We start from the raw sequence: 72,089 nt of genomic DNA on the forward strand, positions 1-72,089 counted from the left end.
CCTCAATACATAAGACAAATGCTAACAGCCACAAAAGGGGAAATTGACAGTAACACAATAATAGTAGGGGACTTTAAAACCCCACTTTCACCAATAGACAGATCATGCAAAATGAAAATAAATATGGAAACACAAGCTTTAAATGATACATTTTAAAAAATGGACTTAATTGATATTTATAGTACATTCCATCGAAAAACAACAGAATACACTTTCTTCTCAAGTGCTCATGGAACATTCTCCAGGATAGATCATATCTTGGTCACAAATCAAGCCTTGGTAAATTTAAGAAAATTGAAATCATATTAAATATCTTTTCTGACCACAATGCTATAAGACTAGATATCAATTACAGGAAATAAACTGTAAAAAACACAAGCACATGGAGGCTAAACAATATGCTACTAAATAACCAAGAGACTACTGAAGAAATCAAAGAGGAAATCAAAAAACAGAATCCAAGAGCACATTAAAAGGATCATACACCATGATCAAGTGGGGTTTATCCCAGGAATGCAAGGAGTCTTCAATATACACAAATCAATCAATGTGATACATCATATTAACAAACTGAAGTATAAAAACCATATGATCCTTTCAATAGATGGAGCAAAAGCTTTCAACAAAATTCAACACCCATTTATGATAAAATCCCTTCAGAAAGTAGGCATAGAGGGAAGCTACTTCAACATAATAAAGGCCAGAGTCATGGGAGAGAAGATGGCGGAAGAGGAAGACGCAGAGATCACCTTCCTTCCCACAGATACGGTAGAAATACATCTACACGTGGAACTGCTACAGAACACCCACTGAGCGCTGACAGAAAACGTCCGACCACCAAAAAGGCAAGAAACTCCCCACATACCTGGGTAGGGCAAAAGAAAAAAGAAATAACAGAGACAAAAGAATAGGGACGGCACCTGCACCAGTGGGAGGGAGCTGTGAAGGAGGAAAGATTTCCACGCACTAGGAAGCCCCTTCGCGGGCAGAGACTGCGGGTGGCAGAGGGGGGAAGCTTCGGAGCCACGGAAGAGAGCGCAGCCACAGGGGTGCGGAGGGCAAAGCGGAGAGATTCCTGCACAGAGGCTTGGCGCCGAGCAGCGCTCACCAGCCCGAGAGGCTTCTCTGCTCACCCGCCGGGGCGGGCGGGGCTGGGAGCTGAGGCTCAGCTTCCGTCGGATCGCAGGGAGAGGACTGGGGCTGGCAGCGTGAACACAGCCTGAAGGGGTTAGCGCACCACAGCTGGCTGGGAGGGAGTCCGGGAAAAAGTCTGCAGCTGCCGAAGAGGCAAGAGACTTTTTCTTGCCTCTTTGTTTCACAGCGCGCAGGGAGAGGGGATTCAGAGCGCCGCCTAAACAAGCTCCACAGACGGGCGCGAGCTGCAGCGATCAGCGCGGGCCCCAGAGACGGGCGTGAGACGCTGGGGCTGCTGCTGCCGCCTCCAAAAAGCCTGTGTGTGAGCACAGGTCACTCTCCACACCGCCCCTCCCGGGAGCCTGTGCAGCCCGCCACCGCCAGGCTCCCGTGATCCGGGGACAAGTTCCCCGGGAGAACACACGGCGCACCTCAGGCTGCTGCAACGTCACGCCGGCCTCTGACGCCGCAGGCTCGCCCCGCCTCCTCTGTACCCCTCCCTCCCCGCGGCCTGGGTGAGCCAGAGCCCCCGAAGCAGCTGCTCCTTTAACCCCGTCCTGTCTGGGCGGGGAACAGACGCCCTCAGGTGACCTACACGCAGAGGCGGGTCCAAATCCAAAGCTGATCCCCAGGAGCTGTGCAAACAGAGAAGAGAAGGGGAAATCTCTCCCAGCAGCCTCAGAAGCAGCGGATTAAAACTCCACAAACAACTTGATGTGCCTGCATCTGTTGAATACCTGAATAGACAACGAATCATCCCAAATTCAGGAGGTGGACTTTCGGAGCAGGATATATTAATTTTTCCCCTTTTCCTTTTTTTTGTGAGTGTATATGTATATGCTTCTGGGTGAGATTTTGTCTGTATAGCTCTGCTTTATAATAGCTTTATTTTACTTCAGTATATTATAGCCTCTTTCTTTCTTTCTTTCTATTTTTTCTCCCTTTTACTCTGAGCCGTGTGGACGAAAGGCTCTTGGTGCTCCAGCCAGGCATCAGGGCCGTGCCTCTGAGGTGGGAGAGCCAACTTCAGGACACTGGTCCACAAGAGACCTCCCAGCTCCACGTAATACCAAACGGCGAAAATCTCTCCGAGATCTCCATCTCAACATCAAGACCCAGCTTCACTCAACGACCAGCAAGCTACAGTGCTGGACACCCTATGCCAAACAACTAGCAAGACAGGAACACAGCCCCATCCATTAGCAGAGAGGCTGCCTAAAATCATAATAAGGCCACAGACACCCCAAAATACACCACCAGACATGGACGTGCCCACCAGAAAGACAAGATCCAGACTCATCCACCAGAACTCAGGCACTAGTTCCCTCCACCAGGAAGCCTACACAACCCACTGAACCAACCTTAGCCACTGGGACAGATACCAAAAACAACGGGAACTACGAACCTGCAGCCTGTGAAAAGGAGACCCCAAACACAGTAAGATGAGCAAAATGAGACGACAGAAAAACACACAGCAGATGAAGGAGCAGGGTCAAAACACGCCAGATTTAACAAATGAAGAGGAAATAGGTAGTCTACCTGAAAAAGAATTCAGAATAATGATAGTAAGGATGATCCAAAATCTTGGAAATAGAATAGACAAAATGCAAGAAACATTTAACAAGGACGTAGAAGAACTAAAGAGGAACCAAGCAACGATGAAAAACACAATAAATGAAATTAAAAATACTCTAGATGGGATCAATAGCAGAATAACTGAGGCAGAAGAAAGGATAAGTGACCTGGAAGATAAAATGGTGGAAATAACTACTGCAGAGCAGGATAAAGAAAAAAGAATGAAAAGAACTGAGGACAGTCTCAGAGACCTCTGGGACAACATTAAACGCACCAACATTCGAATTATAGGGGTCCCAGAAGAAGAAGAGAAAAAGAAAGGGACTGAGAAAAGATTTGAAGAGATTATAGTTGAAAACTTCCCTAATATGGGAAAGGAAATAGTTAATCAAGTCCTGGAAGCACAGAGAGTCCCATACAGGATAAACCCAAGGAGAAACACGCCAAGACACATATTAATCAAACTGTCAAAAATTAAATATAAGGAAAACATATTAAAGGCAGCAAGGGAAAAACAGCAAATAACACACAAGGGAATCCCCATAAGGTTAACATCTGATCTTTCAGCAGAAACTCTGCAAGACAGAAGGGAGTGGCAGGATATACTTAAAGTGATGAAGGAGAAAAACCTACAACCAAGATTACTCTACCCAGCAAGGATCTCATTCAGATGTGATGGAGAAATTAAAACCTTTACAGACAAGCAAAAGCTGAGAGAGTTCAGCACCACCAAACCAGCTTTACAACAAATGCTAAGGGAACTTCTCTAGGCAAGAAACACAAGAGAAGGAAAACACCTACAATAACAAACCCAAAACATTTAAGAAAATGGGAATAGCAACATACATATCGATAATTACCTTGAATGTAAATGGATTAAATGCTCCCACCAAAAGACACAGGCTGGCTGAATGGATACAAAAACAAGACCCATATATATGCTGTCTACAAGAGACCCACTTCAGACCTAGAGACACATATAGACTGAAAGTGAGGGGATGGAAAAAGATATTCCATGCAAATGGAAATCAAAAGAAAGCTGGAGTAGCAATTCTCATATCAGACAAAATAGACTTTAAAATAAAGACTATTACAAGAGACAAAGAAGGACACTATATAATGATCAAGGGATCGATCCAAGAGGAAGGTATAACAATTGTAAATATTTATGCACCCAACATAGGAGCACCTCAATACATAAGGCAAATACTAACAGCCATAAAAGGGGAAATCGACAGCAACACAATCATAGTAGGGGACTTTAACACCCCACTTTCACCAATGGACAGATCATCCAAAATGAAAATAAATAAGGAAACACAAGCTTTAAATGATACATTAAACAAGATGGACTTAATTGATATTTATAGGACATTCCACCCAAAAACAACAGAATACACATTTTTCTCAAGTGCTCATGGAACATTCTCCAGGATAGATCATATCTTGGGTCACAAATCAAGCCTTGGTAAATTTAAGAAAATTGAAATCGTATCAAGTATCTTTTCCGACCACAACGCTATGAGACTAGATATCAATTACAGGAAAAGATCTGTAAAAAATACAAACACATGGAGGCTACACAATACACTGCTTAATAACGAAGTGATCACTGAAGAAATCAAAGGGGAAATCAAAAAATACCTAGAAACAAATGACAATGGAGATACGACGACCCAAAACCTATGGGACGCAGCAAAAGCAGTGCTAAGAGGGAAGTTTATAGCAATACAAGCCTACCTCAAGAAACAGGAAACATCTCAAATAAACAACCTAACCTTGCACCTAAAGCAATTAGAGAAAGAAGAACAAAAAAACCCCAAAGCCAGCAGAAGGAAAGAAATTATAAAGATCAGGTCAGAAATAAATGAAAAAGAAATGAAGGAAACAATAGCAAAAATCAATGAAACTAAAAGCTGGTTCTTTGAGAAGATAAACAAAATTAATAAACCATTAGCCAGACTCATCAAGAGAAAAAGGGAGAAGACTCAAATCAATAGAATTAGAAATGAAAAAGTAGAAGTAACCACTGACACTGCAGAAATACAAAAGATCATGAGAGATTACTACAAGCAACTCTATGCCAATAAAATGGACAACCTGGAAGAAATGGACAGATTCTTAGAAATGCACAAACTGCCAAGACTGAACCAGGAAGAAATAGAAAATATGAACAGACCAATCACAAGCACTGAAATTGAAACTGTGATTAAAAACCTTCCAACAAACAAAAGCCCAGGACCAGATGGCTTCACAGGTGAATTCTATCAAACATTTAGAGAAGAGCTAACACCTATCCTTCTCAAACTCTTCCAAAATATTGCAGAGGGAGGAACACTCCCCAACTCATTCTACGAGGCCACCATCACCCTGATACCAAAACCAGACAAAGATGTCACAAAGAAAGAAAACTACAGGCCAATATCACTGATGAACATAGATGCAAAAATCCTCAACAAAATACTAGCAAACAGAATCCAACAGCACATTAAAAGGATCACACACCATGATCAAGTGGGGTTTATCCCAGGAATGCAAGGATTCTTCAATATACACAAATCAATCAATGTGATACACCATATTAACAAATTGAAGGAGAAAAACCATATGATCATCTCAATAGATGCAGAGAAAGCTTTCGACAAAATTCAACACCCATTTATGATAAAAGCCCTGCAGAAAGTAGGCATAGAGGGAACTTTCCTCAACATAATAAAGGCCATATATGACAAACCCACAGCCAACATTGTCCTCAATGGTGAAAAACTGAAACCATTTCCACTAAGATCAGGAACAAGACAAGGTTGCCCACTCTCACCACTATTATTCAACATAGTTTTGGAAGTGTTAGCCACAGCAATCAGAGAAGACAAAGAAATAAAAGGAATCCAAATCGGAAAAGAAGAAGTAAAGCTGTCACTATTTGCAGATGACATGATACTATACATAGAGAATCCTAAAGATGCTACCAGAAAACTCCTAGAGCTAATCAATGAATTTGGTAAAGTAGCAGGATACAAAATTAATGCACAGAAATCTCTTGCATTTCTATACACTAATGACGAAAAATCTGAAAGTGAAATTAAGAAAACACTCCCGTTTACCACTGCAACAAAAAGAATAAAATATCTAGGAATAAACCTAGCTAAGGAGACAAAAGACCTGTATGCAGAAAATTATAAGACACTGATGAAAGAAATTAAAGATGATACAAATAGATGGAGAGATATACCATGTTCCTGGATTGGAAGAATCAACATTGTGAAAATGACTCTACTACCCAAAGCAATCTAGAGATTCAATGCAATCCCTATCAAACTACCACTGGCATTTTTCACAGAACTAGAACAAAAAATTTCACAATTTGTATGGAAACACAAAAGACCCCGAATAGCCAAAGCAATCTTGAGAACGAAAAATGGAGCTGGGGTAATCAGGCTCCCTGACTTCAGACTATATTACAAAGCTACAGTAATCAAGACAGTTTGGTACTGGCACAAAAACAGAAATATAGATCAATGGAACAGGATAGAAAGCCCAGAGATAAACCCACACACATATGGTCACCTTATCTTTGATAAAGGAGGCAAGAATATACAGTGGAGAAAAGACAGCCTCTTCAATAAGTGGTGCTGGGAAAATTGGACAGATACATGTAAAAGTATGAAATTAGAACACTCCCTGACACCATGCACAAAAATAAAGTCAAAATGGATTAAAGACCTAAGTGTAAGGCCAGACACTATCAAACTCTTAGAGGAAAACATAGGCAGAACACTCTATGACATACATCACAGCAAGATTCTTTTTGACCCAGCTCCCAGAGAAATGGAAATAAGAACACAAATAAACAAATGGGACCTAATGAAACTTAAAAGCTTTTGCACAGCAAAGGAAACCATAAACAAGACCAAAAGACAACCCTCAGAATGGGAGAAAATATTTGCAAATGAAGCAACTGACAAAGGATTAATCTCCAAGATTTACAAGCAGCTCATGCAGCTCAATAACAAAAAAACGAACAACCCAATCCAAAAATGGGCAGAAGACCTAAATAGACATTTCTCCAAAGAAGATATACAGATTGCCAACAGACACATGAAAGAATGCTCAACATCATTAATCATTAGAGAAATGCAAATCAAAACTACAATGAGATATCATCTCACACCGATCACAATGGCCATTATCAAAAAATCTAGAAACAATAAATGCTGGAGAGGGTGTGGAGGAAAGGGAACACTCTTGCACTGTTGGTGGGAATGTAAATTGATACAGCCACTATGGAGAACAGTATGGAGGTTCCTTAAAAAACTACAAATAGAACTACCATACGACCCAGCAATCCCACTACTGGGCATATACCCTGAGAAAACCATAGTTCAAAAAGAGTCATGTACCAAAATGTTCATTGCAGCTCTATTTACAATAGCCAGGACATGGAAGCAACCTAAATGTCCATTGACAGATGAATGGATAAAGAAGATGTGGCACATATATACAATGGAATATTACTCAGCCATAAAAAGAAATGAAATGGAGGTATTTGTAATGAGGTGGATGGAGTTAGAGTCTGTCATACAGAGTGAAGTAAGTCAGAAAGAGAAAAACAAATACAGTATGCTAACACATATATACGGAATCTAAGGAAAAAAAAAAAAAGCCATGAAGAACCTAGTGGCAAGACGGGAATAAAGACACAGACCTACTAGAGAATGGACTTGAGGATATGGGGAGGGGGTGGGGTGAGATGTGACAGGGTAAGAGAGTGTCATGGACATAGATACACTACCAAATGTAAAATAGATAGCTAGTGGGAAGCAGCCACATAGCACAGGGAGATCAGCTCGGTGCTTTGTGACCACCTAGAGGGGTGGGATGGGGAGGGTGGGAGGGAGGGAGATGCAAGAGGGAAGAGATATGGGAACATATTGTATGTGTATAACTGATTCACTTTGTTATAAAGCAGAAGCTAACACACCATTGTAAGGCAATTATACTTCAATAAAGATGTTTAAAAAAATAAAAAAATAAAGGCCATATAAGACAAACCCACAGCCAACTTATTTCTCAATGGTGAAAAACTGAAACCATTTCCACTAAGATCAGGAACAAGACAAGGTTGCCCACTCTCATCAGTATTATTCAATATAGTTTTGGAAGTTTTAGCCAGAGCAATCTGAGAAGAAAAAGAAATAAAAGGAATCCAAATCAGAAAAGAAGAAGTAGAACTGTCACTTTTTGCAAATGACATGATACTATACATAGAAAATCTTAAAGATGCTACCAGAAAACTACTAGAGCTAATCAATGAATTTGGCAAAGTAGCAGGATACAAAATTAATGTACAGAAATCTCTTGCATTCCTATACACTAATGATGAAAAGTCTGAAAGAGAAATTAAGGAAACACTCCCATTTACCATTGCAACAAAAAGAATAAAATACCTAGGAATAAACCTACCTGAGGAGCCAAAAGACCTGTATGCAGAAAACTATAAGACACTGAAGAAATAAATTAAAGATGATACAGATGGAGAGATGTACCATGTTCTTGGATTGGAAGAATCAACATTGTGAAAATGACTATACTACCCAAAGCAATCTACAGATTCAATGCAATCCCAATCAAACAACCAATGGCATTTTTCACAGAATGAGAGCAAAGAATTTCACAATTTGTATGGAAACACAAAAGATCCTGAATAGCCAAAGCAATCTTGAGAAAGAAAAACGGAACTGAAGGAATCAGGCTCCCTGGCTTCAGACTATACTACAAACCTACAGTAATCAAGACAGTATGGTACTGGCACAAAAACAGAAATATAGTTCAAGGGAACAGGATAGAAAGCCCAGAGATAAACCCACGCACATATGGTCACCTTATCTTTGATAAAGGAGGCAAAAATGTACAATGGAAGAAAGACAGCCTCTCAGTAAGTGGTGCTGTGAAAACTGGACAGGTACATGTAAAAGAATGAAATTAGAACACTTCCTAACATCATACACAAAAATAAACTCAAAATGGATTAAAGACCTAAATATAAGGCCAGACACTACAAAACTCTTAGAGGAAAACACAGGCAGAACACTCTATGACATAAATCACAGCAAGATCCTTTTTGACCCACCTCCTAGAGAAATGGAAATAAAAACAAAAATAAACAAATAGGACCTAATGAAACTTAAAAGCTTTTGCACAGCAAAGGAAACCATAAATGAGATGAAAAGACAACCCTCAGAATGGGAGAAAATATTTGCCAACAAAGCAAGTGACAAAGGATTAATCTCCAAAATATACAAGCATTTCATGCAACTCAATATCAAAAAAACAAAAAACCCAATCCAAAAATGGGCAGAAGACCTAAACAGACATTCCTCCAAAGAAGGTATACTGGTTGCCAACAAACATATGCAAGGATGCTCAACATCACTAATCATTAGAGAAATGCAAATCAAAACTACAATGATATATCCCCTCATACCAGTCAGAATGGCCATCATCAAAAAATCTACGAACAACAAATGCTGGAGAGGGTGTGGAGCAAAGGGAACCCTCTTGCCCTGTTGGTGGGAATGTAAATTGATACAGCCACTATGGAGAACAGTATGGAGGTTCCTTAAAAAACTAAAAATAGAACTACCATATGACCCAGCAATCCCACTACTGGGCATATACCCTGAGAAAACCATAACTCAAAAACAGTCATGTACCACAATGTTCATTGCAGCTTTATTTACAATAGCCAGGACATGGAAGCAACCTAAGTGTCCATCGACATATAAATAGATAAAGAAGATGTGGCACATATATACAATGGAATGTTACTTGGCCATATAAAGAAATGAAATTGAATTTTTATAGTGAGGTGGATGGACCTAACGTCTGTCATACAGACTGAAGTAAGTCAGAAAGAGAAATACAAATACCGTATGCTAACACATATATATGGAATCTAAAAACAACAATAACAACAAAAAATACATGGTTCTGAAGAACTTAGGGGCAGGACAGGAATAAAGACACAGATGTAGAGAATGGACTTGAGGACACGGGGAAGGGGAAGCTGCAACGAAGTGAGACAGTAGCATTGACATATATACACTACCAAATGCAAAATAGATAGCTAGTGGGAAGCAGTCGCATAGCACAGGGAGATCAGCTCGGTGCTTTGCGACCACCTAGAGGAGTGGGATAGGGACGGTGTGAGGGATCCGCGAGAGGGAGGAGATATGGGGATATATGTATACATGTAGCTGATTCACTTTGTTATACAGCAGAAACTAACACAACATTGTAAAGCAATTATACTCCAATTAAGATATTAAATAAAAATAAATAAATAAATAAAATGGATAACCAACAAGGACCTACTGTATAGCACAGGGAATTCTGCTCAATGTTATGTGGCAACCTGGATGGGAGGGAAGTTTGGGAGAGAATGGATACATGTATATGAAAGCCAATTTTTTGAACTGAATTTTCCTAGGGCACAGTAAAATATTTCAAAATCACATAATAACCTTAAGTAGTCCAAGCAGTTGCTGTCCAGTGAGTAACTGTTGTTGTCAATGGCGTGATGGTGTGGGCATTTATCTCACTGGAAAGCATTTTTCAAAATAAGGGCTGAGCCCACGTTTCCTCTCTCTATGGAAATTCCTATCTCTTGAATTTCTTTAAAGCTTGAAAAACAGCTCATCTACATTATCAAGAATGTTACTTGGACGTAGAGATTGTCATACTGAGTGAAGTAAGTCAGACAGAGAAAGACAAATATCATATGATATCTCTTATATGTGGAATCTAAAAAACATGGTACAAATGAACTTATTTAGAAAACAAAAATAGAGTCACAGATGTAGAAAACAAACTTATGGTTACCAGGGGGAAAGGGAGGGAGGGATAAACTGGGAGATTGGGATTGACATATACACACCACTATATAGAAAATAGATAACTAATAAGGACCTACTGTATAGCACAGGGAACTCGATACTCTGTAATGATCTATATGGCAAAAGAATCTAAAAAAGAGTGGATTGTATATGTACAACTGATTCACTTTGCTGTACAGCAGAAACTAACACATTATAAATCAACTATACTCCAATTAAAAAAAATTTTTTTAATAAACTAAAAAAAAAAAAAAAGAATGTTACTAAAATAAGACCTCCTTTAATTCTCTCATCTATCACTATCAAAGTGATTGTCTCATCTTGGCCACCCTGACAAAAGAAATTTAGCAGATTACTTCACATTTTCTGCAAAAAAATGCTCTACCTCATGACCCGCTTCAAATTAGTTCTCCCAGTTAGTCTACTGGCCATATACTCTTCTCTATAATACAAAACTAACAGGACAGACTTTGAGACAGAAAAAGAAAATATTTTTACATTAACTGTTGTCCATGACATATACCACAAATGTGGCAAAGAGATGAAAATGATGTTTCTCAGTATCTCTCACAGTTCTTAATATTTTGTTGAAATGCGGTATTGGACAGGGCCTTGAACTGAGGTTCTGTGACTTAGGTTAAATATCTAAACCTTGCTGAGTCTTGGTTTCCACGCATAGATGGTGATAGGTAATAACAGAATGTGAAAAATAATCCGTGATTATTTAGGGGAGCAAATATATGTGTAAAAATTTTAGTAAAAATTAAAGAGTATTCAAGTTATAATGAAATCTATTATTGCAGTTGATGACTAGGTAACTAACTCTGCACTGCAGCAAAACCAGACATGTGTCTAATCCTGTTTGTGGACTGTTAAGGGGCTATTGCATAAAATTTGAAGAGGAAAATCATCCCTCAGTACTTAGAGAAAGACACTTGTGTAGTTTTATCCTCCTATGGTATATAGACACCCTACTGACTTTAAAGTCAATAAAAAAAAAAAAAAATTGTTTTTTTTTTTTTTTACCACCCTGCATGTGAAAGGCACTGTGAGAAATGCTGAGGGCACCCACATAAATCAGACACTTAGGTCAATTTCCGCCACTGCCCACATTCTGTCCAAAGAGCTCACAATTTTCTACTTTTTCCTTTAGATTCAGGGTCAGCAAAGTTATGAAAGCCAAGAGGACATGAAAAGAAAAAAAAAAAAAAAAAAAAAAAAACTAAACCAAAATAAGCATTAATCTGGCAGAAATTTGGGGTGTAAAGAGATCTAATGCAAACCAAAGCATGTATTTTGATCAGGTTTAAGCAGGTAATGAAGTTCCTCTCCATAGAGAAATGAACAAACTCTGAAGGAGTATTGTTATCTGCAAAGTTGTTCTGGAGGCTAGAAATCAAATCAAGATATTGGCAGGATCACGTTCCCACTGAAGGCTTTAGGACAGAATTCTTCCTTGCCTCTTCCTAGTTTCTGGTGGCTCCTGGGAATCCTTGGCATTCTTTGGCTTGTGGACACATCACTGAAATCTCTGCCTTCATCTTCACACAGGCTTCTCCCCTGTGTCTTCTCTGTATCTCTGTATCCAAGACTCCCTCTCCTTTCTCTTATAAAAATGCCAGTCATTGGTTTTAGGTCCCACTGTAATCCAGTATGACTTTATCTTGATCACATCTGCAAAGACCCTATTTCCAAATAAGGCCACATTTACAGGTACTGGGAACTAAGACTTAAACGTATCTTTTAGGGGGACATAATTCAACCCACAGCACATGGTAAAAGAAGGATTGTACTCAAGCATCAAATATGGGGGAAATAGTGGATAAAACAATGTGAATTAAGAATTGGTGATTAGGGCTTCCCTGGTGGCGCAGTGGTTGGGAATCCGCCTGCCAATGCAGGGGACACGGGTTCGAGCCCTGGTCCCGGAAGATCCCACATGCCACGGAGCAGCTGGGCCCGTGAGCCACAATTACTGAGCCTGTGCGTCTGGAGCCTGTGCTCCGCAACAAGAGAGGCCACGATAGTGAGAGGCCTGCGCACTGCGATGAAGAGTGGCCCCCACGTGCCACAACTGGAGAAAGCCCTCGCACAGAAACGAAGACCCAACACAGCCATAAATAAATAAATAAAGAAATTTTAAAAGAAATAAGCAAAACATTCTCTCTATAAATTTGATCTTTAAAAAAAAAAAAAAAGAATTGGTGATTAAAGATTAGACCTATGTGTGTTCCTTGAAACCTGTTTTATTCTAAGTGTGTAATCTTTTAGAAAAGCACTATATATTATTTACATTTATATCCACAGAAAATATTAAAAAGTTGAGAGAAAACATTAAATATGAACAAAATAATAGTTGAAATAAAGAACACAATAAATAAGTAGTCAGATATATTCCATGAAAAAGGAATTTATGAATCAGAAAGATCATACCATCCCAGAAATCACCAGGAAATGATAAACAGATAAAATACAAAAGAAAAACTGGGAGATATAGAAGATTGAAATAGAGTGTCAACATCCAGAAGACAGAAGGCCTCAAAGGAAAGAAAAATATTTGTAAATTTTGTCAACTCTTGATTTCTACTTCAAGTGGTAGAGTATTAAAGATTGTTTGGACTGACACCTATTAGTTACGTGTGCCTTACAACCAATTCCAAATATGATTCAGCTTGATCAATCTCTTACTATAATCAGAGGTAGTTTTTTGTTTTGTTTTGTTTTGTTTTTTTACCATGAGACTGCACTACACCAATTTATATTCAAATAATTTTATCTTCAATACTGAAATGTTTAACTAAATTTACAATAAAATTTACAGTAACTGCAGGTATTTTATCTTCTCTTTAATGAGCGTTCAAAGCTTTATGTTGATTGCATAAATTGGTTGAAAATATTGAGCTATGATTGGAATTAATTTGACTGATTCTTCTATTTGAATCATTTGATGGCACTGATATAAAACTCACATTCCTCTATTGTTTGCCAAGTTCTTCTTCCAAAAATATGGCCAATTTACTAAGAGCTATCTTTTACTTTTCATGTATACAAAGGAAACCAAAGAATCTAAAACGGGTAAAAATAAATTTAGAGGAACAATCATTTGATATAAATGAAAATTCATGTAATAAATATTAAACACACTTCCTGCCACCGTTCATGTTAAATTACCATCCTTGGACATTTTTTAATAACTACCAATTTTTGAAGTATATATTGTTGCTTCTTTAGAAAATTTTTATCTTCCAGTTTTCTTAGAGTTAGTGATATCACTATGACACCCATAATGGATGGTAAATGTTCATAAATACTTTGTGCAAGTCACACAGTTATTATCACTTCCTTGGGAAATAGAAAATCAGAACTTCATTTTAACTAAACACGCACTTTCATTTTTCTTTTAGCACTTGGCGGTCAAAAAGGTTTACTGGGGGAAAAAGTATTATCAAATAATGAGAAGCAGTTATAGAATTATACCTTAAAATTACTGACAAAACCACTGAAGCAAGGGTGTTCAGATTGTTTTTGATATACTCTACTGCTGAACTTCTCAGCCTCTATTTCCCAGACACATTTCATCTACACCTAAATCATAACTTCCCATGTTTTTAACTGACTCCAACTGTCTCTACCAACTGGCAGCCTGGTATCTTCATGCATCGCACAGGGCATTGCACAGGCCACAGCACAGCTTGCTTCCCCCCCACCACCCAAGTATTTACCAATGTCCAAGTACACTTCCTTTTATCAGTAAGTGCCCTGTTTGCTGTCTGTAAAATGGAGAAGTTAACTGAGTGCATCTGGAAAGAGCTGGAAAAGAACATGGATCTTATTCCGAATTCAGCCATGTGTTATGTTAAACTGAGAATTCTGTTTACTGTATATACCTCTCACACATTAGAAGATAACACCAGCTGGAAAGACAAAGTGAAGGTCTATCAAGCCCAGCCAGCTTTATTCTAATAAAACTATAAATAAGAATACTATATTTAAAAATAATTAATCCATAATGAATGTGAGACAGGATAATGCAGAGCAGTAGATTTAAACCTGTGATCATAGGCTGTCTGGCTACTCCATGTTTAAGGTTCATGTAATAATTTAGTACTAAAGATACCAAAGAGGCTTAAATTATAACTGAACAAGAAAGCTGCGAATATCACCAACTCTTGGAAGATGAGATGAGTCCCAGCTGCCCTCTTGTTACATTTTATTTTATCACAGGAAAAGTTTCTAAAAAGAAATAAGCAGTCATTTAAAAACTACAAACTCAAAAATGGCAAATCTCACAGTACTAATTTTAAAATAAGCTTTTGCAATAAAAGAAATCTTATTTTAGGATAGCAGGTTAATAACAGAAGTATTAACCATCTAGTAATTTTAAGCCATCCAAAATTAAACACGTTTCAGATTGGCTATCAGTTTTGTTAAAACCGAGGCTAGAGATTTTCTCTATATCTTGGAGTTTATACAGGAAAATCTGCAGTACAAAGATCCCTTTTGTCAATTCCTCTCAAAGGTATTAGAATCGTGGTTACCTGGCAGCTTTTATGATCCAAAACATCATAATTCTGCACTTCAAATTTCTAATTCAATAGAGTAGACATGCAGGATGAAACATAAGCCATTATTACAACGATAAAATCTGTTTACTAACTAAATGTAAAAGAAAACAAAAGTGAGTTTACTGAGATTAATAGTTAACCAGTTTTTAAACTCGGGCCATTTTGAGGTCATCAAGTTTGTTCCCATATGTCTCTTGTGACATGGGCTTCAGAGGACAGTGCATACCCATAAGTCCCTGAAGCATTTTAAGACTAAAAGATGGTCTTTTGCTGGGACAAGTCTTGACAGAGACAATTAGGCCATGTAAGGCTGAGACTTTTACAGATCCCTAAAATTTTAATTTCTTTTTGGGGAATTTTTGATTTCTTGCTTAGTTTCATCATTAAGAAGTTTCTCTTTAAGTTAAGGTGATGTAGCTTCCAAAAGCTATGCAGTATCAACAACAACAACAAAATAGGTAAACTTGGGCCCAGAAATAATGGGTTTCTCCCACTGAAGTTAAGGATTACTCAGAAGATTCTGTTTTCTTACTCAGAAGCCACAGTCCTCATAAAAGCATTAGGTGTTTTCCCTGTATGTTTTAAATAAATTTTGTGAAGTGGTTATGTGCCCACTAGGGATCCCATCCTGTGAACCACAAGTTCACCTTGTGAGCTCATAGTCACAGCTGAGGAGAGAAGCAGTGCGGTTAAATGCACGACCTCATCCTTCCAGGTTCCACCTTACCCCCAGCCAGATACATGCAAAATGATGTAAGAAATGAAATTTGCAATCGGGGCCTAGAGGACCTATTTCCTTTTCTCTTCTTTTCTTTTCCCACTATGCCATCTTAATGGTTTTTTCCAGAGAAGTCTGTGAAGTCTCCTGCAGTGAGGGCTTGCTTTTGCCCAAAGTAGAGACATAGCAAACCCTGCTGACAGCTATGGATGCAACATATTTGTAAGAAACTCCTACTATACTCTCTATTCATGCCGAATCACATCTCAAGAGACTATGAGGGGAAGAGTCTCTTTCCCACTCAAGAGACGATGGGAACCGCCTCTGAGCTTGCTACTAATCCCCTTTAATGGATTAGAAGAGGGAAAACAGGCGCTGGGTGCTCCTTTCCTACGTGTAATGAATCTCTCGATGGCTGTGGTGGACCATTGGAAGAGCCTCACAGAGTTTTAGTTCTTTTACAGAGTAGCCAGATGTCTTGCACAAAGAACCAGAGAAATGACAGCCCTCAAAGCTTGGCCATGGAATGATGCTGCCACAAAGAGGCAGTTTTCTGACTTAGTTCTGCCAAGCACTCCAATTCAATTCACTCGGCTGGCGGAACAAAACTTTACCCTTTCTTTAAGCACCCAGGTAAGGGGTGAGCAGCTCTATGGGGCTTTTAATATTCGTTCCTTCTGTCCAGTTATAAATGTATCCGAGGAGGCTCCCTGGAAGAATGGAAGGGGCATTCGGGAGTGTGTGCAGCCCAGATCCTGCTGAGCCAGGAAAAGGAAAATCAGACTCATCAGAAATAGAAAGCACATTCGCCTACCTCACGTTTGCTTCCTTTTGTTGTACCAATATGGAAAGTGCCTTGTAAAGCAAAATACTTTACAAATGAAGAGCACGACTTCTCCCCAGTGTGATCTTTGCACACCCAACTCATGGGTGGACACTTTATGCTATTTGACTTTTTGAAAACTCTACTGTCAGACGTCACAGAACATCGAAAGCAGCTATACATACCCCATAGGCCTGGAACAAAATCACATGGAACTCCAGATCCATTAGCCTTTAAAGGGCAGCCTCCCCAACAATTTGCTCTGGAAGCCTGACATTAGCGTCCCAGCAGTTTAGCCTGAACAGTAAGTTGTGCATTTCCAAAGTCATGGAAATCAAACTTCAACAGGATAGCCCTACAGCATGGAGAGGAAAGACTGTCCAGGATTGTGAGACAGATTGATGTGCTTAAAGCAGTGGCATAGGAGGCATAAAGGAATTGAAATTTCAAATCCCAGCCTTGAATACATAATTAACAAGCCGACTTCCTTGTAATAGGAATCACCATTCTGCAAGACATTGTGCTAGAAAGGCTTCTAAAGGAAAGGAAGGGGACCAACTTCTACTGAGCATGAGCCATTTGGCAAGACTTCAACATGAACTTCTCCTTTAATCCCCATGATAGTGTTAGGAGGTTCATTGGAAGTACTCCTAACACATCTTCACTTAACAGAGTTACTGAAATGACTGGTGTTCTTTGTTCTCTCCATATGCCAGCAGATGTCTGCAGCCAGTGGGAGGCCGTTCTTCTGTATGTTCACTGGCTTCTGCTCTCACCACTTGAGTTGCTTGCCTGCCAAACACCAGTTGCATTTGCTCACAAACCAGCTGCAATTATAATCAGGTAATCTAGTGAAATAGTAATACATAATGAAATAGAGTGAAAAAGAAAGAAAGCTGTTGTTTCTATGAAAACTAAGTTGCATAATCTGAAAGGATTCATTTTAAAGTCAAGTCAACAAAAAAAAATTTTTTTAAAGAATTTAATCAAGTTTGTCACAGGCCAGACAAATGAAAAAAGAAAAAAAAAGGGGGGGTGGTGGAAATAATGAGAGTGAGAAGAAAGATCTAGAATGATTGTGTCTAAACTGAAGTCTGAGATTTCACTCCATTTAAAAACAAAACCAAAAAAATGAGATCACTGACAATTCATCACGGGTGCTGCTTTTGCAGGATAAAGGAAGGACTCCAACCTTACTCCAAAAAATGTATTAACCCTGCACCAAAATACTGGGTAACAAACATACTTCTCTACATTTAAAAATATCTCAGGTATAATGCATATAACTGCTTAAGGCTGCCCACATGAACTGATTTTTTTTTACCAATCAAATTACTGATTGTGTCAGACATGAGGACTTGCACTGAATTCTGAGCCCCACTTTACAGAGGGGGAAACTAAGGATCCAAAAGAATACTTTGATTTCTCAATAAGCCACAGCTAGTTCACAGCAGAGGTTAAGACTTGACTTTTTGCTGTTTCTACAATGGAGTTATAATTCTGCGGTTATGCTTTCTAAATCCCTTTTATTCTTTCCTTGTCATCTCATCCTGTGTTTCAGTCCTTCTCTGAACCAGCTCAGAGCCTGGCAGGTTTCTTCCAGCCTGTGGGAGGAGGTCAGATGGAACCCAACCAAGTGCCTGAGGACACATCAGCACACAGGGCCTCATCTAAGGCTCCTCCCCTGGGTTCTGTCTGAGCCCTTGGTCCTGGAGTTATCCCTTCTGCCGACCCTATTCAGGCTGACCTCTTTGGACAGGTTTACTTAGCTCTTATTGGACCTCCCCTGCCTCACACTTTGTAACTGGTAGACTAATCCTGCCTCCCCTTCAAATCTGACCTGGCATTCTGAAAACTCTGCCTGGATCCGGTGCCTCAAACCCCAGCTTGTCTTGGAGGGGAGTTTAGGCTCCCATTGTTTTATCTCATCCAGGAGGTTCCTCGTGATCACTTTCTTTTATTTCATGGAGGTCATGTTTTCCTATACCTTGATGAGAACCAAAGTAGAAATTTTCTGATTTTCTTTTAATTTCAAAGCTATGCTTGTATTCTGAGTCTTTAGGATATTGGTCCCATCTCCAAATACTTTCATAGCCTCCATGTTAATTTTGTGTTATTGCACCCTCGGGAGAGCTTTTCATACCCCATGAATAGGCAAAGGGATCAGCCACCAACACCTTTCTTCACTCTCTTCTTGACTCCCTGTTCTCACTGCCCCTGGAATCAGGGCAATGTCAGTCAGAACCTAAAAGAAGCCTTAGGGATACTGCTGAGTGACCTCTATTTTGGGCTCTTTGATTAATCTGAATTCACAGCAGAGATGATTGTTCTCTAGGACTCTACATCTACCACACTGAACTCTATTCCACCAATTCATCACTCTGAGGGGGAAAAATAATAATGACTGTGCAAAACGGAGCAAACTTTTTAGTTTCTCTAAAGAATAATGCTGAGTATGACAAGAAACCATGGGATGTCAGGGGCTCATTCATGCACTGGGCAGGGGGAGGGCATCAACAAGCAGCTAAAACAGGAATGGATAATGGACGGCCCAGCCTAACCCTAATATTCACCGGCCCCATACTGTCGTGATGCAGCTGTGCATCACAGCGTGAAATCATCAGAAATAATGACTTGTCTGTGGAAATGTTACAGGCTGAAATCCTAATGAGCTATTTAGGCAGAAAAACTTAAGTATTTCCATTCTTTTAGTGGGAGCTTATAAAAATGAATTTATGGATATAAAACTATAATTTAAAAAAAATAGAAATGGTAACAGGAATATTAAGTGAATCCTCCTCTTCCATGCATAGCCCTGACTTGAGTTATCATAACTAGGCCCAAACCCTTGCCCCGTATCCCATGAAAAAGAAATGACTTCAGCCCTTTGCCAAGAGCATTTGCTTTTACTGATTTCACGTCAACACTAAGTGATTTCTAGGTTCTCATGAAAATATTCTGGAAGACAGGACATGTTTTCATTTGGGATGAATCTGAGCTTGTCAGAGGGGGTAAGAAGACTTCTCACGTTGAGCTATTATACCTTGAGTCTATGTGTAAGCAGTTTAGCCTACCCTACATAACAGCTATGATTAGAGTGTGGTTTGGGATGGGAGGGGCATGGCATGGCGAGCTGAGTGAGTTGTAACAGCCTAGGCAGCCCTTCCACCACTGGGTACTGTCACCTACCATGACACCGCTCCTCTACAAAATTTCATACTTTGCTCCTTCCCAGCCCAGCCAAGCTCAGGGAATCCACTTGAAGAGGCCAAAGAAGCCACAAGTTACTCCATCCCTGAGTGAACTGCTAGAAGGCTAGAATCCTAGCCATAAAATGGTAAATTTTATCCTATATATGTATACACCATAATTTTAACAATGAAAAACAAATTAAAAAAGGATAATGGCACATACTATGAATTCTTTAAAAAGTACTTTAGCCTTAGTTACGTATATACTTTAGGATTAAGGGCTTCAAACATCTGAATTATTCAGAAAATCTGCCTGCACAGAACCAATCTTTTGGGGAGGTGAATTATCTGCTTGGAAATTTTATTCCCATTAATAAAGAAAGACTGAGTAAATTTGTTGCGGTCACATTTTGGAGTGTTTTATTCAGGTTGGTACTCTTTAACTGCCTTCTTCATCCGGGATGGTTCCCTTTGTCTCGCCTGACTACTGTGCCCACCTGGCACACCGTCTACACCATGAGTCTTCACTCCCTCTACAGCTCATTGGGAAAATAGGCACAGGATCCAAGCTGGGTCAAAAAGAAACCTTTGCTAACGACTTTGGAATTGGGAGAAAGGCAAAGACAGGATGTGATAAGCAGTCTCTAAAAGGCTCCGAGTGATCTCTATATACTGGAATTCCTGCCGTCTTCCCCTTGAGTGTGCATTGAACCTAGTGTCTCACTTCTCACAAGTAGAATAGGCAAAAGTCATGGTATGTCACTTCTGAGATTAGGTTACAAAAAGACAGCAACTTCTTACTCTCCCTCTCTTGCGACTTTCTTTGGATGGAAACCAGGTGCAATATTGTGAGCTGCCCTATGGAGAGGCCATGTTGCAAGGAATTGTGGGAAGTCCATAGCTGGTGTGCCCAACAACCTGCAAGGGACTGAATCTTACCAGCAGCCATGTGCGTGAATTGAGGAGCAAATCCTTTCTCAGAAGAATCTTTCGATAAGACTGCAGATCTAGTTAACACCTTGACTGCAGCCTTGTGTGAGATCTTGAGGAAGAGGCACCCAGCTAAGCCACACCTGGATTCCTGCTCCCACAAAAACAGTAAGATTGTATATGTTTGTTGCTTTAAGTTGCTAAGTATTGGGCTTATTTTTTATACAGCAATAAACTAATACAGAGGAACAGAAGTGTTGAACTTTTGGGGGGCACAAATTAAAACATATAAACACGGCAGTTGAGGATGGCCGCATTATGCCATGTAAATGAAGAAGCAGGGCAACGGTTCTTAAGAGAAAGAAAACAATTAAGGATGGGCATGGAGAGAAGCAGGGACCAGAATCTGAGTGAGCATGTGTCTAGGTTCCCAGTGTTGTGCCAGTTCCCCATTCGTTCCTGAGGCTTGGCTGCATTCCTGTCTTTATGTTCTATGAGGTCCCTGTACTGTATAATAAATGACCTTTATTTACTTTATCTCAGTTGATTTTTATAACTTGCAATCAGAAACCTAAAATCCTAGGATGCATCAAGTTGTATAGCTGTGATGTTTGAAAGCAGTCAGATACTTGACAATGAGTTTGGCAGTTTAAAGAGGCTCTTGACCTGAGAAGCATCCATATGTTCTGAGCCACTTGACTTTGGGTCATAAGAAACTGAGCTTCAAGAGCACGTAGCTCTCAACCTACTGCTTTAATCAATGATCAACCATGGCAACATCTATTCTGTATGAGGTAGTTTGGTTAATATTTGTACAGAACTTAGAGATCCCAGCTGAAAGCTGTTTTGAAATACACAATATTGCTGTTGATACAGAGCAAATTGTTACCCTTTCTTCAAAGAACACAGTGATATTTCTGGAGCTCTCTTATTATGTTGCATGATGGAAACACATATCCAGAGGAGGCATATTTTAATTGTTAGAAACAGCCTATCTACATAAAATGTACTAATCTTCTCTCTTAATCCAGTTAAATCTCTTGGCTGTTTTCTGTTTTAAAGTCGTGTCATTGCCTGATCACTCACTATCTTAACGAAATTCAAAGCAGTTTACGCATTACAAGCTTGGCCATAAAACAGAGACTTAAAAGCAATAAACATCGTTGAAACAATTCATCAAGCCCTAAAAAGGTGCCAGAATGAGTTTTGGAATAGTAAGTTTGAATTTAAAAGTCAAAATTTTCTCTCAGGCTGAAACTTAAAATTCACAAATACATTTTTATAGCCAATTTATAAACCTTGAAAAATAGCCTAGACCTCCAAGCAAACAAACACAGATGCACTGCAGTGGTTCCTCAATGGTCAGGATACCCATTTTGGTTCTATCCAGGTGTGTATCCCCATGTGTGTGCATTATCTGGATTTTTGCCTTATTACTTCTTTCCACATATTTAACATTCATTCCAATGTTGAGAGATGCAGTTTTCACATGATGCAGAAGTGCCTGTTTATTAATGCTTCCTCAGTTCCACTCGTCCCCAGGGTCCTCAACCATAGCGAGTGTCCCATCCACTCTTCACCTTCCTGAGGACCACGTCTCACAAACTTCCAAGTCCCAGGTGATAGAAATGACTGAAGCATGTGTCAGGGCCAGAAGATACATTAAGAGAGGCTGAGTAAGCTTGTTGTAGTCACATTTTGGAGTGTATTACTCAGGTCCACATGCGACTCTTTAACTGCCTTCGTCACCCATGATGGTGCCTTTTGTCTTGCTTACTATTGCTTCCACCGTGCTGGTATACCATAAATTCACAGCCCACTACAGCTGGCTGCAGTAACACACACATGACCCAAAGGCACGCTAACTCAAAAAATTTTTTTAAACATTCAACAGTTTATAAGTGTTAACTATCCTTAGGCCAAACAAAACATCCTCAAAACAAGTCCTCAGGCCTATAGCTATCAACCACGGGTGGGACTTTTCTTCTCTCCCAACTCAACCTTAAACCATACTTGACTGGTGTCCTGTCCCTCTGGGACCCATCTGGCAGCTACACTTTGCTGTGTGTCACAACCGTCCAAGGGCAAGTCCTTCCTACCTGCCCAGATGATTTTTGCATAGTTACTATTACTGGGTCATAGAAACCAGGATCTTGACTGCAATTGCCAGTGGGTTCTACCATTTTCAGATATCTCTTTTGGATAATAACATAAAGAGTTTCTTCTGTTCAGACATTTACGATGACAGTAAAATTGAGAATATCTGGATGACAATATTAAATATACACAGTTTACTTTTTTTTTTTCACTTTGGAAAAATACGTGCTTGTGCATATACTCATCACATGAATGTACATCCCCTCAACAATATCTACTGGCCCTTCCCCAGGCTTTGCCTTCTCTGTTCTCTGCTGGGATCACTCTTCTTCCCGACACTCAGCTCATTCCTTCCTCTTCTTTTGGTCTCTGCTCGGATGTTGCCTTATCACAGAGGCTTTCTTTGACTGTTCTATAGCAATAGCAACTCCTGCCTCTCCACCACACACACTGTCTCTCTTGTCCTGCTTTATTTCTCTTCACGACACTCACCACCTTCTGACATGCTACTGTCTGTCTTCCTGCACTGGAATCTAGGTGCCAAGAGGGCAGAAACTGCTGAGTGGGCAAAGCCTAGAATAGAACCCAGCCTCCAGTAGGCTCTCAATAAATATCTGTTGCATGAGTAAATACATACATTATATATAGATACTAAAAATCCATATGACATTTCAGTAACTTGTGGTTCTAAGGCCTGATGAAGCTTAACTGGCACTAGAACCATCTTTTCTTGCTCTTTGGGATCGTTCTCTGAATCAATGACTCATCTTGTTTCCTGCATTCTTGTCCCTGTCACACTCATCTATATCAAGTTGCTCCCTTGTATAATATCTGAAATATTGCTTTACAGAAAGATCTTACTCTCTCTGTCACAACTACTCAAACTGGTCATTATAGGTCAAGTTGTGATCAACTCCATACCTCTAATTATCTCCATTACTGTCAGCTGCTACACAGCTCTGCAGTGTGAGAACCACAAATGTCCTCCCTTCTCAGAAGTGCACTCAGCAAAAGTGGCAGCAGAAATGATCTAAGGTGGCTTCCTCGATGCTGTGTTTTATAGTGTATGGTTTACGCATCACCCTAGACCCACACAAATGCCTTGGTGTTGCTTACAGTCACGGGGCCTGCTTGCTGCTGCTACATATTCTACAGACCCAGGGCCCTGGGCTGCATGTCTTTGGTTGTGTGGGTGCCTCACCTTACACCCAAGCCCAAGTACCCTGGCACTTCCCTGTGGCTGCTCAGTGTGTACAGATGTGTGACTGAGGAAGGAAGTGTGTGAATCTACTACAGAGGCAAGTTTCACCCAATAGGAGATGGAAGTCAGTAAAATAATTCTTCTCCTATTCTCCCTCCAGAGACACTCTTGAGAGAGGCAGTAGCAGCATGCATCCTCCAAAGCTTTCTGGGGCACCAAGCACTCAGTTCATCATGAAGTGCAGGCATCTCAAGAACATCCTCCCTTCTATTTGCTCACTCTCCTTCCCCACCTCACCCCACTTCTTTCTCACTCCTACATTCCTAGGATTCAGTCTTTAATAAAGTGTTGGCACATAATCTTTATTTTAGGCTCTGTTTTCTAGCAAATTGTATATATATATACACACACATACATATAAACATACCTTTTAGGGGACAGAAAATAACTTCAGGCTGAGAGCTACAAAAAAAAGAAAATAAAGCAAAACAAAATAAAAGACAAAACAGAATAAAACAAAACAATAACAAAACTCATTCTATTGCCTGGAAGTTATTATCACTGTTATTTCTCATGTCATACTATAAGAAATACCCCCTATGTAAGGTGGCTGGATTTTGCTGTTTAATTATTTGCTCCCTACAGATATGTGAGCTTTAAAAATACTTTATAACATACAACATGTGCTCATATACATCATCTCATTTCATCCTAAGTTAGTAGGACAGGCACTGCTGGCCACGTTATACTAAAGAGTAAACTCAGTTTTTCCTCCAGTACCATATAACAATCCTTCGGCAGTAAAGCACCCAAACCTGAGAATGAAATAATGATGATGTAATTTCCACAGTGTGCTTCGAGAAGGTAGGAGAGACCTGGTCCACTGAAGTTTTGTGGGCTCCTCAAATCAGACCACACTGACAATATTTTAGCTTAAGTGTATTTCTAGCTCTAATGAAAAGTTAATCCGTTCTTTGGTTCTCTATAACCATATTATCTATAACCATATTATCTCTATACTAGGTTATTCAGTTGTTGTTTTTTTTTAATATAGATACTTTATGATTTTGGTAAAACATAGAGCTTTTCTTAAAAGTCAACTTAGAAATGTCAGTATATACAGTGTATTCAGAGCTTGGCACCAAGAAATCAGAAAGAGTGAAAAATTTATTTAATGAAGTCAAGAGTCTAGAATGATCAAAATCACAAACTCTCACAATTGGAAAGCTTAATATTTAGTTACAAGTTCCTTTAAAAGTGAATGTAGGAGTAAGCAACCTGCTACTTTTAAAAGTGGCCTCTTTAAGTCAGTCATTTGGAAGTTGGAATTTATTTCCCATGAGAACAAAATCCCACATGGTGATCAAGCCCCAGACCAATTTTACAATGCCTATTTAACCCATAATGTAGTTGAATCCTATTTCTGGGGGTTATTTGGGTGAAAGGAAGAAAAACAAAAAGAGAAAATCAACTTCCTCTGGTTTTCCTGGCTCAGAGCCATCTCCCAACAACTTTTGAAACAGGACAAATTTGGCTTTAGCCTCATTTAGCTTGCCTTTCTTCAGCCCTTTCCTACCTCTCCGTGTTCCTCCTAAAAGACCTCATCAGCAGGGTGCCCACATATCACTCCACTCAGGACCTGCTCTCCCCCCAGACCTCTCTGGGATCCACAGGATCTGTCCCTGCTCAGAGCTGCTCTTCTCAGATGCTTGGGTTGAACATGATCTGCCCAAATAATCCACGTAAATGTGGGACTGCCCAATCACACACCATCACCCTCCCATAAGTGTAGACCTGCTGAAAATAGTCTAAAAAGACTAATAGAATTGAGAGGAAAGCAAAAAGATTGCCCACATACCCCCTGCTCCCACATATGCATAGCTTCCCCCATTATCAACATCAGTCACTGTATTTGTACATTTTTTACCAAGGATGAACCTACATTGACACATCATAATCACTCAAAGTCCACAGTTTACATTAGAGTTCGCTCTTGGTGTTGTACGTTCTATGGGTTTGGGCAAATGTATAATCACATATATTCATCATTAAAACATGATACAGAGTATTTTCACTGCCTTAAAATCTTCTGTGTTCTGTCTATTCCTCTTTCTTCTTCCCCACCCATGGCAACCACTCATCTTTTTAATGTCTCCATAATTTTGCCTTTTCCAGAATGTCATATAATTGGAAGCATACAGTATGTAGCCTTTTCAGATTGGCTTCTTTCAGTTAGTAATATGCACTTAAGATTCCTCATCACTTGATAGATCATTTCTTTTCATCACTGAATAATGTTCCATTACCTGGATGTACCACAGTTTATCCATTCACCTACTTAAAGGCGTTTTGGTTGCTTCCAAGTTTTGTCGATTATGAATAAAGCTTCTATAAACATCCATGTGCAGGCTTTTGTGTGGACATACGTTTTCAACTCCTTTGGGTAAATACCAAGGAGCGCAATTTCTGGATTGAATGGTAAGAGTATGTTTAGTTTTATGAGAAACTGTCAAACGTCTGCCAAAGTGGCCAGAACGATTTTGCATTCCCATCAGCAGTGAATGAGAGTTCCCGTTGCTCCACATCCTCACCGCCATTTGGTGCTGTCAGTGTTCTGATTTTCATCATTCTAACAGGTATGTAGTGATAGCTCATTGTCGTTTTAATTTGCAATTCCTTGATGGCATATGATGTAGGGCATCTTTTCATATTTTATTTGCCATGTATGGCTTCTTTATTTCTGAAATTACAGGTGTCTTAAAAAAAGAAAAGTATGGATGTGCTTTCTCTGGCTCCCATAGTAATGCCAGGGGCTCTGATGGAAGGAAGAGTAGGCCTGGATGACGAATGTCATCTGGACGCACAGGTGATTGGTAAATTGGGATTGATTATTCAGGACACATACAAATCTGTACATCTGAGCATGACTTCCGTTTAGACAAATATATAAGCTTCTTTATTTATGAAAATATTTAACTCATTAAAAATGTCTGACCTTTCTGCATTAAATTAAAGGATTAATATTCAGTCCTTCTCTAAGCCAGTATGGTGAGCTCAGGAACCAGTGAGGATAGGAATTCCCCAATCCCTGGGGCGCCCACCCCTGCTTCCCCACATCCACGGCCTAGAGTACCACTTTGAGGATAAAAGATGTTTAATAAGTGAGTCTTATTAAAATTAAATTTGCTAAAACTCCTACTTATTCCTCTAAAAGCCACTGAAGAAATCCAAGGGTGGGAAGAAGCAGATGCAGATACCCATTGGCAAAGCCTTTTTTCCTCCTACCTGGCAATGGAAAGGGAAAGAAACAGAACCAAGCATCATGCCTCCAACTCCTCAGGTGTCCAACCTGACAGTCCTTGGACCAAAAACGACTGTGAGTTGAAACCCAGCTAGTTTCTAACTCCCACCACAGGATGAGGTAGAGAACATCAGCTGGGAGCAGGGGTGGGACGGACGAAGCCTTTCCCGGGAGCCTGGTTAGAATGCTGCAATTCAGCACCTTAGGAGGCTGCAGGGCCCTGGAGAAAGATGAGGAACAAAATAAGATACAAGGGGCCAGATAGAGCCAGGAGCTCGCACGCAGGTCAGCAGGTGGATGAGAGAGCATCCTGGCTGCCTGAGGAGCAGGCCTGGCAGTCAGGGAGGGCCCGGAAAAAAGGGCTAAGCTTCGAGGCACAATTCCATCCCAGGAGATAGCAGGCAAGGCCCTGAAGAGGAAGTCATCATGTACCAGGAGCCCCTGGTTTTGAATCAGCAACTAGGTTTTCTTAGAATCCTCCAGGAACTGCCTTCTCTCTAGGATGGGTTGTACCTCCCGCCCACATCCATGCTCTCCCCAAACCTCCAGCCTCTCATTCTTATTCTGTGGGTGATCTATTTAGTATAAAATAAAAGCACCCTTGTTAACCATGTCCTGAGCACACGTGTCTTTTGTTTCTTCATTGTCCTCTTTTCAGTATTTGATTAAAGCCTAGAGGAAAGTTCTAACCACCTTACTCAGAGAAGAACTGTGAGGTAAGAGCTGGGGTACCTCATAGAGAGCCTGGCCAGCAACAGCCGGAGCAGCAGCGAGATGCTCAAGAGGAAAAGTGAACTCAGGGCTGCGGCCTGGGTCAGCAGCACCACCCCACCTGCCACCTGCAGGTTCTCCTACCAGCCCCAGCCTTGGGGCCCCTGGGAGGCTTCCAACTGTGCAGTACCCTGCCTGGCTTATTGGTCAACTTTTTGCTTTCTTGTGTCTTTGATACATGATCAAAAGATTGGGAGGAGCAGTGTTTATATATATTTTTTTATTGATGAGGAAACTCATGCAGAATGAAAATAAACCTTATAAAATCAAGCCAGAATAAGCACTCAATTTGGCATTTGCTTTTAAAAATGGCTTAATGAAGGAACTTTAAGTGAAACGTAGCTTCATTTAAGAAATCATCTTCTCCAAAGAATATCTGTTGGAGAGACTAGGTATTACTCATCCCAAGAATTCAACACAATGAAGCAACAGAACATCACTGCTACACACGGGAGCCCAGTGAGCAAAACCAGACCCAGCCTTGCCTCCTGCTTCTAAGGATGAGCCTCCTAATTGTCAGGAACTTGGAGAGAATTGCATTTCTCTCAGGCCCTGAAAGGAGGTATTATATTCCTAAGACAAGAATTTGTCTTCCCTTTGAGATATAGCATGACTTGCTCAGGAGAGAAGCTCTTTTGCACTAGAAGGGACATTGTGGGTCCCCAGCAAGCTTGGGGTGACCGTGAAATGAATAATTGCCAGTTGACCTGTGAACAGATCAGTTCTTATCAAAAACTCACCAAGCAAATTCTAGAGCTAAACGACATCTGTCCCTCAATCCTGCCCCCGCAGCATCTCCATTCAGCGTGTTGTTATGTCAAAATGCTGCTATGCTGCTTACACTCCATTTCTTCTTCCGGAGGTTTCACTGCAGGCACATGAAACCAAGGCCCTTCCTGAAGAAACAAGGGCAGCTGCCCATCTGAGCTAGTCACACCGATGGCCTGGCTGAGCAGTGCAGATTGATGTGGGCAAAGCTGTCGGGACCAACTGTGAAGACTAGCCCTTCTGTTGCCTGGCTTATTCACTCACTCCGTCTAGACTCCAAATTCTGTAGCCTTTAGTGACTCATTTTTCAGCAAAATGCAAGTACTTTCACTTTACTTTGCCTTAAGCTCTATATAACCTAATACAGAATGTGCGCTGAGTAATACTATGAGTAGCTGTCAAAAAGCTGTTTGCAGATATCCTAGAATATCATGGCACTTTGACTTTGATCATAATTAAATACTAACCCTCTTATTGAAAAGTTGGTGGAAACGTGCATCCTCGAACCCTATTCAAAGCTCAGTGTTGACCTGAATACCTTCAACAATGTTTTTACATCTCATATTTGGTTTGCAATAGCTTAAAATGCCATAACTTCTCCTTAGGTTGGTTTGGAGTTGTTTAACTCCTGCCCATTCCTCTAAAACCTTAACACACTGTCTTAAGAGACTAGAACAGTCAAATCATAAAGATGATTGTTCAGGGCACCTTAAGTGGTCAGACTACAGAGCCAGCAGCAAAACCTTGGGGATTTTTCCAAAAGCAGCCAACTCTAACTGTACAAACAATCATCATGAGACTTAACTACGTCATGATTTCAAACAAGCATATGTAGGCATAGGGCTGAAAACTTTAAGATTCTACTTCTCTGGGGCTCTAGGGAGAAGAGTCTACCGTTTTTTTGCCTATAGGTTGTCAGAGAACCGGAGTCAGAAACAGAAAGCAATCTGGTGCAGTCATGTTGTCTAGCCCAGGGCAGTGTTGCTTTGTTATATATCCCAACAACTTTAACTGTTCTCTCATGAGAATGGCTCCTTACCTTCACTGTGGAACATCACTCAATAGACTAATAAAGTTAATACTGAAACCATTTCCTGAGAATATACAGAAATTTTACTTTCCTTCAAGACCCTTATTTCTGCTAATTCTGTAAGGTCATTTGAAACGTCTGTCTGCCCTGCCCTGGGGTTTACCTTTTCACATACATGTTTCCTATCACCTAACCAGAATTCTCTTAAATTTCTCATAAACCAATTTCTTTGATACACTGTTTTCTGTCAAGTTTCTCATTTCTATTCATTTATTATTGTCTTTTTAAAAATTAATTAATTAATTTATTTATTTATTTTTGGCTGTGTTGGGTCTTCATTGCTGTGCACAGGCTTTCTCTAGTTGCAGCGAGCAGGGGCTACTCTTCGTTGAGGTGCACGGGCTTCTCATTGCAGTGGTTTCTCTTGTTGCAGAGCACAGGCTCTAGGCACGGGGGCTTCAGTAGTTGTGGCACGTGGGCTCAGTAGTTGTGGCTTGTGGGCTCTAGAGCACAGGTTCAGTACTTGTGGCGCATGGACTTTGTTGCTCCGCAGCATGTGGGATCTTCCCGGACCAGGGCTCAAACCCGTGTCCCCTGCACTGGCAGGCGGATTTCTAACCACTGCGCCACTAGGGAAACCCTATTGTCTTTTTTATTTATTATTTCAATAACTGTTTGTTGTGGGTCCATTATAAGCCAGAAACCATTCTTGGACCAAAGATATTTCAGTGAGTAAGTCAGACAAGATCTGGGTTCTCATGGAGTTTATAAACTAGGGGATGATGATACAAGTATCAAGGGCTAAACACTTTACACCCAGTACCCCCTTTAATTCTCAGATCAGTCCAAGGCAGACATTCTTATCCTTATTTTACAGGTGAGAAGAGTGAAGCTCTGAACAGCATGCCTAGGGCCTCCAAGCAGTAAGGACTGAATCCTGGACAGGTTCCACATCCAGCCCTTGCTGCCCGTTGTCAACATCCTTACGGGAACCCTGTGCTACCTTTCCTCTGCTACTCCAAATTCCTGCACACAAGTGGGCCTTTTCCTCTCTCCTTTGACATTGCAATCACATGCCTCCAGTGCTTTTCTTTGCTGTCTCTGAGTCTCCTCAGGAGTTCCTATTTATTCTGAACAACTACAATATTTCTATTCATGATTGCCTTCACCACATGATTATCAAATGGGAAAACATCTGTAACATTACAGGTTTCCTTCCCCTCTTAATTATGGGCTTAGCAATCAGAGGAACTTTAATATTTAATATCGAAGCAAAACGCTTAATGATTACAAAGTGATGTTCCATTTTTGATGTAAAACCAGAGTTAAAGTGAACTCTAAGCAAACCAACTCTGCTTGCCTGACATACGGAAGAAAGAATGCATTTAAACTCATTACAGATGATCTGCAGAACCATTTTGGGCCACAGCTCTGATCCCCACTTTGCTTTTTTTTTTTTAAGATTTTTTTTGATGTGGACCATTTTTAGTCTTTATATTTGTTACAATATTGCTTCTGGAGGGACCTTCAAGATGGTGGAGGAGTAAGACCTGGAGATGACCTTCCTCCCCACAAATACATCAAAAATACATCTACATGTGGAACAACTCCTACAAAACACCTACTGAACGCTGGCAGAAGACCTCAGACCTCCCCAAAGGCAAGAAACTCCCCACATACCTGGGTAGGGCAAACAAAAAAAAGGAAAAACAGAGACAAAAGAATAGGGACGGGACCTGCACCAGTGGGAGGGAGCTGTGAAGGAGGAAAAGTGTCCACACACTAGGAAGCCCCTTCACTGGTGGAGACAGGGGCTGGACGGGGTGGGGGGAGTGGGAGGGAAGCTTCAGAGCCACGGAGGAGAGCGCAGCAACAGGGATGCAGAGAGCAAAGCGGAGAGATTCCGGCACAGAGGATCGGTGCTGACCAGCACTCACCAGCCCGAGAGGCTTGTCTTCTCACCCGCGGGGGTGGGTGGGGGCTGGGAGCTGAGGCTCGGGCTTCAGAGGTCAGATCCCAGGGAGAGGACTGGGGTTGGCTGCGTAGACACAGCCTGAAGGGGGCTAGTGTGCCGCAGCTAGCCGGGAGGGAGTCCAGGAAAAAGTCTGGACCTGCCTAAGAGGCAGGGGTTTTCGGGGTGCACAAGGAGAGGGGATTCAGAGCACCACCTAAACGAGCTCCAGAGACTGGCGCGAGCCGCGGCTATCAGCTCGGACAACAGAGGCGGGCATGAGACGCTAAGGCTGCTCCTGCAGCCACCAAGAATCCTGTGTGCAAGCACAGGTCACTATCCACACCTCCCCTCCCGGGAGCCTGTGCAGCCCGCCACTGCCAGGGTCCCGTGATCCGGGGACAACTTCCCTGGGAGAGCACACGGCGTGCCTCAGGCTGGTGCAATGTCACGCCGGCCTCTGCCACCGCAGGCTCGCCCCGCATTCCGTACCCTTCCCTCCCCTTGGCCTGAGTGAGCCAGAGCCCCCAAATCAGCTGCTCCTTTAACCCTGTCCTGTCTGAGCAAAGAACAGACGCCCTCAGGCGACCTACACGCAGAGGCGGGGCCAAATCCAAAGCTGAACCCCGGGAGCTGTGCGAACAAAGAAGAGAAAGGGAAATCTCTCCCAGCAGCCTCAGGAGCAGCGGATTAAATCTCCACAGTCAACTTGATGTACCCTGCAACTGTGGAATACCTGAATAGACAACGAATCATTCAAAACTTGAGGCAGTGGACCTTGGGAACAACTGTAGACTTGGGGTTTGCTTTCTGCATCTGATTTGTTTCTGGTTTTACATTTATTTTAGTTTAGTATTTACATAAATATATATATATATATATCTTTCTTTTTCTCTTTTTGTGTGTATGTGTATGCTTCTTTGTGTGATTTTGTCTGTATAGCTTTGTTATACCATTTCTCCTAGGGTTCAGTCTGTCCATTTATTTATTTATTTTTTCTATATAGTTTTTAGTGCTTGTTATCATTGGATTTGTTTTTTGGTTTGGTTGCTCTCTTCTTTCTTTCTTTTTTTTGTTATTACTTTTTAATATTTTTACTTTTAATATTTTTTTATTTTTTATTTTAATAACTTTATATTATTATATTTTTTTCTTTCTTTTTTTTTTGTATCCCTTTTCTTCTCAGCTGAGTGGCTGACAGGGTCTTGGTGCTCCGGCCAGGTGTCAGGCCTGAGCTGTTGAGGTGGGAGAGCCGAGTTCAGGACATTGGTCCACCAAAGAACTCCCGGCCCCACATATATCAAATGGCAAAAGATCTCCCAGAGATCTCCATCTCACTGCTGAGATCCAGTTATCAAGACAGTATGGTATTGGCACAAAAACAGAAATATAGATCAGTGGAACAGGATAGAGGCCCAGAGATAAACCCACACACATATAGTCTTTAATCCATTTTGAGTTTATTTTTGTGTATGGTGTTAGGGAGTGTTCTAATTTCATTCTTTTACATGCAGCTGTCCAGTTTTCCCAGCACCACTTATTGAAGAGGCTGTCTTTTCTCCATTGTAAATTCTTGCCTCCTTTATCAAAGACAAGTTAACCATATGTGTCTTGATAACTGTAGCTCTGTAATTTAGTCTGAAGTCAGGGAGCCTGATTCCTCCAGCTCTGTTTTTCTTTCTCAAAATTGCTTTGGCTATTTGGGGTCTTTTGTGTTTCCATACAAATTGTGAAATTTTTTGTTCTAGTTCTGTGAAAAATGCCTTTGGTAGTTTGATAGGGATTGCATTGAATCTGTAGAGAGCTTTGGGTAGCATTAATTTTGTATCCTGCTACTTCACCAAGTTCATTCATTAGCTCTAGTAGTTTTCTGGTAGCACCTTTAGGATTCTCTATGTATAGTATCATGTCATCCGCAAAAAGTGACAGTTTTTACTTCTTCTTTTCCGATTTGGGTTCCTTTTATTTCTTTTTCTTCTCTGATTGCTGTGGCTAAAACTTCCAAAGCTATGTTGAATAACAGTGGTGAGAGTGGGCAACCTTGTCTTGTTCCTGATCTTAGTGGAAATGGTTTCATTTTTTCACCATTGAGAATGATGTTGGCTGTGGGTTTGTCATATATGACCTTTATTATGTTGAGGTAAGTTCCCTCTATGCCTGCTTTCTGGAGGGTTTTTATCATAAATGGGTGTTGAATTTTTTCAAAATCTTTTTCTGCATCTATTGAGATGATCATATGTTTTTTATCCTTCAGTCTGTTAGTATGGTGTATCACATTGATTGATTTGTGTATATTGAAGAATTCTTGCATTCCTAGGATAAACTCCACTTGATCATGGTGTATGATCCTTTTAATGTGCTGTTGGATTCTGTTGGCTAGTATTTTGTTGAGGATTTTTGCATCTATGTTCATCAGTGACATTGGCCTGTAGTTTTCTTTTTTTGTGACATCTTTGTCTGGTTTTGGTGTCAGCGTGATGGTTGCCTCGTAGAATGAGTTTGGGAGTGTTCCTCCCTCTGCTATATTTTGGAAGAGTTTGAGAAGGACACATGTTAGCTCTTCTCTAAATGTTTGATAGAATTTGCCTGTGAAGCCACCTGGTCCTGGGTTTTTGTTTGCTGGAAGATTTTTAATCAAGTTTCAATTTCTGTGCTTGTGATTGGTCTGTGTATATTTTCTGTTTCTTCCTGGTTCAGTCTCAGAAGGTTGTGCTTTTCTAAGTGTGTGTCCATTTCTACCAGGTTTTCCATTTTATTGGCATATAGTTGCTTGTAGTAATCTCTCATAATCCTTTGTATTTCTGCAGTGTCAGTTGTTACTTCTCCTTTTTCATTTCTAATTCTATTGATTGAGTCTTCTCCCTTTATTTCTTGATGAGTCTGGCTAATGGTTTATCAATTTAGTTTATCTTCTCAAAGAACCAGCTTTTAGTTTTATTTATCTTTGCTATTGTTTCCTTCATTTCTTTTTCATTTATTTCTGATCTGATCTTTATGATTTCTTTCCTTCCGCTAACTTTGGGGTTTTTTTGTTCTTCTTTCTCTAATTGCTTTAGGTGTAAAGTTCAGTTGTTTATTTGAGATGTTTCTTGTTTCTTGAGGTAGGATTGTATTGCTATAAACTTCCCTCTTAGAACTGCTTTTGCTGCATCCCACAGTGTTTGGGTTGTCGTGTTTTCATTGTCTTTTGTTTCTAGGTATTTTTTGACTTGCTGTTTGATTTCTTCAGTGATCTCTTGGTTACTTAGTAGTGTATTGTTTAGCCTCCATGTGTTTGTATTTTTTACAGATTTTTTCCTGTAATTGATATCTTGTCTCATAGCATTTGGGTCAGAAAAGATACTTGATACAATTTCAATTTTCTTACATTTACCAAGGCTTGATTTGTGACCCAACATATGATCTATCCTGGAAAACGTTCCATGAGCACTTGAGAAGAAAGTTTATTCTGTTGTTTTTGGATGGAATGTCCTATAAATATCAATTAAGTCCATTTTGTTTAATGTATCATTTAAAGCTTGTGTTTCCTTATTTATTTTTATTTTGGATGATCTGTCCATTGGTGAAAGTGGTGAATGTTTAACTCCCCTACTATTATGGTGTTACTGTCGATTTCCCCTTTTATGGCTTTTAGCATTTGCCCTATGTATTGAGGTGCTCCTATATTGGGTACATAAATATTTACAATTGTTATATCTTCTTCTTGGATTGATCCCTTGATCATTATGTAGTGTTCTTCTTTGTCTCTTGAAGTAGTCTTCATTTTAAAGTCTATTTTACCTGATATGAGAATTGGTACTCCAGCTTTCTTTTGATTTTCATTTGCATGGAATATCTTTTTCCATCCCCTCACTTTCAGTCTGTATGTGTCCCTAGGTCTGAAGTGGGTCTCTTGTACACAGCATATATACTGGTCTTGTTTTTGTATCCATTCAGCTGGTCTACATCTTTTGGTTGGAGCATTTAATCCATTTTCATTTAAGGTAATTATCGATATGTATGTTCCTATTACCATTCCCTTAATAGTTTGGGTTTGTTATTGTAAAGTAACAATTGTAAGTTTGTTATTGTAAGTCCTTTCCTTCTCTTGTTTTTCCTGCCTAGAGAAGTTACTTTAGAATTTGTTGTAAAGCTGGTTTGGTGGTGCTGAATTCTCTTAGCTTTTGCTTGTCTGTAAAGGTTTTAATTTCTCTGTCGAATCTGAATAAGATCCTTGTGGGGTAGAGTAATCTTGGTTGTAGGTTTTTCCCTTTCATCACTTTATATATGTCCTGCCACACCCTTCTGGCTTGCAGAGTTTCTGCTGAAAGATCAGCTGTTAACCTTATGGGGATTCCCTTGTATGTTATTTGTTGCTTTTCCCTTGCTGCTTTTAATATTTTTTCTTTTTATTTAATTTTTGCTAGTTTGATTAATATGTGTCTTGGCGTGTTTCTCCTTGGATTTATCCTGTATGGGACTCTCTGTGCTTCCTGGTCTTGACTGACTACTTCTTTTCCCATATTAGGGAAGTTCTCAACTATAATCTCTTCAAATATTTTCTCAGACCCTTTCTTTTTCTATTCTTCTTCTGGGACCCCTATAATTTGAATGTTGGTGCATTTAGTGTTGTCCCAGAGGTCTCTGAGACTGTCCTCAATTCTTTTCATTCTTTTTTCTTTATTCTGCTCTATTTTGTCTTCCAGGTCACTTATCTGTTCTTCTGCTTCAGTTATTCTGCTGTTGCTTCCTTCTGGAGAATTTTTAAATTCATTTATTGTGTTGTTCATCATTGTTTGTTTGCTCTGCAGTTCTTCTAGTTCCTTGTTAAATGTTTCTTTTATTTTCTCCATTCTATTTCCAAGATTTTGGATCATCTTTACTATCGTTACTCTGAATTCTTTTTCAGGTAGACTGCCTATTTCCTCTTCGTTTGGTCTGGTGGGTTTTTACTTTTCTCCTTCATCTGCTGTGTATTTCTCTGTCTTCTCATTTTGCTTAACTTACTGTGTTTGGTGTCTCCTTTCTGCCGGCTGCAGGTTCATAGTTCCTGTTTTTTTTGGAGTCTGCCCCCAGTGGGTAAGGTTGGTTCAGTGGGTTGTGTAGGCTTCCTGGTGGAGGGGACTGGTGCCTGTGTTCTGGTGGATGACGCTGGATCTTGTCTTTCTGGTGGGCAGGACCGCGTCCGGTGGTATGTTTTGGGGTGTCTGTGACCTTATGATTTTAGGCAGCCTCTCTGCTAATGGGTGGGGTTGTGTTCCTGTCTTGCTAGTTGTTTGGCATGGGGTGTCCAGCACTGGAGCTTGCTAGTCATCGAGTGGAGCTGGGTCTTCATGTTGAGACGGAGATCTCTGGGAGAGCTCTCACTGACTGATATTCGTGGGGCCGGGAGGTCTCTGGTGGACCAATGTCCTGAACTTGGCTCTCCCACCTCAGAGGCTCAGGCATGTCACCCAGCCAGAGCACCAAGATCCTTCCTGTGCTCCTTTCTGCACCAGGAGAAAAGCGTGCCCCTGTGCCGATGGTCTTCCACCTGGTTCTTCTCTTTCACATCACTTTCTGGAGGCGGGCAGGTGGTTTAGAGTGGGTGAGTGGCTCTACTCTATGAAGTCATCCTGGGGCTCTGATACCTTCTGTCTCGATCTCACTTCTGTTTTTATGTTTTCATTTTTTGGCCACGAGGCATGTGGGATCTTAGCTCCCCGACCAGGGATTGCAACTGCACCCCCTGCATTGGAAGGCGACGTCTTAACCACTGGACTGCTAGGGAAGTCCCACCACACTTTGCTTTTTGCTCATGAATTATCCAGGAGATTTAAGTGATGAAGGTAAAGGAGACCTTTCATTGTCAATACCCCTCCACACCCCTGTGATGCAGATGAGGTGATAAACAGGCTGCTAATTATATTAGCATTTTGCAATGTATGATTCAGTGTTGTTCAGTGTAAAAAACAACTTTCCTGACTTTGAATATTTACCTTCTTGCCTGATTGTGCTTTGCCTCGAGTAAGTGTTGGAGGACCGCCAATATTATTCTATGATAGGTGACAGATTTCAGGAATTATCAGAGTATATCACTAAGTGATCTCTTATACATTAAAATGAAATACTAGGACTGCCTAATAGATGACAACTTGAAACTGAGGGGGAACAATTTCTATTCATAATAAATTATCAGAAAGATCCCTGCCTATGAATATTTATGGAGGGTCACTGAGAGTAACTTAACTTTACCAAACCTCTTTTAAAACAAGCCACCTAAGGGTTCGATTGGGTTTGGGTTTTGCTGGTGCCATTACCATGTACGGGAGGGAGATTTTGAGATTTCTGGTTGGGTCCTGGAGGGTTACTCAGAGTAACAGAAGATAGGAGAGTCAGAAGAGCAGGCCTCCCCAAAAGGTGATGTCAGACTAAAATGACGACAAGCCCCACGTCTCGTGGGTGGGCGATGGTAAGAGATCAGAAGCTAGAAGGTCGGAGGCTGCCAAGGCAGCTTCAGCTAGCATTGGAAACAAAACTAGGAATAATGCAGTGCTGTGGGAGCACAGTTTTACATGTCGCTGGGATAATTGTGCATTGTCCTGATGGCTTTACCTTGGTCTAACAAGGGAATTTATTTATTTCTTACCAGGTGCCAGGAAACCTGGTTCAGAATTTTGGTTCTCCACCTAACTAGCTGGGTCACATTAAGCTAATAAACTAACTAACCTCTCTGAGTATGTTTCCTACCAGTTACCTGGCAGGGCTGTCTAAGGAGAAAGTAAAATGTTACTTAGCGTCAGGCCATGGAGGTGCCCACTTGTAGCTTTTATTATTCACTTGTAATTTATTATTATTATTATTATCACTAATATTTATTTCCTGGGGTGAGGTAGTTTATACGATTTTTTCCCGTTGGGAGGATAATACTTCTTTAATATTAGGCTTGGCCACGCGAATTCTTTTAGCAATGAAACGTAAGGGAAAGTGGTGATGCTCCTTTAGAGCAGAACCTTATGAAGCCATCATGTAGCACTTCCATTACTCTTCTCCTACTGTCGCAAGACCAGCATACCCCAGATGGGCTGAGTCTTTCAGCCTGAATCCTGAAATGAAGAGAACACGTAGAGCAGAGCCATGGCTGACCTGCACCTGAATATAAAGTGAGTTAGAACTAAACCTGTGAGGTGTAAGTCACCAACAGTTCTTTGTAACTGCAGCATAACCAAGCAGAACTGACTAACACACGGAGTTTCCAGGGTTGGGATAATCTGGACAGTGGCAAAGTTTTCAGCTATGGCCCCACCTACTTTTAGAAGTTCTCCTCCAAGTTTCTCAAGTTGTCTTTTTAATTTCTTAATCACTTCTCATCACCCCCAAGTCACCCCACACTGAAACCCGCAACCATCCTATATTTCTATAGAGCATCTAACGGGAACATTGTTGAGTATAGAAGTGAAGTGATACTAAGAATTCTTAGGACAAATTGTTGAGAAAACAATGCTTATGATATGTAAGGAATCCTAAGAAATTAAGCAAGTGTATGGGAGCAGAAAAGAAGGCATTTTCCTCCAGTGAGAAATCTGCAAACCCTCGTTATAGGAGTTGCAGAGAATCCCAACACGATTAAGACATATACTCTATCCTCCATGAGGCTGCTGGTGAAGGAAGATGAGACACAGCATAAAAATAGCCACAATTCAACACGCATGTCATAAATCTCACAGAGAGGTACAAACCTCTCTGCTATAATGTTCTATGAGATCACAGTGGCCCTGTGTGACAATGGTGTGGCCCCTCCTCTCAAGAAATGTGAGTAACCAAAATCTTCTTTCAGTGGCATTAGCTTCCCCATGTCATCACTCAGACACCTCCATAAATTAAAATCCCACAGATCCAGTGAGACAATCATGTTATTATTTATCACTTGGTACCCACCTTTCCACTGGGGCAATGGAAAGCAGACTTAATAAAGTCATGGACCTCTGGCTGAGGTCAGAGGAAGCTCATAGAAGCAGATGATCTTTGCCTTGTGCTCCTGCAGGCTAGATTGCATTTAGAGTGGAAGGTTATTTGAAGTACGGAAGCACTGTGTGTTGGTGGGGGGGAGGTTGGAGAGAACAGCAGAATAAAAGCACAAAATAGGAAATTAAAGTTATCTTAAGGAAATGGTAAGCAATTCAGTTTGACTGGGGCAAAGTGTTCATGAGGAAGTAGTGGGAAGCAAGGCTATAGTTGAGCTGTTTTTGTACTGAGTCAGTGAGAGCTGATAAACTAAGAAGGGGTGAAGACTTCTTGGAAAGACATTCCATGTCTTTGAACAGAGACTGACCAGAACTGCATTCATTCCAATTTCTGCATAAACAAAAGAGAATTAAATGCCTTGGCTAAAGAGTAAGAATTAGAATGAAAGATGGAGATTTTTCTATTCAAGATGGTGGCCCAAGCACACACTTTTCACCCCATTTCCTCTCAAAGAAGTACAAAAGCAATGGATCTGTAACATCACCGAATGAGAATGAGAGTGGGTCTATGAACCAGCCAGAGTTTGATAAATTTTCAAAATTTGATAAAATTTCAGAACCTTAATGAGATCACATTTGTGGATAAGAAAAGAATGCAGGAAGTCCCCACTGAGCATCAAAAAATACAGACACTCTTCATGGTAAGCTCAGGAGAAGCTCAAAGCTCCAGACTGGCAAGTGAGAGAATGGGAATGAAAAGTAAGGCAAAAATATGGTGGTAAGGGGCTTCCCTGGTGGCACAGTGGTTGAGAATCTGCCTGCCAGTGCAGGGGACACGGGTTCGAGCCCTGGTCTGGGAGGATCCCACATGCCGCGGAGCAACTAGGCCCGTAAGCCACAACTACTGAGCCTGCACGTCTGGAGCCTGTGCTCCGCAACAAGAGAGGCCACGACAGTGAGAGGCCCGCACACTGCGATGAAGAGCGGCCCCCACTTGCCGCAACTAGAGAAAGCCCTCGCACAGAAACGAAGACCCAACACAGCCAAAAATATAAATAAATAAATAAAGGAACGTCAGGTCATACTATTTCATTAAAAAAAAAAAAAAAACGGTGGTAATTGAAGGTCTGTCTATGCAACAACCCTGCCTGTAGTCCTTCTCCTTCCGCCTGCTTTCCCAGGCCCCTGCCAGTCGTATTTACCTGCCTCCAGAGGCTAAAATTGGGAAACTGCTCCTTAAAAAAGTTATAATCCACCAATGCAGGGCTGGAGGTACTAGCCTGTGGGCTGTTCAGGCCCTCCTCATTTGAGGAGAATGGAATATAAATATCAGAAACTCTGACAGTGTAAAAGTAGTGGAACTCTTCTCTGGAGGAATGTATGAAGCCATATTTCTCCTCCTAATGGGTGTCTGGAGATACTGTCTAAAGTTGATGGATGAAGAGAGGGTTGAGTACATTATTTAGAGGTACAGAGGTAACCAAAACAAGATCCAAAATTTATAACATAAATAACAAAACGTGGGAAGTGGGAAGAGAAGGAAAGAGAAGCTTAAGTATGCTGAATTCTTCATCTTTCATAATGGGAAGTTACTGGATATGTTTAATTTTTTTTAAAGTACAGCACGAAATATTGCTGTAATTACCTGATTTAGACATATGGGGGTAGCCACTGGAAGAACCAAAACAGACAAGTTTAGAAATCATGGTTTTGAGCAATGCAAGTTGGGTCTGGTGGGATATTTTATTTTATTTCATGTCCTTCTATTCTGTTTGAATATTTTTAATGATGGATAAATAGTTTCTGTTGAAATTAAAAATAGAGAGATCATTTGAATTTTATTCAATGCCCAGATAACAAGCATTACTAATTAATTCTTTGTTGACCCCAAGAATTCTTAGGAAAACTACAAGTATCACAAGTCTGCTATGGATTTCTCTTCCTTCTCATGTTACTGGCCCAGCAACAACAGATCTTGTTTCTCTGCCTTATGTGGTTTTCTTCTCTTAGAAATAAAGTGTTTCTTTTCTGCTGTGTGAACCCTACACTTGGACATATGCATGCCCATTTATTAGCAATGTTTAGTTTTACAGTTCCCAGGAACAACTGGGCTCAATACAGAATGACATAAGCTTTAGTTGGACAAGTCTTCAGGAATCTAAAGAAGAAAATGACAGATATTCAGTGTTAAACATGTAGTTATACATAAAAATTACTATAGCGTATACCTAAAAATAAAAAAAATATTTAATTTAGACATACCTAATTGCTTCAATTTTCCCTAGCATGCTTGACTATACACTGAAATTTGTAGGAGAGGGCTATGAGGGAAGATTTAAATGAAGTTATTTTCCTAATCAGATTTCAAGTAGGCAGATGTTTGCCCCAAGGAGCTGTTCAAACAAAAGAACTTATAGAAGAACATTGTGAAAACCAGAAAAAGAGTACATCTTCAGCTCTCAAATTTCTGCATCATTTTAAAGACAGATCATGGTCCATTTGAATTTCCAATGTATAATTTTTAAACTAGTGAAATTAACCTTTGTTCAATGATAAGTTTTCCACTGAGGACACCTGGAAAACTCTAAATGTTTATCCTGAAAATTCTCCTGAGAATATCATAGCTTTAAAAAATGTTAATTTATACAGATATAAACTACTCAATTAGGCTCATGCTCAGAACAGTCTTTTCTGACAAGAGCCGCCTACCATCTGTTAAGTCAACTATTTCCATTTCCAGTGATCCCAAGTTCACCATTTTAGTTGCTGAGATTGTAATTCTCAGTCAGTCATAAATATCACTTGTTCTATCCCCCTGTCCTCCTCCTGTGTTCACTTAGGTCATGATTTTTTTCCCTTCTTTTTCAATCAACAAGTTTGAAGGTGACATCATAGAAAGGATGTGTAAACAATTTCGTTTTCATGGCTGATGACTTTGAAAAAACCTCTAGTTCAAGACTGATGGTCCAGAAGGCTGCTATTTTCCTACTCTGTAGAAAGAAACAGGTGACAGGTGGGATAGAAAATGTGCAATCCAGGGAGGTTTGCGGGAGGACTTGCAATTCTATACCCTTCTCCAGATCAAGAGCCATTTCACACCTGCATAGAGTCACCCACTCCATTCTAGAAGCTCTGACAATGTCAAAGATCCCATAAAAATCAAGTGTGTAGTTACTGCAGCAGCTAACAATTTTATCAGCACTGCCTGGTCTAGGATTTTAAAATCCAGAAAGTCTCCAACAAACCCCTGAAGAGTTGGTCACCTTGGCTAAATCTCTCTAATGGCTCTTCACAGCCCTTTTTTTCTCTTATCTTTGTCAGGGAAGTCTAGCAGTTGAGTTGAAGCCCTCCTTCTCTTGAGATTCATTCACCATGTACAGTGTCACAGAACTCCACGGAAGGACTAAAGAGGTCATTTTGTCCAGTCCCCTGACTTCAAATAGATGAGGTAAAGATTCACTTTGAAGACGATCTCTGTTAGGAAGGCTTCCCTGCACTGGACAGAATCGGATCAGATGCCTTTCTTTTGCACCCCAAGAACCCAGTGCTTACTTTTGTCATCTCACTTACATCACAGCCCTAATAACTGCCCCCTTGTCTGACTCTCCAACCAAATTTTAAGTTCTTTGAAGTCAGAAGTTCCAGAGCCGCCTTTGTATCCGTGTTGTATACCTGGCACATTGTGGCTTTCAGGAAATATGCTCGTCCTATAATTACAGAAGCCACAGGGGTGCCATCTCTATAGGTGTACGTAGACCAGCACTGCAGGCCCAGAGCGCCCAGACCCTGGCGTATGCCTCTCAAAGGACAGATAAGAGGATCCAACCCTTCTGCTTGTGCAAGTTTGCTCTTATCCAATAAAACCTACTTTTTAATCTATGCTCTGTGCTGCGGCAGAATTCATCATACCCTTAGGGCAAGACAACTGGTAATAAACCAGGTGTGACCCACCTTTTACACAAAGTCACACATTTCATATCTCTAACGCTGCACATTCTTACTGAAAAGTACTTTTTTAGGCCAACTTGGCCTTTTATTAAGTGTTTAACGACTCCTGCTCAATAGGTGTAGCATGGAGGATACTAAAATGCATATACCTGTTACACTTCAAGGAGGCCAAGTATCATGGTAACTAAACACTAGGGCTCTGGATCAGACAGGCCTGGTCTCCAGTTCCTGATCCACCACTTTCCAGTCATGTGAACCTCTGAACATTCTCTGTAAAATGGGTGTAATAAGAGTGCTCACTTCATAGGCCATGTGAAAATTAGATGGGCTAAACAATAGTAATCAACACAGTACCTAGCATGTGCTGAGCCCTCATTAATATTGGTACTGTAGCAACATTAGTGTATCTAGTCACTTTCTATCTTGACCGTATACTCTTTGCCCCTCTTGAGGACACTGCCCCAGGAGGTTGGCTCGCAAACTTCTGCTTGCTTGCTATTGATGATTACACCAATTCTCTACTGTAATATTATCTTATACTCCAGTTCTTCATTGTTCTTCTTTTTAAGGATAGCTGGCATTTTACTGTTTCCTCAGTGAACACTCCAAACATTTCTTTATTTTTTTGCCTTATTTTCAAACATTTTAATATTATCCATTTGATACATATGAGCAGTCCTTTTTTGAATTAATTTTTATTGGAGTATAGTTGCTCTACAGTGTTATGTTACTACTGTACAGCAAAATGAATCAGCTATACATACATATATTCCCCTCTTTTTTGGATTTCCTTCCTATTTAGGTCACCACAGTGCATTAAGTAGAGTTCCCTGTGCTATACAGTATGTTCTCATTAGCTGTCTACTTTATACATAGTATCAATAATGTACATGTGTCAATCCCAATCTCCCAATTCCTCCCACACCCCACCTTTCCCCCTTGGTATCCATACATTTGTTCTCTACGTCTGTGTCTCTATTTCTGCTTTGCAAATAAGATCATCTATACCATTTTTCTAGATTCCACATATATGCGTTAATATACAATATTTGTTTTTCTCTTTCTGACTTACTTCACTCTGTATGACACTCTCTAGGTCCATCTACATCTCTACAAATGACCCAATTTTGTTCCTTTTAATGGCTGAGTAATAGTCTATTGTATATAGGTACCACATCTTCTTTATCCATTCATCTGTCAGTGGACATTTAGGTTGCTTCCAAGTCCCGGCTATTGTAAATAGTGCTGCAATGAATATTGGGGTGCATGGGTCCTTTTGAATTATGGTTTTCTTAGGGTATATGCCCAGTAGTGGGATTGCTGGGTCATATGGTAGTCCTATTTTTAGTTTTTTAAGGAACCTCCATACTGTTCTCCATAGTGGCTGTATCAATTTACATTACCACCAACAGTGTAAGAGGGTCCCCTTTTCTCCATACCCTCTCCAGCATTTATTGTTTGTAGATTTTTTGATGATGGCCATTCTGACCGGTGTGAGGTGATACCTCATTGTAGTTTTGATTTGCATTTCTCTAATGATTAGTGATGTTGAGCATCCTTTCATGTGTCTGTTGGCCATCTATATGTCTTCTTTAGAGAAATGTCTATTTAGTTCTTCCACCCATTTTTTGATTGGGTTGTTTGATTTTTTGATATTGAGCTGCTTGTATATTTTGGAGATTAATCCTTTGTCAGTTGCTTCATTTGCAAATATCTTCTCCCATTCTGAGGGTTGTCTTTTCGTCTTGTTTATGGTTTCTTTTGCTGTGCAAAAGCTTTTACGTTTCATTAGGTCCCATTTGTTTATTTTTGTTTTTATTTCCATTACTCTAAGAGGTGGGTCAAAAAAGATCTTGCTGTGATTTATGTCAAAGAGAAACACTCCAAACATTTCTTAACATTTCTCTTGTTTCAGTTTGTTTGTTTCCTGAGAGCAGGGGCCAAACTTTACCTAGCTCTATGACAAAGAGCAATAAATAAAAAGTGTTTTATCAGCATTATCATCTTCACCATAAAATCATCACTACATTTAATAAGAGGATTATCTTTTCTTTTTTCTTTTAATGTTTTTATTCCTTTTTATTATAAAAGTATGAATATATTAGATAAGAGATACCAAGTGCTGGAGAAGATGTAGAGTAAAAGGAACACTTGTGTACTGTTGTTAATGTAAACTGGTAGAGCCACTATGGAAAATAGTATGGAAGGTCCTCAAAAAATTAAAAACAGAGCTACCGTATGATCTAGCAATCCCACTTCCAGCAATGAAAACAGGATCTCCAACAGACATTTGAAACCCTGCCTTCTGCAGCATTATCCACAGTAGCCAAGACAAGGAAACAACCTAAATGTCTGTCAACAGATGAATCAATAAAGAATGCGTGGTGTGTGTGTGTGTGTGTGTGTGTATATATATATATATATATATATATATATAGTGGAATATTATTCAGCCATGAGAAAGAAGGGAATCGTGCCATTTGTGACAATTTGGATGAAACTTGAAGATATTATGCTAAGTGAACTAAGTCAAACAAAGACAAATACTGTATGACATCACTTATATGTGGAATCTTAAAAATAAACCCTAAACTTAGAGAAACAGAGTGTAGGGTGGTGGTTACTAGGGGCTGGGGCATGGGGGTAAAGGGGAGACATTGGTCAAAGGGTACAAACTTCCAGTTACAGGAGTAACAAGTTCTGGCGATATACCGTGTGGTGAATACAGCTAGTAATACTGTATTATATACATGAAAGTTGCTATGGGAGTAGATCTTAAATGTTCTCACCACAAAAAAGAAGTAATTATGTGATGGGATGGAGGTGTTAGCTAATGCTGTTGTGGTGATCATTTTGCAGCATACAATTGAATCAAATCAACACATTTTAAACCTTAAACTTACTCAATGTTATATGTCTACTATATCTCAGTAAAGCTGGAAAAATATGAATGCATTGTTGAAACTAGTCAAATTATTCTGGAATGTATAAAGAAAAATTTATTATTCACTGCCCCCATCCATTCCCATCCCCACTCCTGACCTGAGGTACCCAGCGTTAATAACACATCTTTCCATAGCTTTGTATTGCTCCTACAAACACACACACACACACACACACACACACACACACACACATTAATGTAAATATACATTCAGATGGACAAATGTGATGTTGCTCTTCTTTTTGCTCTTGCTTACTCTGTTGCTTTTATCAAAATTGGATTATATTATACACATTCTTTTACAGCTGTCTTTTCTTACACAATACAGAATAGATATTATTTTAAATAACTAAATAATAATCTATAGAATGGATGCACTATATTCATTTGAAATTCTCATTAACACATTAAGATTATTGCCAATTTCTATTCCACTATAAATAATTCTGCAGTAAATAGCCTTGTACATACATCTTTTATGCACTGGGACTCTTATTCCTACAGCATATGTTCCCAGAAATGCGACTGCAGTTCAGAGGGCATGTACCACGGAGGAGGATTTGCCAGGAAGCTAAAGAAGCCTCAGCTTCAAAGCCCTGGTTGCACAGAGCTCTTAAATGATCCTAGACTTAATTTTTTTTTTTTTTAAAGTTTAATTTTTTTTTTTTTTAATTTATTTATGGCTGTGTTGGGTCTTTGTTTCTGTGCGAGGGCTTTCTCTAGTTGTGGCAAGTGGGGTCCACTCTTCATCGCGGTGCGCGGGCCTCTCATTATCGCGGCCTCTCTTGTTGTGGAGCACAGGCTCCAGACGCGCAGGCTCAGTAATTGTGGCTCACGGGCCCAGTTGCTCCGCGGCATGTGGGATCCTCCCAGACCAGGGCTCGAACCCGTGTCCCCTGCACTGGCAGGCAGACTCTCAACCACTGCGCCACCAGGGAAGCCCCTAGACTTAATTTTTTAATTGTAATTTTTTTTTAAAAGAATAATGAAAACAGACTAAAATGAATGAAGCTAATAAAATTTAAGCTTTGGGCCCCGTGAAACCCAGAACCTCGCTAGGTATTATGCTGGGTTGGTCAAAAAGTTCATTCAGGTTTTTTCGTTCAGAATGAACAGAAATTTTTAGTCAACCCAATATATTTATTTGTAACAAATACTGACAGACTATTTTCCCAAAATGTAGTAGCAATTCACGAATCCACCACCAAGGTAGGGCAGAGCCCAATGGCTCGCATATTTGACAGCACTTGATGTTATTGTATTTCAACCTTCTTGCCAATTTGACGGGTAAACATATGGTATCTTATTCTTTTACTGTATATTCCCTTTACTTCTATAAGTTTAAGCATTTGCCATATGTTTATTGACCACTGAGATTTCTTCTGTGAATTTTATAGCCATACTTCCACTAGATTTTAATCTTTTCCTCATCAGTTTATAGAATCTCTTCATATGGTGTGATTCCTCCATTCAAACAAGACTGGGCATTTACTATAACCAGGGCACTTCTGTGGGCTGGGGATAGAGCAGTGAACAAAATCCCTGACTTCACAGAATTTACTTCCTAGTCAAGAGACAAACTGAAAGCAACTAATCAAGAGTAAGAGGAGTACATCAAAGTGCTGTCGAGAAAATAAAGCAGTGAAAATGAAGTCCAAGTGGGAGGGGATCGATCTTTTGTGTAGGGTTTTCAGGGAAGGCCACACTGATAACAGGACACATGAGCAAAGGCCTTCAGATGGAGCGATGGGAATATCTGTGGGAAGAGCATCTCAAGAAGAGGGATCAGCATGGGCAGAGGGCCCTGAGACGGCAGAGGCTTGATGTATCCATGGAACAGCTAGGCGGCCAGTGTGGCTGGGGCCAAGGGAACAAGGGCAGGGCCTGGAGAGGCAGGTGATGAAGGCAGGAAGAAGCTGCCAGACAATGCTGACCTCCTCAGTCACAGTAGTGACACTGGCTGTTACTCAGCAGAATCGTGAACCACTGAAGGTTTTCATCAAAAGAATGTCATGATTTAATTATAAAGATCTCTCTGCTGCTGGAGAGCAAATACACTGGATACCCTGTTCTCTATCACATCTATACCCACTGCAAATAGTTTCCCCAGTCTATTGTTTGTCCTATGAATTTATGCTAGCTTCAACTGAGTATTAAAACAATGAAAACGTTATCTAAATAGATGTGTTTTTATTTCTTCTTGTCTTGCTTAGAAAAGACTCTCCAAAATGAAAATTGTAGAAAATTCTGAATTTTAATATTTTTGAATATCTTTTCCATTATTTAAGGTAAAGATACAAGTGTTAGAGATTCAAAATCTGATCTGACACCGCAGAATATTGTCCCCTTCCTCTATGTCAGATGGTCTGGAATCACACTTAGGTACAAATTTAACTCTTCTCTTTGTTTAATTGTTTGGACCTTCTGGGATGCAAAACTATTTCATTTTAGGAATGGAAGATAGAAAATAAGAAATCTCCGACTCAGCACTAAATGTGTATGAGGATAAAATCTTGCATATAAGAATAAGAATTTCTTCTCATTTCAGGACTGTGCATGAATATATAAATATATCAAAACTCATGCTTTTTAAGAGATTAAGTTGTCTATAGGTACTATAAAAAGTGACTTAAAAGCAATACTAACATTTGGAGAAACAGGAAGGAAAAGCTTGTTTATCATATGAACAACAAAAGTAAAAAATTTCTTAACACTGGATTCTGTAGTTACTCTTTCAATTATGTATATAAATTTGACTTTGTATTGACAGTATTAAAATTAATGCTTCAATAATTCAAAGAGTCATGTACCACAATGTTCATTGCAGCTCTATTTACAATAGCTAGGACATGGAAGCAACCTAAGTGTCCACTGACAGATGAATGGATAAAGAAGATGTGGCACATATATACAATGGAATATTACTCAGCCATAAAAAGAAATGAAATTGAGTTATTTGTAGTGAGGTGGATGGACCTAGATTCTGTCACACAGAGTGAAGTAAGTCAGAAAGAGAAAAACAAATACACATATTTGTTTATATATGCTAACACATATATATGGAATCTAAAAAAGGAAAAAAAAAAAAGGTTCTGAAGAACCTAGGGGCAGGAGAGGAATAAAGACGCAGACGTAGAGAATGGACTTGAGGACACGGGGAGGGGGAAGGGTAAGCTGGGACGAAGTGAGAGAGTGGCACTGACTTACATACACTACCAAATGTAAAACCGATAGCTAGTGGGAAGCAGCCACATAGCACAGGGAGATCAGCTCCGTGCTTTGTGACCACCTAGAGGGGTGGGATAGGGAGGGTGGGAGGGAGGGAGACGCAAGAGGGAAGAGATAATGGGAACGTATGTATATGTATAACTGATTCACTTTGTCATAAAGCAGAAACTAACACACCATTGTAAAGCAATTATACTCCAATAAAGATGTTAAAAAAATTAATGCTTCAATATGAATCTGAAATTTTCATATAAATACTGAATATATAGAGCTGCAGTCATAACAAATATGATTATAGGATTGATTATTCTGATTTATTTATTCAAAAAATGTATGACTATAAGAAAATTAGACAACTCCTATTATTTTGCATTTCACGGACCTATTTTTTTTTTTAACATACACACAATGTGCTAAAACTTTGGCTATAGGACTTACTAATTTCAGTATGACCCAGTTCTTCTAGGTTCATGTAGACAGAGTCTAAATCATAGTAGATACAATATTAGATATAACTATGGTCAATGTCCTTACTAACAGAGGGGAACAATGGCCTGGATCATAAAATGAAGCATGTAATACCCTGCTCTCTCAATTGTCTGAGGTTGAATGGAGATGACAGCTGTCAAGTGAAATAGGGGAGTAGGTAGGATGTGCACCAGCCCTATGGTCCCTTCCCTGGGCTGAATATTCTCCTTCTGAATAGCTCCTGGACACATCCAAATTGAAATTTCTACACCATTGCTCTCTTTTGTTTCATTTTCTTTTCAGCTCCATCTTCCATACACCGCTGCTTCTCCCAATGATCTTTGGTTGCCTGCTCAAGGGATGTCAGAACCGTACCATCACCCGAGGGGGTGCTATTAGGGGAACAGCAGAGTGAACTGTGGCCTCTGCCACCACAAAAAGTCTGAATGAAAAATTATGGCGAAAGGTGATCACTCTTCCTTCCAATCATGGCTTATGGGGCAAACTATGAAAGACACTTAGCACCAGAAGTTTCATAAATGCCCACAGGTGTATTCTTGCTTTCTTACAGAGCTGTGGTCTGCTCTTGAGCTGACTGCTTATTAGTGCTCACCCCAGAAACACACAAGCGTGTCCTTCTATAGTTAAGCCCTGAGGCCACTTGGATTCACTTTCTTTCTCCTTGTCATGGGGTCAGGACTCAGTCTGCTTTTCCCTTCACTTTGTAACTGACACTGGGCAACCATACACACACACACACACACACACACACACACACACTGTTCAGGCAATGCAAAGAGCTAAAGTTTCTGCAGCTTCCTCCCTCTTTGCAGCCTCAAATCAACCACACAGGCCCTTTCTGTTTTCAGACTTGTATTGTAATTGCTTTAGAAAAACAATCATTGAGAAATCAGTAATGACACAGACTCTTACAAAATGTTTACCCTCTTGGTACCCAAGTTGTTGCCTGCTCCCATTCTATCACAAAAGCTGAAAAGCCAGATCACCTCCACCTCTCTGCTCTTACATTTGAGCTCCCTGAATGCTCCTCTGTATGTTTTCAGGTAAAGCTATCCTTTTTTCCAGGATCTTCTTCCAAGATCTCTTATTTCTTGTAGGCAAAAATCAACCTCCTCTGACCCACACAGGAAATATACTTTCATACATCTCACACTCTCCCTGAGCTCTCACTGGGAGGGGAGAAAAAGTCACCAGATTAAATCATAGTGTAATTTTTTAAAAATGTTCTTTGATATATGTATCTTTGATATGTATCGTAGATAGTTGCATATTTTGGAGAAATAAGAAAAATAAACTTGGCGTATTCTTTGTTCATAATCAGACTCAAGAAACTACCCTGATGGGGTAGAGGAGACCCAAAGGAAAACTCCAGATGCTCGGCAGTACCTGAGGTAGTTGGGCCATGGGAGGGAGTGGGTTGGACAGGGGGCTCAGGCTGCCTGGCAAAGCTGCAATCATCAAGTGGGAGGTGGCAATTTGCCTCCAGGGTCATCCTCCTAAGGAAAGTCCCCGCTCTGCCCGAGGAAGAAGCCACCTCTGGGAGAGGCTGCATATCACCAGGGCTGACAGGCTAGGGGGTGGTTTGATCCACAGTCAGATCAGAAAAGGCTGCTTTGGCATGGGAGCCCCCCATACCACCACCCATCTGCTCATATCTAGCAGGCATGCTTCTCCCCAGTTCTGAAGACAAACCACAGGGGGGGGCCTGAGAATCCAGAGGAACTGATGTCTCTCTGGCATTTCCTTGCCAATTTCTACTCTATCTTTCCCTTTGGAAAATCCTTATTTTAAAAGGGATGGGAGAATTTATTTTAAAAGTTCCATAGGTCACTCAATAATAAAAGTGAATAATAGTATCTAGCATTTATTGAGTACGTGCTACTTGTCAGGCTGTTCTAAGTGTTTTACAAGTATCAGTGTGACATAATTCTCCAGAAACCCTAATAGGTGGTTACTATTATTATTCCCATTTATATAGATGGGATGAAGTGTTTAGATCAAACTGCAGGATTTCTCCCTCCTCCCCAGTCACCTTCATTCCTTCCTTCAGATAGCAAACATATATGAAGTATCTACAAGGTATGAGGTCATATTCTAAGCAGTGGAGCAACAGAGATAAAAGACAGTCTCTACCCTCAAGTAGCTGACAACCTAACAGGGGTTTACTGATAAAAACAAATTTTAAATTTTTTGAATTTATTGTAATAGATGAAAGTGTGTAAGGGTGCTATGATAGAAAAAAGGAGGCTCACCCAACCAAGATGAGGGCAGGAGTTAGAATTAGGGGTGTGGGGTAAGTCATGGAAGATTTCCCGGAGAAGGAGATAAAGGCTGCACTAAGTCTTACAGGACGAAGTGCCCAGCATTAGGGTCTAGGCCAAGTGACACATGGCAAGCCAGAGAAATGAGCTGGGGACCATGTCACAAAAGACGCATGCATCATGCTAATAAACTGGGATTTTATTCTAAAATTAATGAGAATCCACAAAATAATTTTTATTATAAAGTATACACAACATAAAATTTATTATTTTAACCGGTTTTAAGTTCAGTGGCACAGTTCAGTTCAGTGGCAGTAAACACAGTCACACTGTGGTACAACCTTCAGCACCACCCATCTCTGAAACCTTTTTCAGCTTCCAAAACTGAAACTCTCAACCCATTAAACAATAACTGCCCATTCCCCCACCTTTTATCCCCTGGAAACAAGCACCATTCTGCTTTCTGTTTCTATGAGTTTGACTACTCTAGGAACCTCATATAACTGGAATCACACAATATTTGTCCTTTTGTGACTGAAATTTCACTTAGCCTAATGTCTTCAAGGCTCATCATGTTATAGTATATGCCAGAATTTCCTTCTTTTTTTAAGGTTGAATAATATTTCATTGTATGTACAATGTACATTGTATGTAGATATATACCACATTTTGTTTACCCATTCATCTGTCAAAGGACACTTGGCTTGTTTTCACCGTTTGGCTACTGTCAATAAATGCTGCTATGAACACGAGTGTACAACAATCTGTTTGTGTCCTTGCTTTTAGTTCTTTGGGGTATATACCCAGAAGTGGAATTGCTGGATTAAATGGCAATTTTTATGCTTAATATTTTGAGGAACCTCATACTATTTCTGACAGTGGCTAAAACATTTTAAATTCTCACCAGCAATGCACAAGGGTTTCCAATTTCTCCACATCCTCACCAATATTTGATACTTTCTATTTTTTTATAATAGTGTTCCTAATGAGATAAAGAGGTATCTCATTGTGGTTTGGATTTGTATTTCCCTAATAACTGTAATGGTGAGCATCTTTTCATGTGATTATTGCCATCTGTACATCTTCTTTGGAGAAATTTCTGTTCAAGTCTTTTGCCCACTCAAAATGATTTTAAATACAGGGTGATATGATCTGATTTGTGTTTCAGAAAGAGGCCTCTGGTGCAGGAAGAACAGTGACTCAGAGAGCGAGAGGGAGGCTGGAGGTCATCCAGGAGGGACACGATGGCCAGAACCACACTGGGGTCAGGATGGCTTTGAGAGGATGGACCTGGGATGTGCAAAGAGGATAAGGTTAACGGGATTTAGCAGTGTGGTGAACGAAGGAGAGAGAGGAAAGGTTTGTGCTGCTACAGCTGGGCTGGAGGTGGTGGGCTGGGGAACTCTCCTTGCAAGGGCTTTGCCTCGTTCTGTGCAGAATCTGGTCAGAGCATCTAGAGTTTTCCCCTTCTTCTACCTCTGGATTCTCTTAGTTCTTTCTCCCTTCTCTTCCTACAAGATCCCCCTTCCATTATCCTTCTCTCCTTCTCTTCATGTGGTCATGAACCCATGTCCTCATCTGGTCACAGCCCTGCTGCTTCTCAACACATCTATCTGTATCACCACTGCGTATTTCTTCAAATCTATGGTCGCCTCTTTTATGGCTGTTCAGGGGAAATAAGTAAGACCCTCATGTACTTCTGGATGGAGGAGTGAAGTAGGCAGAAGAAAAACCGACAGCCCCGAGGCCACAACAGGAGAAGATGAGCACATGAGCATTTCTGTCTCTTTTGACTTCATAAATTCCAATTCCCTCTCCTTTAATGAATCAATAACATTTCTCATACTGTTATGTAATCATTGGCTTACTTATCTATCATCCTCTCAAAAAATTTTAAACTGAAATATTTATAAATATATATCATACGTATTATGTATAAGTGATAGAATGATATCAAATCCAATCTAGGCCACTGAGTGCCAAAATATATGCTGAAGCTATGAGAAAGACAAGATTCTGTATTTCTTCCTAACCCAAGCTTTCTAATTTTCCAAAGAAGAACTTTTAGCAGATATTATAATAAATATAACCAAGGTATCAAAGACATAAAATAAATGGTAAGGAAAATGTAATGAGGAACGCTCAGGTTTTGTGGTAATTAACACTGAGGAAACGTGTTATAACTGCATTAATGCTTCTATATATGGCAGAACAGTACTAAATATTATACTAAAATGACTCTTGCTTTTTAAACTTCTTTAGAGTGTTGATTATTAGGTGGGGTCAAGAAGGTAATAAAAGAGACATTTTATTAGAAAAGTATGCTTTACATATGATATGGGTTATCATTATGAAATTAGCAACTTTTTGTCAGCAATTAAGATTTCATCAGAAGAAAAATAAGCTGAGACTTTTTAGGCTTTTCATAAAAATCTTAACAGAGCAAGCTTTTTCTTTCTCCTTCTCCTCTTCCCCCTCCTTCTCATCCTCCTCCTCCTCCTCCTCCTTCTTTTCTTGAGATTGAGATTTCTTTACTACACAGCAATAAAATCCAATGCCAAGTTCACTCACTCAGCCAATAAAAGCAGGTTTTCAAAACTAAAGATTTTGTACACTTGAATTTAGAAGTTGTTTCCCTATCTCTCATCCCCAGGAAATGATCTAACGTCAAAATATGAGGAAACAACCTTTTGAGTTAATAATTGACAAGGTGTTATGCTGTGATTCTGGAAAAAATAATCAACCCTACCCTCAGAAAAGTGTGTGTTCTTTCTAGTAAATAAAGTTGCAAGCTGGTAGATGACAGTTTATGGGAAGAAAGAGTTGTTTCCAACCCTCCAGCAGGATTTTACACTGAATAAATGCGTTAACTAAAAATTGCCACTGTGAAATAAAATGCCACGTAATGAACGGTACGCAAGTTTCCTTTATGCAGTTAAATCAGTAATAATAGGCAACAAGGCTGAAGTTGTATGTTTTAGCTTTAGATGCCAAACTCACCACCTGATCTCCAGTTTTACAAAAAAGAGTCCATTTGGGTTTTTTGTTTTCAGAAACCAATTCAGTTGCTACTTTTAGGAAAGAAAAATCTATTTCATGGTTAGTTTGGAATTAGGGGAGTTGACAGTCCCAGGACTCTATTTGTGATGCACCAGTGAGTACTAAAACAGCTAACAGTGCAACACTACTCATTACAATTACTGATTTTGAAAAAGAAAAGCCTAAAATCAATAAGAAAAGAACTAAAATGCCAATTAAAAAAATGGAAAAGGAACATGAATAACAACTCACAGAAGAAATGGAAAAGATCGATAGTATATGAAAAAAATATTCACCTCCCAGTAGTTAAAAAAATCCTAGCATACAATATGAGAGCATTTTTGACTATTAAATTAGTAAATATGAAAAGAAATAATAATGCCTGAGTGTGGCAAGGTTCTTGGGAATATAAATTGCTATTTTTGAAAACCATTTGAGATATATATATATGTATACACACACACACACACACACACACACACACACAGTCTTTAAAAATGCATCCACTCTAGGCCCATAATGCCCTTGCTAGGAAACCAACCTAAAGAAATAGAAAATTTAACTAAGATATACTTACTAGTAGCATAAACAATCAGGTTTTAGAAAATGAAAATAGCCTAAATGTCCAAAAATAATGGAAAGCTCAAATTAATTGCGGTTTACATGTGCAGAGAGACCTCATTTTACTGCACTTTGCTTTACTGAACTTCACAGATATTGTGTTTCTTACAAATTGAAGGTTTGTGGCCACCCAACATCGAACAAGTCTGTAAGTGCCATATTCCCAACAGCATTTCTCACTCTATGTCTCCAGGTCACATTTTGGTAATTCTCACGTATTTCAAACTTTTTCATTATTATTATATGTATTTGTAATGGTGATCTCTGATCAGTGATCTTTGATGCTACTATTGTAATTGTTTTGGGGCACTATGAAGTGTGACCATACAAGGTGGTGAACTTCCCAGCCCCACCCATCATCAGGCCAGTAGCAATCATGCACCACTGGGCCACAGAGCCAGCCACACAGGGAGCCTGCCCAAAAACCAGTGGGCCTCCAGCCACTGCACAAGGCAGGGCCTCACAGCCAACTGGAACAGGAAACATCCCTGCCTACCAGTGAATCCAGAGCAGTCAACCCTGCCAGAGCAAAGGGCCCACACAGCCCACATAGGGGCACCCCTAGAGCATATAGCTCTGGTGGCCAGAGGGGAGCATGTTGCTGGGCCACAGAAGACGCCACCTGTATAACGCTACTTCTCCAAGATTGGGAGATGTAAGTGATCTACATGATACATAGAAATAAATACAGAGAATTGGGCAAAATAAGAAGACAGAGGGATATGCTCCAAATGAAGGAACAAGACAAAACCTCAGAAAAAGAACTGACAGAAAAAAATTTTTTAGAAGGAATCAATAGTAAATGAGATTATACTGAGGAACTGATCAGCAAACTGGAAGAAAGGACAGTGGAAATCACCCAAGCTGAACAGAAAAAGAAAAAAAAAAAATTTCAATAAGGATAGTTTAAGTGACTTCTGGGACAACATCAAGCTTACTAACATTCTCATTATAGGAGTCCCAAAAGGAGAAGAGAGAGAGAAAGGGCAGAAAAATTATTTGAAGAAATAATAGCTGAAAAATTCCCTAACCTGGGGAAGGAAACAGATATCCACTTTCAGAAATCACAGAGAGTCCCAAACAAGAGGTCCACACCAAGACACATTATGATTAAAATGGCAAAAAATAAAGATAAAGAGAGAATCTTAAAATAAACAGAGAAAAGCAACTAGTTCCATACTGGGAATTTCCATAAGACTACCAGCTGACTTTTAAGGAAAGATGCCATCTCCATAACATAAAAGTGCAAGGTGAAGTAGCACGTGATGATGTAGAAGTTGTAGCAAGTTACCCAGAAGATCTAGCATTAATGAAGGAGGCTACACTAAACAACAGATTTTCAATGTAGGTGAAACAGCCTTATATTGGAAGAAGATGCCATCTAGGAATTTCACAGGTAGAGAGGAGAAGTCAGTGCCTGGCTTCGAAAGACAGGCTGACTCTCCCGTTAAGGGCTAATGCAACTGGTGACTTCAAGTTGAATCCAATGCTCATTTACCACTCTGGAAAATCCTAGGGCCCTTAAGAATTACGATAAATCAACTCTGCCTATTCTCTATAAATGGAGCAACAAAGCCTGGATGACAACACATTTGTCACATTTACACATTTACAACATATTTTAAGCCCACTGTTGAGACCTACTGCTCAGAAAAAAAAAAATTTCCTTTCAAAATGTTACTGCTCATTGACAGTTCATCTGGTCATCCAAGAGCTCTGATGGAGCTGGACAATGAGATTAATGTTATTTTTGTGGCTGCTAATACAACCTTCATTCTGTAGTCCATGGATCAAGGAGTCATTTTGACTTTCAAGTCTTATTATTTAAGAAATACATTTCATAAGCCTATGGCTGCCACAAATGGTGATTCCTCTGCTGGATCTGGGCAAAACCAATTGAAAACTTTCTGGAACGGGTTTACCATTAAGAACATTTATGACTCATGAGAAGAGGTCAAAATATCAACAATAACAGGACTCTGGAAGGAGTTGATTCCAACCCTCATGGATGACTTTGAGGGATTCAAGACTTCAGTGGAGGAAGTAACTGCAGATGTGGTGGAAATAGCAAGAGATCTAGAATTAGAAATGGAGCCTGAAGATGTGACTGAATTGCTACAATCTCATGATAAAACTTCCATGGTTGAGGAGTTGCTTCTTATGGATGAGCAAAGAAAGTGGATTCTTGAGGTAGAGTCTACTGGTGAAGATGCCGGGAAGGTTATTGAAATGACAACAAAAGATTTAGAATATTACATAAACTTAGCTGATAAAGCAGCAGCAGAGTTGAGAGGATCAACTCCAATTTTGAGAGAAGTTCTACTGTGGGTAAAATGCTATCAAACAACATTGCATGCTACAGAGAAATCGTTTGTGAAAGGAAGGGTCAATCCATGTGGCAAACATCACTGCTGTCCTCAGCAATCACCACCCTGATCAGTCAGCAGCCGTCAACATTGAGGTAAGACCCTCCACCAGCAAAAATTACAACTTGCTATAGGCTCAGTTAATAATTAGCATTTATTAGCAATAAAGTATTTTTAAATTAAGGAATGTACATTGTTTTCTTAGACATAATACTATTGCACATATAATAGACTACAGTATAGTGTAAACATAACTTTTATATGCACTAAGAAACCCAAAAATTTATGTGACGCACTTTATTACACTATTCACTTTATTACTGTGGTCTGGAACTAAACCAGCAATATTTCCAAGGTATGCCTGTACCATGGGATATCATTCTACTATTAAAAGTTGTGTTGATGAAATGGGGAAATGCTCATGGCACAATGTTAGGTAAAAACAAGGATATAAAATTATTAATTAATCTAATTCTAATTTTGTAAAATATGTATACCCATATGCAGAAACATATATATCCATATATGCAAAAATAATCCTGACTTCATAAACACTAAGATTCTTATGTATATGCAGGGATAATAAAAAGAATGAAAAAACACATCAAAATTATAATCAAAGATATCTGGTTATGTAGATACAAGAAAAAGAACAGGAAATAAATATATCAAAATTGAATCAAAGGTGATTTTACTTCTTTATTATTTTGGTATCTTTCTGTGTTTTCCAATATTCCTGTAGTAAGAAATGTATCTATTGGGATTTATTTGACTGCAGCTCAACCCAAGTAACTTGAGAAATAAAGGAAATGTATTGGTTTCCATGATACAAAGTTCTGGGATAGGCATTGCCTCAAGGGTGCTAAATACAGGGGCTCAAAGGAGTTTATCAGGATTCCATTTCTCTTCTCCTAAATTATACTTCCTGTGTTGACTCCATCTCAGAAAGACTCTCCCTTGGAGTCCCAGTTCTGGGGCTAAATATTTCCAGTTCAAGTCAACATGCCCAGCAAAACTCCTAAGATCAATTCTGATTGGTCTGCCTTGAATCATGTGCTCAAAATGATCCATTTGCATGTCAGGAGAACACTAAGCACTTGATCAACTCAGGTCATGTGCTCTGTCCTAGACTCTCTGGGAGCCCTACCCAGACCAAATGGAATGAAAATTAGGAAAAGACAGTCCCAAATAAAAATCCAAGCTGCTGTCAAGAAAGGGAGTTAAAGGGACTTCCCTGGCAGTCCAATGGTTAAGACCCTGCACTCCCAGGGCAGGGCATGGGTTTGATCCCCGGTCGGGAAATTAGATCCCACCAGCCAAAAAAAAGAAAAAAGAAAAAGAAGGAGAGTTAAGCAACAACTGCTGAATACAGACATGTATTCCTTATATAAGGGGAAAATGCAACTCAATTTTTTTTTTTTTTCAAACGCAGTGCCACTTCTCTTTCCCATTAACTCTGAGTCCTTTCTCTTTTCTCAGCAGTAACATTTGTTAATCTCTTAACATCTTCACAGGATGGAACCATTCAGTTTGCCAATGGCAAATGTATTGCTCATATACTTTATATGTGATATTTCTTGTGAATATTTAGAATGAGTGCCAAGGTAAAAATCATGTTTCCTGTTAGAATTGAAGGTAAAATTAAAGTTTGGTTGTTGTCAACACTTGACTCTATGCCTTTTTCTCCAATTGTTACATCAGGCCACTTACATAAAGTGATTCTATTATGTTGCATTGTTGTTTTGAAGTATCATTAGAGAGACAGGGAGAGACAAGGAGAGGGAGAATGATGCCAGGCTATTGGTTTCATCTCACTTAATAGTACTATGCCTTATTCAGTAACCTCAGCAACGTTTGCCAATTTGGTAACATAACTTCCACTAGATTGAATTTGGAAATTATTTTAAATATACTCTTCTAATTTATTCATTGCCCATTTTTCAGTAGCAGTATTTTTTGAAATGCAAGGCACACTTTTCTTTGCAAGCCTTTTTTCACTTACCTAAGTGAATGATTTTGGTGGGCACAATTTTACTCTGCCTCATGAAGACAATTTATTTTTGAAAAACCACTTGTTACGTGAATTCTCATAAGTAAAAAACATAATAACCATTAACTTTTATGAACACCGATTTACGCTAAGACAATGCCAAAGCCTATTAAAATCAGTTCAATTACTTCAACAGTCACATTAGTTAAACAACCTAATAAGGCCTTTTTGCTTCATTAATTATACCAAATTATGGTTGTTCACCTGTTCTCATTAAGTTCTTGCAGAGCTATTATGTAATATATCCTTAAGATTATTCTTGCAAACAAAACATATTGGATACTCACTATTTAAATAGTTTAGTCTTTACTACAAAAAATAATAATGTCCAAAAAATTACTGAAAATAAGGGCAAATTATTTCACACTTACCAAATAATTTGACATCCTTAAAGCATGAGATTATCATTGCTGTAAACTACAAAACACTAGGCCATTGGGAGAACTTAATGCATCACTCCATCAATGAGAGTGAACAAGGTGCTTCTCGTCCGGCAAAGTTCAGCTGCCCATGTGACATCTGAAATCCAAATCTGTGCTTATAAGTGCAAAGAGATGCTCTGTAAGCTAAAGCTTTGAAAACAATAAAATTCATGCCACTTGATTCCATGCTACCAACCCAATACCTCAGGGCAATTTTAGATTGCTTACATGACAATCACACCAAGCTATGAGCATTATCAATATCTTTTGAAATAGTGTTTTTTTTTTTAATGTTTCATTTGCCTGAACTAGTGGAAGATATTTGTTTTCAGTCACTCAACAAAGTATCTCTATTTCCCGCCCCATTGTTTAATCAATGAACACACATTAACAACACATCATCAGAATCATTACTCTGTCTGGGAAACCTGCTGAATTTGAACGCCTGTGAGGGCAGCTGCCACGAGCACCCACCTTCACTGGAGCCGTGACAGCAAACCACCTGTTACCTCGTCTATACCTTCCAGTCCCTTTCTTCGCAACTGCCAGTGAGCTGTTACTCCTCTGCCCAGCTTTATTGCTAAGGACGCTATCCCGAGAAAACACAGCCCAAGGACAAAGAACAGCTCTAAAACTGTAGTATCACCAACAACACTTGGATCTTTTCTCCCTTTTAAAAGAAAGTACCGAATAGGAAATGAGCTTTAGCCTTTACTTTTACCTTGTCTTGAGAGAAGTTCAATAAAGAGCTGAAAATGAAGCATGCTTTAGCTTTTAAAGGTATTGATGAAATGGGAGGGAGGGTGTTCTTCAAACACTGTAGAAGCCTCTTCAGCCATACTGATAATATTTTAAAGAAATGGCCCATAATAGCATTAAGCATTCCATGTTTTGTTCAGCCCATCTACAGCGCGTCAACAGGCTTTTTGTAAAATTGTGTGAACAAAATACTTTGAGCTGAGATCTGTAGCCTTAGCCTTTGCAAGATGATATCTACAGGTTGTCATGGTAACTTACAGGGCACCATCTTTAAAAACATTAAATTCTGAGGAAAAATACACACAGAGAAATTTCCGCCCTAAAAGCTATTCCCTCAGACAAATTGTCTATTAGCCTGCATATCTCTGTTCTTTTAAAGCTTTGCTTTGATTTTTATTTTCATTCCACTGTTCAATGAATACAGAACTCCGAAACAAGTGAAAAAAAAAAAAAAAAGAGTCTGAAGTCTTCTGCTATAGATTTTTCATGATAAGTTCTACATTAGTTTTCAACTGAATAAGCACCGGTCCCACCACCCCACATTTTTTCCTTTCAATTGATTTTTTTATGTGCATTTTCCCCTTTTATCAATAGACACAATTTTTGTTTTTTTCCTCTTAATATTGCCCTGTAGCCAATATTAAAGTGAGGGATTTCTCCCTTACTTTGAAATTTCAAGCTCGAGATGCCAATCCCTTTGTCAATAGTTTGGAGACATAGTGACTTCCCCTCTCTCCTATAGCACTTATTTTTGTGTGCCAGTCATGTAGGATTTAGCAGGTTTGACCTTGAATCTTTAGTTACCTTCACATTAGCATTTGCTAACCCTCCAGCTGGATTATAAGCTATTAGAAGACAGGGAGGGTACTATAAGCTCTTTGCATCTCTGGAGTTAGAAGCACTACACACAGGGGCATAGTAAATATTCTATGACTCAGAACCCAACTTTAAGGATCATGGCACTAAAAGGACTTCAGGGATCATCAAATCTACCCCCTTCTTTTCATAAATTAGGAGAGTGAAACAAAGAGAGGTAAATATTTTAGCCCAGTGTTATGTCTAGTTTGAAGTATTATTTTGAGGTCAGCAAAGAGGGTTCCAATTCCCATGCTGCCAGTATGGGGAAAGCAGAAGGGAAGAAAACTAAGATTCTTTATTCACAAAACAGAACAGCTAATAGCCATTCCTGGTTTACATACCTCATTAGGTTGTTGTTTTGAGGTTGCCATTCGATAATCCTCTCTAGCAGAGGGAATGTGTTAAGCATTGTTCAAATACGAAGCATCATCAAGAGAAGGGTAAAGCTCATGAGCTCAAATAAAGCTTACGAGGAAAGATGAATGGAAAAAGTAACGAAAATAATTGTTGGTAAATTGAGCATTGTCTCGTTCTTAATTCACAGGCAATTTCACACCATAAAAGTGACTGCATTTGGAAAACTAATAGTAGGGAAAATTCTAATCCATGGGCTTAAGAGAGAAATTGGGATGAAAAAATAACCAGCATAAGGGAATGGGCTAATCAGAAATCTAGAATAAACAAAGAAATATAGGGCAGATTCTCCTTCTTCTCTGAATTTCTTTGCAGTTAATCCTTGATGGAAGCTGTACCTGGGAGAATCCCATGTGTGTTTACGTGCCAGGAAGATTCTTGTTTTCTGTATTAGTTCATTTGTATCTGTTCCAGAAACAATGGAAGGTAATGATTAAAGGGAGGGCCACACAGGTAATTAGGGAAGGACCTAATAAAAACATGTAGAGATTACAATGGTATGTGCATGTGATTTAAATTCCTAGTATACTGATTAAAAGGAAAGTTGACCAGTAACAATTTACAGGTACGTAAGGCCCTTACAACTTACATTTCTCAATGAATATCCTCCACAAGTCTCAGAGGTTAGAAGAACAGATGTTCTCCTTCCTACTTATTGATGAGGCTTAGTGTAGTTAAGTGATTTATACAAGGTCACCCACTAGGAAGTTCTGACACCAAATCCAAACCTTAAATATTTCAGAGAAAGATCATGTTTTGCGTCTCCACTACTTTTGTGGGGCCCCTTCTAGACTATGTCAGTGCCTAAAGATTGCTTCATGAAGACTGGGCAGATGTGAAAAACGGAGATAAAATAGCTGTTTCATAATCAGTCAACAGGTGTGGGAAAGAGATCATACCTGACTAGTTAGAACTTGTACAAAGAAGACTGGACTAAAGGAGAAATGACTGTTACATCGAAGCCAAACAGTTTTAGTAGCCATTTTAATACTAATTTTACAAGAGCAATGGCCTCATCGACAAAGAGTGGGATATTTTAGGTAGTGGGCAGAAAGCTTAGGATTCAGTGGGGTTTCCTGGGTGGGATTGGCAGGCAGAGTTTGAATCTGGAAAAAGGAGTTTTAATCAGGTCTAATCAGTGTGATCAGAAGACAAATCCTCTTCATGTATTCATCCTTTCTCCTGGGCTGACCCTGAAGTTTACAGTGCAGAGAACGCTGGGTGCCTGTCCCTTTTGCAGGTTCATCTTTCTCTACTTATGTGAAGTGTCAGATGCTCCAAACTCTGGACTGTCCTTCTTCTCACTCTATGTTCTCCCTCCTGGAAATCTGACCCATACCCTGCCCTGTCAGCAGTTACACATATATAAACAAGTAACTCCCAAATTTATACTTATAGGCTACATCCCTCCTCACAAAGTCAGACCCATGAAACAAACTGCCTACTTGAACTTTCCACGTACATGCCTCAAAGGAATCTCAATCACATTATGTCCAAAATCAGTTGTGTGGTCTTCACCGTAAGGCCTGATCCTCTTCCAGTGTTCTCTGTCTTGATGAATGGCACCCCCCTCCTTCCACATGTACAAACCAGAGACCCAGAAGTCACAGTTGATGCCTCGTTTTTCCTCACTCCTATATCTGATTCATCACCAAGACCATTCCTCTTCAATCTGCACCACAACCCTCCTGGTCCAAGGTCCAAGTCCATCTCTCACTTGGACTCCCAGCTTTTCACAGTTCTACCTACATCGATTCTCAAAGCCAAATCAGGTCATATGATACCCCAGCTCAAAGTCCTCCTTTCACTGCCCAATGCTCTCTGGAAAAGTGTTTACACTGTTAAACGTGGCTGAAAGAGCTTGCATATTCCCCAACCTTCACATACACGATACCTTCAGCCTCATCTGCTCCATGGTCCACCCTTGTTCTCTCCATTTGCCTCTTCTCAAACGTCCTCCACCTCAGGGACTTTGCACACACTATTTCCTATACCTGGAAAGTATTCTCTCCCTTCCTTGTCTACTCAACACCTAGTCATCCTTCAGATCTCAACGAAGCCCTCCCTCACTGCCCAAGCTAGATGAAACCCATTTATTACAGGCTCTCTTAACACTATGTAGCTATTTTTCAATTGCAATTACATATTTATTTGCATTTTCATTACATCAATATCTGTCTCCCCATCTAGCTGATAAGCTACATGACAGCAGAGCTTATGTCTTTTTAGCTCACCATTCTCTATTTAGCACCAGCGTCCAGTATTGCTTAATAAATATTTTTTTAATATCTAACTGACAGCCTGATCAACCAACCAACTGAATGAATGTATGAATGAATAAATGAATGTCATGGATGTATTCGGTTTCTGTAACTTGCTAGATTCCTAAAATATTAGAATCTTTATACGGAGGCAAGTCTTGACTCAGGGTTTGCCTTAAATCTTACCTTCTCCATGAGACCTACCCAATCATAGTATTTAAAGCTGTGATCTGTTAGCATGCCACCCGCCAGCACTTCCTAAGTCCTATGCCTAGCTCTGTTTTTTCTTTTCTCTGTAGCATTTATCACCTTATAACACAGTACATAATTTTGCTTATTTATAACTGTTCTGTGTTTTCTTAGATTCTATATTTGTCTATTTGGCATCCATGCACCATAGGGCCAATTATATTAATTATATTTTCTTATTTTCCGTATTCTTGTTGATCTGGCATCTGTGGCCTCACTGACTGGAGAGAGATTGCCGGGTTTAGCTAATTCTTAGAGATAATCAAGTCCTCGCCCAGGAGCATGTCTTCCATATGCAAACTAATCAACCCAGGGTTGGGTACCAGACAATGAGGGAAAGCCCCAAACCCCAAAGCCTGCTGGAATTATTCAAACTAGCCAATTCTAAACTGCTTACCTTGCCCTGCCTTGCCTTCCCCACAATAAAGGCTCTGTCTGGGCTTTCCCCTCACTCCGTTTCTGTCTGTCTCCTGAATGACACTGGTGCTCCCCATGTGGCCCTGTGTGGCATGGTGTGGCCCCTCCACTCAGGAAATGTGAGTTACCAAAATCTTCTTTCAATGGCATTAGCTTCTCCATGTCATCACTCAGTCACCTCCACAAATTAAAACTGCATTATTTACAATGCGACAATTATGTTATTATATATCATCTGGTACCCACCCTCCCCGATGGAAAGCAGACTTAATAAAGTCATGGACCTATGTATGTTTTGTTCCTGTTTTTGGTGCCTAGAGCAGTGTCTGGCACGTGGTAGAACTTCAGTAAATATACGTTGAATGAATGAATGAGTGATTGAATGGATGCTTCTGGTCCCACTTATAACACAATATTATTCCAGGCTTTGAGCTTCCCTGGCACAAAAATTGCATCTTACTCCCTTTTATATCACTAGGCTCTCTCTCAGTATTTGGTTAAAAGCTCAGTGACTGGTGTGATTCATGTAAACTAGCCCACTGCACCGTGCTTAAGTTTTGCTGATCCCCAGAGCTCTCAAGTTCTGAGGCCACCAATGGTTCCTCTTCTCAGTGGCAAGGCATCCTCTTTCTTGCATCCTTTAAGGGGCTTCCTTCCCAACCACAAAGTGTATGATCTGTGACTGAGAGAGGTGAGGATGTGGTCCCAGCACCCTGCCCTGCCCCTAACCCTGGGTGCCCTTAAACAAGGGAATTAATCATTATGGAAGGCATCCAATACTATCTTTCTGAGTACACAAGTGTAGGAAAGGCAAATACAGAATTTAATGCCTTCAATACAGACTACTTTAGTACCCAACTGGTTGACTGCTCAAGATCTCTATGAGTTTTATGAGTTCACAGTCCCTCTTATGATTGCCAAACATGACTGCAATTTTTTCAGTCTCACTGCACTTCCCAGCTCTCCTTCTAAACAATAAGGCACAATTCAGCGCTACCTTTACCTTTGAGGTTTGTTGACATATGTCGAGCTGTGCAACACTTAATTGTTTAGATTTCATTGATTCGAAGTCTTTCACAGTTGCTATATTCTTAAAACATGTTTGAAGCCCAACTCTTGTAAGCTCACTGCACAAATGTAGTCTTGGAATTCTGGCATTCTCTCCATGTCTAGGAAGATTTTGCTCTGATGAAAATAGCTGATATTATTGAGCACTACATGCCTTATCTTATTTAATCCTTATAATAGGTAAGTGTAATTTTACAAATGAGGAAAAAAAGGTCCAGAGCAGTTAAGTCATTTGTCCTAGGTCACACAGCCAGTAACCCTGTACCCACATTACCCCTGTGGGTTGACTGAACTCAACTTAATTCTTACTCAAATCCATTCTCTTTCCTAATTGTATATTTCACAAACACATTATGTTTATGACACATACTAAACTCTCTTGAGCCACATATTGTTGATTAGTGAGTAGAATCATCCTTATTAAAGATCAGAAGACAGATGCAGATAGAGGCTACAATGACACTGGGGAAGCTGATGGCAAGAGGAAGGTTAAAACTCATGGCCTTGGGCTTCCCTGGTGGCGCAGTGGTTGAGAATCTGTCTGCTAATGCAGCAGACACGGGTTCGAGCCCTGGTCTGGGAAGATCCCACATGCCGCGGAGCAACTGAGCCCGTGAGCCACAACTACTGAGCCTGCGCGTCTGGAGCCTGTGCTCCGCAACAAGAGAGGCTGCGACAGTGAGAGGCCCGTGCACCACGATGAAGAGTGGCCCCCGCTCGCCGCAACTAGAGAAAGCCTTCGCACAGAAACGAAGACCCAACACACCCCAAAATAAATAAATAAATAAATAAATTTATAAACAAAACAAAACAAAACAAAAACTCATGGCCTTAGTATCCTGTTATTTTTATAAATCCTTTGAGACTTCATATGTTCTATTTAATTTTTTAATTTCATGGAGGTGTTCAGGGCTGAAGGCAGACTCAGATTTCGCTCCTGGATAAAGGCAGTAGCTTAGATGGCAAATTACTTTATAGACATTTTAGAGCAGGTAGCAGCAGGCATGCTTGAGGATTCTAAATTTTGCCCATTAGTATGCCGAAATACCATCAGCTGCCTAAGTCATTTTCTAATAAACCAGGTCTTCATTACGCCCCAATTGCCCAAAGTGTGTTTGCCTTGTCAGACACTGATTTTTAAAAGCAGTGCAGTCTTGAGCCAGTTTAGCTAACATGGATTTCTCCCTCCCTATTCATTTGTAGTCCTACTCTCTGGTGCTCTATCTCTTTTTTCAATGTATTTGAAAAAGCTTTTATTCCCTTTAATCCCTTCAGCTCTGTTTAGCACAGTCAGCAATTTTGCCGACCTTATCTCTTTCCTCTTGGCTCCAACAGTTTGTTGTTTGCGCTTCCGCAGTTTATTGGCAGCATGTTTTTTGACAAGCCATCTTGAAATCTAACTGAATGTTTCTTGTTTTAAAATTTCTTTTTCAGAGGAACACTACCTGGCTGGATCTCCACCACGGTCCTTTTCATTAACCTTCTACCTGCACTCATACTATAATATAAAATAAACATTTAAAATGTACAAATTAATATATGTTGAATTAAATTAATTACAAGAAAATATTTTGAGAATACAGTAACACGTGGGGGAAAATGTTCTGCCACCAGAAGGTAATTCCTTAGACGTCAGTTCAAAAAAAGTATCATCACAATTTTCTAATAACTTTCCCGGGGCACACATATTTTACTTTAACTTCTAGTAAATTTCCTAAGTGTACAGGAATAAAAATATATCAAAAAGTCAAAAATAAAAGAGAGAAAATATTTTGATATTCTGATATATCATCCTGATTCAAGCAAAGCAGAAAAGAAATAATTTTCTATTTGAACATCAAATTGAGTGTAAACGTAAACAATCGATATTTCCAAAACTGATGGTCATTAATAGTTAAGATAATATTATCTTTAAGAAATGCATTAGAGTTCTATTTTTTCATTCTTTGACTTAATTGTGATGCACCCCAGATTTTAACAGCCTTTTTAAAACTGAATGCAAGCCCCTATGTTTGATACCATAACCATTTATTTAGCTTAAATACGTTTTGTTATCTCCCAGGATAGTCTGACTACATTATAAATAAGAAGTGAAGGACTAAAAAAATGGGAGAATCAAACTTCATTATTTTTGTTTTGGTGTTTACTACTTACTCTATTAATAAATATTTGGAGCCATTTTAAATATGAGCGCACTTGTTGCTGGTTAATCCAGAATAAAGGTACATAAAAATGAACCTGGAAAATCAGAATTTCCCTTTATTTTAATGTGTTTATTTAATAAACCTACTATATGGAAAATATGCTTCATCCAGTGGAGATATAAACATTGCTTAGCTATTGCCAGAGGAATCTTTTAGAGCTAAATCGGGTTTTATTACTCTGCTCAAATATCCCCATGGTTTTACATCTCATTAGAGGGGGAAATCAAAGATGAAGAATCTGAGGCTTGTAGAAACTGACCTTAGACTGAACATTAAAGCTAGAAATGAAAACCTGCAATGGTTCCCTTCCACCCAGATGTTCTTCCCATGCTCTACAAGGCCTGCATGATTCGGCTCCCTCCTGGACTTCCACTTCTACCCTCCCACCCCTGATTCTCTTTCAGCCACAGTGGGTCATTCTATCCTTCCTCAAAAACACCAGGCAGGCTCCTGCCTCAGGACTTCTATAATTCTTTTTGTCTTTGTTGGATGCTCTTTCCCCAGATTCCACATGTTCCCCACCACATGGCTCAACCTTCTCTCTCTCTCAAATATCAGGAAGACCCGCCCTGAAAATCCAACATAAAATCATGTTCCCCACCCCACTGCCCCCTATCCCCTTTACTTGCTTTATTTTCCCACATTGCATTTATCATCACCTCATATAGTACATATATATATATATATATATATATATATATACACACATATATATATATATATATACATATATATATATATATATATATATATATGCGTGTGTTGACTTGTTCCCTGTCTATAACTTAAAGGTAAGCTCAGTGAGAACTTGACTGCCATGCTTGCCATTGTATCCTGAGAACCTAGAAGGGCCCCAGGCATATAAGAGGCATCCAGGAAATACTTACTGAACTAGTGAATGATGTTGTCCTCCCTGATCTCTGGAGTCAAATAAATTGTGAAGACATAGACATACAAGTAAAACAAGCATTTGACCAAATGAAGGGGAATGACAGAGACAAGTGTTGAACTTGTGCTCAACATGAAATTAGACAACTTTAAAGGTTGAAATTGAAATGCAGAAAGTGTCAGGAGTGTGGCTTATATTAGATTCCTACCTGAAAAATGGGGTCAGGAAAGGAGGCCAGATGCATGAGCCATCTAAAAATCTCTTGCCATCGAATGGTAAAGATGCTTTCAGCAGCACTCACTGCCGTCTGAGACAACCATAATTTCAAGCATGTTAGACATTTGCACTCGGAAATCCAGAAGGGCCTGAATGGATTTATGCCAATCAGAAGACATCCATCTTTAAGATACTATAACTGAAGCAGAATTTTCTAGGCATCCTGCTAAGACAAATTTTCAGAGCAGCCTTTATAGAACCCTAAAAAGTCTATGTGTGGGAAGGACTAGGACTTGGCTATGCCTCTGGTGCTCTGGTTCCCAGGGCGAAAAGGAACAGCCAGAAAGGCCATTGGCCCATTCAGCCTCTTTGTGCGGAATTAGAAAAAAGGCATCCCTTCCTCCTGGGGTTGATGAAGGCCTGTGCCCAGGTAATGTGTCCCTTGCCCAGTCCTCCTTACCCAGGGGGCCATTGTTTGTGGTGGCTGTGAGAGTAGCAGGATGCTTTGAGACAAACTGAGTTGCCTGCTGGCACTCAAGATTTTTACCCCAGGAGCCTTCCATGGCCTCCAGGGCTCCAGCTTTCTGAGTTCCCCAGCTGAAGTAAAGGACTCTAAAAGCAGCAAGGTCCTTCAACTTCCAGGTGAACATTTTGTCATGGCACCTAGTGTGTGGGATCTTCACTTCCACTTTGTGCTGCCCCCACCTGTCTCCTGGCTCTTCACACATCTATCAGGAGGTCTCTGTGCAAACCAAGGCCACAGAGCATCGTGGCTAAACACACTATCATGCAGTCAGACAGGCACAGATTCCAGTGCCAGGTTGGCTCATATCATTGTGAAAATCTCTTAATTTCCATAAAGCTCCATTTCTTCATCTCTAAAATGGGAGTTAGTAAGAATATCTCAGAGGATTGTTTCAACTTTAAATTGTAAAATGTACTTATATAGTGGCTGGCAGATAATGCTTGTTATTATCATTGTCTGTTGGCTATTGTTCTTAGCACTACGTTAGTATATTTGACCATAATTCATACTCAGAGTTGAAATCAAGAAAAAGTCTAAGATTTTTGCTCTGAAAAATGTAATTCCTCACCAGTGCAATATATCCTTAAATTCCAAATATAACATATAACTCTTATAATTGACTTCATAGCATATTATATACATTTAAGTCTTTGCATTTAAAAAATATGTCAATAGAGATATAGCAATTTTCTTTTGATTTAGTATTTTCCTGGTACATCTATTTTCCTCCTTTTTTCTAAATTTTCTGAGCCCTTTTGTTATAAGTGCGTGTCTTTAAAGAGCATATCCTAGATTTTTGAAATCCAGCTGTAAAATCTCTATTTTTAATTGCAGATTTAAGCATTAGCACTTATTTTATTTAAAACTTGTGATTGGGCTTAATTTCTACCATTTTATTTAGTGCTTTCAATTTACCATATTTTTTTCCTTCTTTTCTGCCTTCTATCAATTATTGTTTGCTTTACTTTTTTTTTTTTTTTACTCTCTA

The sequence above is a fragment of the Eschrichtius robustus genome, chromosome 18 (assembly GCF_028021215.1).
Source record: "Eschrichtius robustus isolate mEscRob2 chromosome 18, mEscRob2.pri, whole genome shotgun sequence".
NCBI classification, from domain to species: Eukaryota; Metazoa; Chordata; class Mammalia; order Artiodactyla; family Eschrichtiidae; genus Eschrichtius; species Eschrichtius robustus.